Genomic DNA, 72089 nt, shown 5'->3' with positions numbered 1-72089 from the left:
ATTCATCCATTGGTCTATGTGTGTGTGTGTGAGAGCTTACGCTCAATTTTGATTTATTATTCTATAAACTACTTTCAATTATATCATCATTGTTGAAAATGAGTTCATTTGATCTAGTACATGAAGAAAACTTAACTAACCTCCCTATTTAGTTATCGGAATCATAAAAGAACCAAAAAAGATACTTTTACCCACATCTAGAAAGATGTGACAGTTTTTTGAGTTATGTTTCGTATTCCTACGTTGTGTGGTAAAGATGCTTTTGTAAGATTTGGAATCGATTCCAATTGTTTATTTACAGTTAATGTAACATCCCAAAATTCATGACCAAAAATTTCATTTTTAATTAAGTAATTATAAAACCAATAGACCTCATTTCATAATCAAAACCAGTACGTCGAGTAACCAGAACATATCATAGTAAAATAATATCAGAGTACAACTCCTAAAGATATCATAATGCGGATATCATAGTAGGATGCATTGCGATCATGCCGATTCCTTTTTGTTTGAAGAAGAAGTACCTGAAACCAAAACTGAAAACCGTAAGCACGAAGCTTAGTGAGTTCCCCCATCATACCACATAATCACATACTGGCAGGCATATCTGGGTGCCCGACCTACCCTGCCAGGCATATCTGGGTGCACGACCTACCCTCTGGTTTATTTCAACTAGTTATGGGGACTATTAAACCCCTTACCACTCTAACATAACATAACCCTACTATCAGGCATATCTGGGTACCTGACCTACCCTGTCAAGCATATCTGGGTGCTCGACCTACCCAACCAGACACATCTGGGTGCCTGACCTACCTTCCGGTCTATTTTAAGCGGTTACGGGGACTATTTCACCCCTACCGCTACCATATAATAACATAACATAAAAATATTGTTAGACATATATGGGTGCCCGATCTACCCTGTCAAGCATATCTGGGTGCTAAACCTACCCTCCGGTTTATCTCAACCGGCCAAGGGGTCTAACCTACCCCTCCTACCACTATCACATAATATCATAGCATACTAGCACATAAAGCTTAACAGATAGAGGCATACCAGACAATTATCACAAAGACAATCATATCTACTATAATCAACTACTAATGGGCCGATATTGGTGCCTTAGACCCACTTCTACTAGAAGGTAACTCACCTCATACTGCTGAAGTCCACTACAAGCGTTCCTTAGTTGTTACCCTAGCAACTCCTCGAGCTATCAATACCCAAAACATCACCGAATTAGCAATTGGGTCTCAAACAATGATCCAAAACCCTTACTTTGGGGTGAAATGACTGTTTCACCCCCGACCCATCGAGGTCCATACTATATAATCCATGAAAGCCCATTAATGGCCCAATTTTCCAAATTGGGCCCAAACCCTTACATGGGACTCCCCTCTAGGATCCATTCCGTACTTCATAACCCTCCAAGGGTCAATCTTGGTCAAAGTCAACATCCTGGGTTGATTCAACTCGCCGAGTTCCAAAATCATAAATCCCCGAAATCGTGTTCCAACTCATCGACTTCTCTTCTAACTCGCCGAGTTCTTTCCTATAACAGGATCGGGACTTTTCCATACAACTCGGTGAGTCCTTCCTTGAACTCGTCGAGTTCTTCATTCTTCAAAACTCAGAAAACCTTGGCCAACTCACTGAGTTATCTTCTACACTCATCGAGTTGCTCAGAAATCGAAAGGTTGGGGGACCATGATCCAACTCGTTGAGTCCCCTTAGTCTTAATCCATTTAGTCACTTTCCATCGATTCCAAGACTTCCAAACCATAGATCTGGTCCCCTAGGGCTGGAATATCACGTAAAGTTGCTAACTTTACGTCCATGCATGGTGTCAAGAAGCTAAAAACACCAAAACTAAGCTCCAAAAGAGGTCTAGGGCATGGGGAAGGGCCAAGACTTGATAAAGCTGACAACTTTCAGTATCATGAGGACATGAACGTCTAGACCTGAATTCATGACCTCAAAGCATGCTCAAATCCAAGAATGGTTTCAAAAGAAGCTACTAAAAGCCCTAAATTCCTCCATGAAGAGATCTAGCAAATGAATAGTCAAGCTATAGACTTTATACCTTAATATGGCTACCTTAACAGAGAAATCCCTGGATCTAAAGCTTCTTCCTTCAACCAAGCACCTCCAACTTCAACTACTTCAAGAAAATACCAACGAATCACTCTATATTCACTCACATACACTCATGAAGGCTCAAGCTCACAACTTAGGGTTTTGTTGGACTGAGGTGGCGATGAGGGATTCCATAATGAGGCATTCAGGTCCTTAAATAGGGTACAAAACCCTGAAATTAGGGTTTCATTTTTGTCAGCCTACTCGTCGAGTTGAGGCTCATCAACTCATCGAGTAGACTTTACAACCCGCTTCCAATTACTTTCCTACTCGACGAGTTTGGGGCCTCCAACTCGTCGAGTTTCTATGCATAAGTGAATAAATTTTGATTTAATTAGATATCAGGAACCGGACGTTACACTTAAAATTTCATTAATATTGATGTCATTGATCTTTTATAATTGTAGTTTCATACATACTTGGTTGCCATTTTACCGGTCATCGTCCTTTTATTAAATTATATTAACAATATTCACTTGAAGGTAGTTAGTTACTAGAATCTTTAATATATCAGTAGTTTATAATTTTCTATCAGTATGTTCTATGGCATATACCCTTTACATATTAGACTATTAGGAGAGTACAATTCCTATTTATTTGTTGATCTGGTTTTATGAAGAGCAAAATGCAATGCATTTGTATGTTTAAAGATAGAAAAGCTATGGTATGATCTGTATGTTTAAAGATAGAAAAGCTCTGGAAAACAAAAAAAAACGGAAAACCGCATAAACGAAAACTGAAAAACCGAAACTGAAATAAAAACCGACGGTGCGGTTTTTAGTTTTGCAAAAACCGAAAATGTTCGGTGCGGTGCGGTTTCTAGTTTTGCAAAAACCGCAAAAAATCGAACCGCACAACGTGTGTGTGTGTGTGTATATATATATATATATATATATATATATATATATATATATATATATATATATATTAGGTGTTGTTTGTAAGAACGAAGAACTCGTCACAATTAAAATTGTATATTTTTAAACATACAGTGAATGATACTTACAAGAACAAATAATGTTTATAATATTTTTTAACATTTAAATATGAAAAGTAATACTGATAATAATATCATTTTTATAAATACATTAATTGATATTATCGCATGTACCTTTGAAACAAATATTATATTTAATTCTTATTATATCCAAGCATTAAAACATGTTAGATTGGTGGTTATGTCATTTGATTTCAAACCAAGAGGTGATGGTATCGGTTTATCTCTAAGATATTATTTGGGTTTTAATTTTGTCAGTCTTATGAATGCATTATACATCGCCTTTGAGATAAAACATTCACTATTCTCACATTTTTTATAAGAGAGTTAAGTCTATGGCGTTTAACCCACATCTTTTAGGAGTCTCACATTGCTTGGGATGAAAAATCTAGCTCTCCTCGTCTTTATAGAAAGTTCCTCAAGAAATGATTAGCACTCTTAATTCGAGTGAAAAGTAACTCATTGAGTTACCTAAGTTTTAGTAAAACAGCAAAACAAAAATAAAAAAAAAAAACTAACAAAAAATGGAAAAAAAACGAAAAGCAAAAAACCGCAAAAACTGAACTGCATAAAAACCGAACGGCGCGGTTTCTAAACTTCAAAAAACCGAAACTGTGATTTTCAGTTAGGTTTTGGCCATAGAATCGCACCGAACCGAACCATTCTCACCACTAATAAAAAGATTTTGTGATCAAATTCCAACGGATTTTTTCTGTCACTAAGATTTTGTCGCTATTGCTTTGTTTTCTAGTAGTGTAAACGTTATTTGTTCTTATAAATATCATTGAATGTATGCTTAAAAATATACAATCATCTTTTAATAAGATAGATATTTATATTTATAGAAATTTTAATTGTCACAAGTTTTTCGTTTATATATATATATATATATATATATATATATATATATATATATATATATATATATATACACACACACACACTAAAAACCGCACCGTCGATTTTTATTTCAGTTTCGGTTTTGTTTATGCGGCTTTTTTGTTTTGCGGTTCGGTTTTTGTTCACCTTACTTTTTATTGTTTAACTAAGACCGATCATCATACTTATATACAACAAGTAGAAAATAATTAAACATAGAAATGAATTTGATCAAAAATAATTTTCTATCTTAAACATACAAATGCATTGCATTTTGCTCTTCCTAAAATCATATCAACAAATAAATAGGAATTGTACTCTACTAATAGTCTAATTTGTAAAGGGTATTGTACTCTACTAATAGTCTAATTTGTAAAGGGTATATACCATAGAACATAACCTTTGATCAAAAGATCATTTTATTATATCCATCTACATAAGGTTCTTTTAATATATTATTTCTCGATTGTTGGTCTAGATGGATGGAACTTTACTTTCACACGATCCTTGTATGCAACACGAATGAAAAGGAAGGCATGTTAGCACGTTAAGGTAGTGCAAACAATTCAATGAAAGTATTCGGCTAATTCATAGATTTTTCAACTATGAAAGTACATTGCTATTTGTTGTTATAATTGATAGATTTTCTAAAGTATGATGTGCGTTGTTTTATCAAAGCATGACGTTGTAATAGGGAAAAATAGAGATTAATTATCATGCTATGAAAAATATAAAAAACCAGAAAACCCAACCTAAACTAGGAAAAACAATACTGATTTTTAGGCTCATCAAAACCTTTTTTTCAAGTTACTTCAACTTACCCTTTAGAAATTAGTTCCGAAATGTAATTTATTAGAAAACGGTTAGTTTGTTAACTGCATAGCCGCACCGAGGAAACAAATTAACCGGAAAACTGGATTTTCGGTTTAGGCTTACGATCAAGAAAATAGCAAACCAAAAGTTTCAATTAATCATCCGAAATGAATTTCGATTCGGATAACCATTCATGAACACCTCTAGCTATAATAAACAATTCAATTAATGAAAAATCAGTGTTGATCTATAATAACTGTTGTATTTTAGTAGTGAAAGGATTTGCTTAGTTAATTGTTATAATAATACTGACGAAGTTAAAACAAAATTAAAATGTAATAATATTGTCTTAACTTTTTATGTTTATTAAATTGGAATGTCTCAAATATTCCATTTCATCTCACATATACAATAAAGTCAGCTTGGTTTGACTTCGATCCTATAAATAACCCTAACTGTAAAAGACAAAGGAAACATCAACAGTTTTGTTCATCAAGAATAAAATACTTATGGGTTTTGTTCCTAATTACGCAGTAACTTATGGGTTGGAATAATGTTATATTATTTTCCGTTTGACTGCTGTCGGGGTTTTTTCGTAGGGTAGAAGCGAGAAGAAAAAAACAAAGAGTAAACTATGTATGGAAAAAATAAAAAATTAAAGGAAATTTTGATTGTTACATGTAGAAGCTTCTCCGCGGAGGAAGCGTGAAACCTAATATGAAAATAATCAGTAACGAACGGAAAAGCTAATTCTAAGATCTAAAACATCAAAATGTAAGAGACACTCAGCTATTAAGTGAAAAACATATGGTTTAACTGTTTAAGAAATATTAAGAAAAAAAAAAAAGAGTTGTGGGTTGCAGAGAAAATAGTTTGATGGGCCAAAAAATGCGGCATGAATACGGTAACAAAGAGAAACATGGTCCTAAAAATAATAGTAATAATAATAATAATAATAATATAAATAAAAATAATTTTGTTATGTGTCGTCATTTTTTTTTTTTTTTTTCATTTTGACACTTGTTATTTTTTAGATTTTTTTTAATTATTTAATATTCACTTGTCATTTCTATAGTTTTTTTTATTAAAATCTCACCTATTAAATGACACCTCATATTAATTAATTTTATAAATATATTAATTAATGTACATAATAACTTTCTATTTTTTAATTTATCTTTCTATTAATATATTAATTAATGTATATGTATATTAATGTAGTTTAATGTAGATAGTACATTCCAGTTGTGAATTCATATTAATTAATTTTATTAGTATAGATTAATTAGGACCAAATTACATAAATAGTCAATGTGGTTTACCAAAATGTTACAAAGTCAATCGTTACTTGGTTTTTTATTTTTTTATGAACATGGTCTTTATGGTTATCAAAACTTCTTTTAATAAAGTCGTGTAATATACGGGTTTCACACCTAATCATAATAATATATTATAAATGAAATATTTTTTTTCTTTCACCACATTCATTTGAAACTCTCAACTCTTTATATTTCCATTTAATATACTTAATTTATTAATTTAAATATATTTTTAGTTGTAAACATTATCATATATGAAAGACTTTATGACTTATCAATATTATATACATAATTTGTTAACTTCAATATATTGTTAAATAAATAACCTACATTAATATATCAAATAAGCTTAAAAATTAGTGTAAAACTTAAAACCTAAAGTAAAATATTAAATAATGATTAAAAAAATTCAATATATATTTTAACATAATTAAAAGGAAAAAAATTAAATAAAATAAATATAAAAGAATCTAAATTGATGAATCGAATTAACTAAAAGGTGTCTGAAAACTATATTTTATAATAATTAAAATTCAATTAAGTTGTTTTTAAATTAATTTATAATAATAATAGTGAAAAATAATAGAAACTTAGAAATTAAATTATGTTAGATTACAAACAGTTGTTGATAATTTAAATAATAATCATGATGAAATTAAAATACTGTCATTTTTTTAAAATTAATAAATCATAATAGTAGTAAATTAAAATAGTTGACAAATATAACTAATGTTATACACACATAAACATGAGTAGAGACCATTAAATTATTTGATTTTAATAAACGTTATTTTATCTATTGTTCAAATTAATTATAATTTTATATAAACTAAATGAAATAATTATTATTTTGTAGTTAATATAAATGATATAAATATTTTCAATAACATAAGATTACCAAAAGTTTTAATTTTATTCTACGCAACGCGTGGATTTTTTTACTAGTAATAATAATAAGGATAGAACACACGAGCAGTTAAATAGAGGAGAACCAGTAAGCTATGATGGGTTATTAATTTAAAATGAACATTTAATGCTCATTTAATGAAATTTAATGATATTTTAGGATACTAATATGACACATGTCATCATTTAAATGGAATTCAGACAAAAGGTATGTTCTTCTTGTAGCATTTATGTTTAAAAGTTTCTCATGGTATGTTAGATAGTTTAAGAACCTTGGAAAATCAATTTTGCATGTATCATAATAAAACATAGATCCAAGGTTTCTAGGGTTGCATGTACACCTTAGGAGTGTTAGAATGTTCAAAACCCAATAAATGCTTCCATAAAGCTAAAATGACTAGATCTATCTCATACAAGTATAAAGTTCCATGTTTTTTACGTTCTGCCATGAGTACGCCGAACGTACACAAGTGTGCGCCCAACGTACTAGGGCACACCTAGTACGCTCAGCGTACCCTTATGTACGCGCAGTGTACTCATCTTGATCCCAAAATTGCAATTTAACCCTTAGACTTTTCATGGCTTCACCTTTCCATCCACAGGGGCTCTAAATGGCAAATCTTGGGATGTTACAAAATTAACTACAAATTAGTTGGAATTAGTTAGATTAATCAATAGTGCAAGGACTGCGTTGTATTTGTTCAATAGTTGAACAAGAAGGAATTCCATAACCTTCCAATGTTATGGACAGTTTTGAAAGGGATCCAAAAGGGATCTGGAATATTCCTTGTAGATAATTAAAGGACTAGATAACGACTGAATTTGAGATATTATTATTATATTTAAATTAGGATTTCCAAGGGTTCCTTGAGTAGCTATAAATAGGACCCATGTGGCTCTTTATTTTCGTCAACTACACATTCCTTAGAAGAGTCAAAATTTTGCTCATTCTTCTCCTCTCTCCTTTTTTCTTCTAGTTGCTAGGATTTAGGTACAAACCATTAGAGACACTAAACTTTTGGTGTTAGGCTTTCTGAAGTACAAAGCTAGGATCATTGAGGTATTCCTATAATAAATCAAAATGTATGTAACTATACTCTTGAATTTTAATTTTAATAGGTATCATTTAGGGTTCTTAATATTGAAAGTATGCTGCCTTATTTTATGAGGACATAGATCCTTATAGGTTGTATGTATCCTTCTTAATTGTTAAGTGACTTTCTGCATCATACATTTTTGTTATAAACTATAAAACCTATCAGTGGTATCAAAGCATTGGTCTCACTAATTAATAGCACATGAGTTGAATCGATTTTGTTTTTTTTTGAAAATTGTCTTCACGACGTGACGTTACCCTGTCACGACGTGAACTTAGATCAAAACCGAAAATTCGGTATTTTCTCCCATATCTGTGTGGTTTTATTTGGTAATTATTCATTTTTTTTTCTGCCAAAATCCGATTTTTTTGCATTAGATGATTAAAATAAAAAACTTAAATATTAGTTGATTATACTGAATGAGATAATGTTTAATTATAAGATTAATTAAGATTATCCTTATGGATTTAATAATTAATTTAATTATAAAGACTAATTAAAAGATAACGATAAATCCATGATTGGTTTTAATCAATCATTAATTAATTGATTAAATAATTGATTTTAAATGGTTAAATGATTATTTAATAATCTATTAAATTAGAGATTTAATTTTAAACATTGTATTTTGAAAAGTTTATATAGTAGGTCTCTTTCACGAAACCGTGCTATAAATTGGGTATAAGGAAACAGTCTATAAAATAACCGTAGAATGGGTGTCCTTTTCAACCACCGCTCTCATGTGTAGTGGAGGGACGTTGGCCGAACGGGTTCGATAGGACATAATCTCATTAAAAGTATAATGGTATAAAGTACTAGAACCTTCTTTTGAAATCCCTTTTTAGCTAATTTAGGAAAACTGTGAAATGTATGCTAATCCATGAAAACGCACATCATTATTTATTAGTTGTTAGTGGAGTGTGTGTGGCTAACCCTCACACTAATTTGGGGCTATAAAGTTGAGATGATGGAACAACTCGAAAATTATCATTATTGATGGAGTGTGTGTGGTTTACCGACACAATTTGAGATGATAAATGACATGGAGATTTTCGAGCAGATTTGCATGGTTATTCACATCTTGTTTGTGATTCTCGATATCCCAGTCACAATATTGGAGAGCATAATCCGAGATTAAACATGCCATTAGTATGATTCAATGAATCTCAAATGATCTAGGAATATCATAAGATTGAAATTGGTGAATCGTTTTACCTACCTTAATAAATTCGTAATTAGATTATGACATCCATCTTCTTAATTTTGAATTGTATTTTGGATCATATCCTTGAATATTAAATTGGATTAAAATATTAAGGATTTATCAACTAACTAAAACTATCTCTCTTATTATAGATGTCTGGAAATAGTGATGCTCCTGTTACTCAAACCTCCAACCAAAACTCCAACTTCACTCTCTTGTCGATTCTGTTAAGAGAAGCTAACCGGTCCAAACTACATGGAATGGATGAGAAATCTGAATATGGTTCTTCGATACGAGAATAAAGAGTATGTTCTTGACAAGCCTCTTGTTGAAATCGATGAAACGAGTGCAACTCTTCGTGAATCACTTTCTACAACAAGCATCATGACAATGCCGCTAAGGTCGCTTGCATCATGGTTGTTACCATAGCGCTAGAACTCTCGAAGTTCTATGTGGACTACTTGCCATATATTTGAAAGTTTACATTCGATTCAAAAGTAAATTGTACAAGTGTTATACATATATCATATGAACAAAAGTTGAGACGAGTCTTCTGAGCACTCCGTCTTCTCCAAAAGATATCGTCGGGTACCTGTCTAATGTGGACCTGAGAATACAAGCAGTTTGAAAATCAGCATAAAGCTGGTGAGTTCATAAGATGTTTGTTTTCAGAAAAATGTACCAATTTCCTTTGGTTTTCCGAAAAGGTTTGTTATCCAAGAAAATCCCATATTTTCTTATGTAAAACAGTTTAGTTATCCTTCATTACAGTTCAATTACGCGTTATACGTTACCCCAGGAAAATCCTAAATTTTCCTAAATACAAGACCGATTAATATCACAAAGGATAGTTTAATACACAAAACTATATATTGAAAATCTTGGGATTTACTATCCCGAAGTAGATATAAAATACTTTAATATACATGAACTGTAGATGGAAAGTAGTTTGAAAACCTTGGGACTAACATCCCGTACTACATGTAGATTTAATACCATGGGACTATCATCCCGGACTAGATACAAGATAGTTTGATATACATAAAACCATGGGATTTCTATCCCGAACTAGATATAAGATAGTTTGATAAAACCATGGGATTACTATCCCGAACTAGATATAAGATAGTTTGATAAAACCATGGGATTACTATCCCGAACTAGATATAGATTCTAACCATAGGAATAACATCCTGCAATAGATATGAACCCTATGGACCAAAAACCATGGGATTACCATCCCGTACTAGATATATATCCAAAACCAGAGCTGTGAATAAACTTGTATTAATACGTATTGTGAGTCGGGTAACCATACTGATACGACAACGAGACCTCCTTGACGTTTGTCAGACGTCGGACGATATCCATAATTTGTCACCCCAGGCGTGCCCGCCTAATTGTAGCTAGCAGTTCAGGTGTGGGATTGTCAGTCCCGAATAGATCTATTCACAAATTCCTCGCTCTCCCTCCAGAAGACTATGGTTACACTTCCGGGGAGGATTTACTGATCATCCATAAAGGGTAGTGACTAACTCACAAACTAGTACTAAGCTATTCACAGGGTTCTCATACAATATCAAACATACAAAAGATTATGAAACATAATACAGTGAATATAGATACATACAATGAAACTATTTGGCAATACATTCAAACATGCGGAGATAAACTGAATCAGACATAGTTTATCTAATAACTTTATACACATATCAGTACATGATAAAATGAGAACTAAAGAACCCCAAATTATTCCCATAATAATTTGATTAGTTTGGTTATTTTCTTAACTAAAATCCATTTAGTTGTAGTTGATAAATCATCCCTTATGTTCAACATAATACATAAGGAGTAAAAGTGTTTATAAATTTGCCAGATATTATTTGAAACATATCAATGTTATGTTTTGAAAACAGTTATAGTTTTCTTGTATTCCCCCCCCCCCCCCTAAAAACATTGAAAAACACGGAAAAAGTGTAGGGGTATGAACTCACCGGACGAGAAACGTGACGATGTAGGATGTTAAACGTTGGTCCGGGGCTTGCAAACGCACGAGGTTCCTAAGTATAATGCAAAGATACACATTTGTATCTAATTAGGACTTAGATTATTTAACTGTTAGGGACAAACACTTTTAGTCGCGGAAACACCCCATTACAAGTGTTTGGAGGGACCCGGGTGGCGTTTAAGGACTTGAATGACCAGGAAATGGAGTTTACTCTTCAAGAGTAAAGTCTTACAAAAGTTTTCGGCCTAGAACACCCATTCCCCATGAGTTTACGGCCGTAAACTCATGGTGGGGTGGTTTATGGTGCAAATTTGCTTGAAACACTTAGGGGAAAATTTATAGGTTTGGTTTAAGGGCTTGGAATGAATTTTAAACACCAATGGACATACTTAAGGGAGTTTACGGCCTTAGCATGGTGCTTACGGCCGTAAACTCCTATGCACCCTTGAATAATTGTTTTAATGCTTCCAAATCAATCACATGTGATTTCTAAAATTGTTCCAAGGCCTTTCATGAAGTTTTATGAGACTTATGGGGTGTTTTTGGAGTTTACGGCCCATGAGACCCCCCTCATGGCCGTAAACTCTCCTAGAGTGTGATTCGTTATGTTTTAAGGCCAAAAACTTGTTTGTATACACTTCTAAAATTTATTCTAAGGCTTTAGGGGTGTTAAAGTGGCATTTTAACACTTTTAAAGGAGTTTACACCCCAATATGAAGGGTTTACGGCCCAAGCATAAGTCTTGGCCATAAAATCTCAATTATCCCTCAAATTTTGTGTTTCAAGTGTCCCAAGGCTAAAACCAATATTCTAAAATTCATATCTAAGCCTTATTAGTGTTTTAGAAGGGTTTAAGGTCATAAAAACCCCAGATATATGAGTTTACGGCCCAAGCATGTGCCTTGGCCATAAACTCCTTCAAATCACTCAAAATCCATGTCTAAAATGTTCTAAGTCCATTCCATGAAGTCATTTAGCCAAATCTAAGTCCCAAAATTGTTTAGGAGGGGTTTAAAGGCATAAAAACCCCCTTACTATGTGTTTACGGCCTAAGCTTCAACCATGGCCGTAAACTCACATTCAAGGCCTTAAATCATGATTAAATCCCGAATTTGGAAGCCAAATATGCTATACATTAAGGTTAGGAAGGTACCTTAGGGATTTGAGGCCTTAAAATTGAGTTTTGGACCCTTGAATTTTGATTTAGGAGAGAGGTTAGAGAGAGAGAGTAGCGAGAGAGAGAGAAAAAGCTTCAAATGAAATGTTTAACACGTTTATATAGGTTGCAAAACTTGGACACGGTGGAATTCTACCCGATACCGGCATTAAACGGGGCTTTTGGTCACACCCGATTAAGTTTCCGTAATCCGGCGAGGACATTTCTAAAATTTATGAAATAAACATTTTGGGCTAAAATCATGAGTTCCTAAGGGGTTTGGACACTCATTAGCATCAATTAAACATATAAGTTTGATTAACTTAACCCAAAAACGACATCGGAACGTCTCGATATACGGCGAGTTATACGGGTAGAATGGGTTTTCGGCGATGAACAACTTCGGGTTGTTACATTATCCCCCCGTTAGAGGGAATTTCGTCCCGAAATTCAAAGATTAAGATATAGATCATGAATTGGAATGAGACACGAATGGATTTGTTGCCTCGGATCTTCACGTTCTCATGTGGGATCAGGTCTCTGCTGGGCGTTCTAGCAAATTGTCACTATCGGGACGTGTATTTGTTTCGTACATTGACTCTCTCTTAATCTACGATCTCAATCGGTTCTCTCATGGAAGTTTCAACCCTGGACGACTTCGGTTTCCTCAAAGGAAATCACTAGGGTTTCGTCGGATAGGTACTTATAAGGATTCGAGACGTGAAGTACCGGATGGATGTTACCCAGTTCTGAAGGTAGCCGAAGTTGGAAGATTACGAAATCGATTCTATGAGGATCACGAAGGGTCTAATGGCTTTAGAAGAAATTTATGGGTAAGACTGCAATATTAGTCGATGGGACCCAAGAATCGACAGGTTTCTATGGGTATATTCGGTACCGACTAATTTCCTATCGCCTTAGAAGTTTGAAAAGTACACGGTTACGACTACTTTGCTTGGCTACATGATTGAGGGAAAGAGATTTGACCGAAAGGATACCACTACTAATTCGTAGTGATCATATTAGTTCTTGGTCACCGTTTTGAACACGTCATTCTCACTAAGGTTCGGCCACTAGGTAGATCCAGAGACTAGGCCGATGCAGAACTAAGCTAAACGTTCGAAAGGAATTCTCGGGAATTCTTCGGGAAAGACATTTAAGGGAAAGAGCTGCTGACTTCCCATTTCTTAATGATCACAGAAATGAGGGATGCATGATAATTCATATCGGGAAAAACTTTTGAGCTTTAAGGCATGAAATGATACGAAGGTTTGGTGCCGAAGATCACGAGAACCAGGTCGGGGAAAAGATCTAGACGAGCGACCCTTTCGAAACCAAAGGATAACAACATGAATGAGACTCGGTCATTTCATGTCAAACATAGCATCAAAGTATTTCATGAAAAGTTTCCCCCATTTAAATCGAATGGAATAGAATAATCCTCCGGACTGAGGACACAATCTATAGGTACGAAGTTAGTGTTCTCTATCTCACTGGTTAGCCGTCTCGATTGTACTCAATTTCGATTACAAACAAAGGATTAAGTTTAGAAATTGCTCGGTTGGATAGATAACAAGTTTCCCCTTCTGGTACTAGAATCGTAAAGAGTTGCAGGTATAGGAATTGTCAAAGAGAAGTATACCTGCGACGACAGTGGGATCAGTGGTTGTAGCTGCTTTGGGGCAATTACTTTTGAAGTGCCCTATTTCGCCACAATTGTAGGAGGCTGGACTGATTCCCGTTCCGGATGATTGATTCGTTGATTTGGTTGGTTTTCTGCAGGTTCGAGCAAGATGGCCCTTCTTGCCACAATTGTCACAGATCCTTTCGCGACATGGACCAGGAATGCGGTGATGGTAACTGAACTTATCACACCAAGGAAGGGTACCAGTGTATCCACTGGTAGGAGTTTGGGCCGTGGACCTGATAACTGAAACAGCAACAGGGGCAGTAGCAGCATGGACTGCTACTGTTTGTTGTTTCTTAGAAGACCCTTGCGTACTCTGAGCCTTCCGCTTGTTCCAAAATTTCATTTTACTTCCACCTCCACTTGTGACTGGTTCGGGAGTGGTAGCCTCTTCATCAGAGTTGTCTTCGTGATCGATCGGGATTTGTGCAAGACATTTAGCACTATCATAGGTGTCTAGTTTCGCAGCCAAGACATTCCCTTTGGTTGGCTGGGTCAACCCCCATATGAACCTCTCAATCTTTTTACTCTCTGGGGTAACCATTCCCGGACAGAGTAACGCCAGATCATCGAATCTTGAAGTATAAGAGGCTATGTCGGAACCCTTCATCTTTAGGTTCCAGAGTTCGTGTTCTAGCTTCTGAATTTCTCCCCAAGGGCAATATTCTGCGAGTAGAAGCTCCTTCATAGCTTCCCAACCCATAGCATTTGCTACAGGTAGAGTTAAGGATTTGACTCGGCCGTTCCACCAAGTCAGGGCTTTGTCAAGGAAGGTGCAGGCGGCGAACTTTACTTTATCAGACTCCGAACAGGCGCATATTTCAAAGATTGATTCGATTTTCTCAAACCATCGGGTAAGGGAAATGACACCTCCAGTGCCATCAAAGAATGTGGGCTTCGCGTTCATGAAGTCTTTATAGGAAACCCCTTTTTGGTGTCCCTGACTGTTCTCTGGGTTTTGGGTACCACCGGAACCATCCGAGTTCCTTTGAGACGTAGCAGCTGCCACCGCGGCATTGACAGCTGCCTGGAACATCACAGGGTCAAATTCAGGAGGAGGTGGTGGCGGAGGGTTGTTGGTGTTCTTCGAGCTGGGTCTCTTTCTTGGAGGCATCGTGATCTAAAAAGATTAGGAAAGAGAGGATCATAAGTCCTCTTAATTGAATCAAGAGATATGGAACAGGGGATATCTCATCAAGACAGATATAACACCGTATTAAGCGATAAAGCAGGAAAGAGTTATCAAGACATAACATTTTATCGCTAGAGGAATGATCAAGGAACAACGCGTATACGAGGATTTTCTACAAAGGATTGACTCGAGAAATACTCCCATAGTATTTCATGATTCACTGCAACGAAAACTCGTTGTTTGGGGTATTGGGTAAGTTTTAGGTATGCCGCATACCACAGTCACTCCCAAGCACATGTTGGCTGTGTCTCGAATGAATATAGTTGGCCAGGCTATATTGACCCTAGACACGACTACATAACTGCCCAGGTTTAACCGCAGTGTACAACACCCATTTACTTATGTTTTGTTCTACTTGTAGTTACGGATCTCGACGGCTCGGTATACTTGTATACTTTTGAAAATACTTATAGTTTGAAGGATACTTTTAGTTCAGAGCACTTAGGCCCCTTAATGTTTATAGTTTTATACCATGTAAGGTTTGGTATACTCCGTTCACTATAAACAAGGGCTGTGATACCAATCTGTCACACCCCGAAAACCAAAGGTGGAAACATTTCCGGGGTTGACTCCACGTTGAGTATCAAATCCAATGTACATAGTAATCACAGTAAACAACCATTACATTACATATATTTGAAAGTTTACATTCGATTCAAAAGTAAATTGTACAAGTGTTATACATATATCATATGAACAAAAGTTGAGACGAGTCTTCTGAGCACTCCGTCTTCTCCAAAAGATATCGTCGGGTACCTGTCTAATGTGGACCTGAGAATACAAGCGGTTTGAAAATCAGCATAAAGCTGGTGAGTTCATAAGATGTTTGTTTTCAGAAAAATGTACCAATTTCCTTTAGTTTTCCGAAAAGGTTTGTTATCCAAGAAAATCCCATATTTTCTTATGTAAAACAGTTTAGTTATCCTTCATTACAGTTCAATTACGCGTTATACGTTACCCCAGGAAAATCCTAAATTTTCCTAAATACAAGACCGATTAATATCACAAAGTATAGTTTAATACACAAAACTATATATTGAAAATCTTGGGATTTACTATCCCGAAGTAGATATAAAATACTTTAATATACATGAATTGTAGATGGAAAGTAGTTTGAAAACCTTGGGACTAACATCCCGTACTACATGTAGATTTAATACCATGGGACTATCATCCCGGACTAGATACAAGATAGTTTGATATACATAAAACCATGGGATTTCTATCCCGAACTAGATATAAGATACTTTGATAAAACCATGGGATTACTATCCCGAACTAGATATAAGATAGTTTGATAAAACCATGGGATTACTATCCCGAACTAGATATAGATTCTAACCATAGGAATAACATCCTGCAATAGATATGAACCCTATGGACCAAAAACCATGGGATTACCATCCCGTACTAGATATATATCCAAAACCAGAGCTGTGAATAAACTTGTATTAATACGTATTGTGAGTCGGGTAACCAAACTGATACGACAACGAGACCTCCTTGACGTTTGTCAGACGTCGGACGATATCCAGAATTTGTCACCCTAGGCGTGCCCGCCTAATTGTAGCTAGCAGTTCAGGTGTGGGATTGTCAGTCCCGAATAGATCTATTCACAAATTCCTCGCTCTCCCTCCAGAAGACTCTGGTTACACTTCCGGGGAGGATTTACTGATCATCCATAAAGGGTAGTGACTAACTCACAAACTAGTACTAAGCTATTCACAGGGTTCTCATACAATATCAAACATACAAAAGATTATGAAACATAATACAGTGAATATAGATACATACAATGAAACTATCTGGCAATACATTCAATTATGCGGAGACAAACTGAATCAGACATAGTTTATCTAATAACTTTATACACATATCAGTACATGATAAAACGAGAACTAAAGAACCCCACATTATTCCCATAATAATTTGATTAGTTTGGTTACTTTCTTAACTAAAATCCATTTAGTTGTAGTTGATAAATCATCCCTTATGTTCAGCATAATACATAAGGAGTAAAAGTGTTTATAAATTTGCCAGATATTATTTGAAACATATCAATGTTATGTTTTGAAAACAGTTATAGTTTGCTTGTATTCCCCCCCCCCCCCCTGAAAACATTGAAAAACACGGAAAAACCATAGGGGTATGAACTCACCGGACGAGAAACGTGACGATTTAGGATGTTAAACGTTGGTCCGGGGCTTGCAAACACACGAGGTTCCTAAGTATAATGCAAAGATACACATTTGTATCTAATTAGGACTTAGATTATTTAACTATTAGGGACAAACACTTTTAGTCGCGGAAACACCCCATTACAAGTGTTTGGAGGGACCCGGGTGGCGTTTAAGGACTTGAATGACCAGGAAATGGAGTTTACTCTTCAAGAGTAAAGTCTTACAAAAGTTTTCGGCCTAGAACACCCATTCCCCATGAGTTTACGGCCGTAAACTCATGGTGGGGTGGTTTATGGTGCAAATTTGCTTGAAACACTTAGGGGAAAATTTCTAGGTTTGGTTTAAGGGCTTGGAATGAATTTTAAACACCAATGGACATACTTAAGGGAGTTTACGGCCTTAGCATGGTGCTTACAGCCGTAAACTCCTATGCACCCTTGAATAATTGTTTTAATGCTTCCAAATCAATCACATGTGATTTCTAAAATTGTTCCAAGGCCTTTCATGAAGTTTTATGAGACTTATGGGGTGTTTTTGGAGTTTATGGCCCATGAGACCCCCCTCATGGCCGTAAACTCTCCTAGAGTGTGATTCGTTATGTTTTAAGGCCAAAAACTTGTTTGTATACACTTCTAAAATTTATTCTAAGGCTTTAGGGGTGTTAAAGTGGCATTTTAACACTTTTAAAGGAGTTTACACCCCAATATGAAGGGTTTACGGCCCAAGCATAAGTCTTGGCCATAAAATCTCAATTATCCCTCAAATTTTGTGTTTCAAGTGTCCCAAGGCTAAAACCAATATTCTAAAATTCATATCTAAGCCTTATTAGTGTTTTAGAAGGGTTTAAGGTCATAAAACCCCCCAAATATATGAGTTTACGGCCCAAGCATGTGCCTTGGCCATAAACTCCTTCAAATCACTCAAAATCCATGTCTAAAATGTTCTAAGTCCATTCCATGAAGTCATTTAGCCAAATCTAAGTCCCAAAATTGTTTAGGAGGGGTTTAAAGGCATAAAAACCCCCTTACTATGTGTTTACGGCCTAAGCTTCAACCATGGCCATAAACTCACATTCAAGGCCTTAAATCATGATTAAATCCCAAATTTGGAAGCCAAATATGCTATACATTAAGGTTAGGAAGGTACCTTAGGGATTTGAAGACTTAAAATTGAGTTTTGGACCCTTGAATTTTGATTTAGGAGAGAGGTTAGAGAGAGAGAGAGTAGCGAGAGAGAGAGAAAAAGCTTCAAATGAAATGTTTAACACGTTTATATAGGTTGCAAAACTTGGACACGGTGGAATTCTACCCGATACCGGCATTAAACGGGGCTTTTGGTCACACCCGATTAAGTTTCCGTAATCCGGCGAGGACATTTCTAAAATTTATGAAATAAACATTTTGGGCTAAAATCATGAGTTCCTAAGGGGTTTGGACACTCATTAGCATCAATTAAACATATAAGTTTGATTAACTTAACCCAAAAACGACATCGGAACGTTTCGATATACGGCGAGTTATACGGGTAGAATGGGTTTTCGGTGATGAACAACTTCGGGTTGTTACACTTACCTTAATGGTTATGCTCCCACTAGCATAATAATTATTATCTTACTAGCATAACACTTATGCTCCTACTAGCTTTGACATGTCCCAGAAATCAACTGGACTTCTTGAAATCAATACTTGTTGACTTTCTTACCAAAGTTCAGATTTCTGATACAAAATGCTTCGATAAGACTTTATCTAGGCTTCTCAAACTCATACACCTTTTATTAGAAAGCTCATATGTGTGTCTAAACTATTCAGAACTTACAACAATAAGTCTCAAATGTTTAGGCCTTTTTCCATTTCTCACAAGTCGAGCTATGAAGAGGGATGCCGTAATCATAATCGAATTTGAGAATGCAAATATCACAAATGCTATCTCCTTAAAATCTACTTAGTGAATATGTTTCCTCACAATAATTTTCATGAGGTGGAGAGAAACCTTATGACACTTAGATTTTATGGTGTATGTGTTCTTATCCTTGTGAATTTGTCATAACCATAATCACAAGACAAGTTTAGTGACAAATCCACACTCATATGGACTGAACTTGTTCAATCTTAATTTCTTGCTACCTGGTAGCTCAAGGGCCTACCATAAGTTGTTATGAAAACAATTGAGAACTCATAGAACTCACATGCATATTCAACTTAACTGGAATAGGCACGGAAACAAGAATATGTCAACACGATAGGGTACAAACCTCAAGTCGTGTGCTAGTGATTAATAATTGGTTTATTCTTGATTAGTTCTTGAAACTTTTCAAGATCTTTAAGACTCCCACTGAACTCTTGGCATATAATATTCCATTGTTAAGAATCATTCCTTGGCAAACAAATATTCAAGAGCTAGTGCAGTTTCTTATCGAGCCAAACACTTCACGCAATTGGTCTTAGTTGGTCTTTGTCTTATCCAAGACATTACAACTTAACAATTTCAAATGTACAAGAGTAAGAAAACATTCTAATGTACATTTTATAAGTGTTATAAATCTTTCTTAAGATTATGTCACTCAAGTTACAATCTTGGAGTATGACTCTAAGAATTGATTTTGGAACGAAGTATGATTCACCTTTTGATTTAACCATTTCAACAATTCACGATTCCTCTTCTTAGCCATACAAGTGCACTAAGGTATCGTTAGATGAGCAATTGTGATATGGTTTTCATAATCACTAAGATGATCATAAAACACAATACTTAAGTACTCTCCCTTCTTTTTAGATTGGGGAAACTTTTATCTTTCTGCCTAATTTGATTCTTCTTATTTGTTTTGCTATACATTGAAACTTTTCCAATGACTCATAATTACACTTAAACTTTTAAGCATAACCATATTTACTAAGCTTTTAGTAAATTATGATGAATAATCCTATCATTCTTTGTGGTGGACCTGAACAGTGCACAACTAAGTGTACCCGATCCCCTAGTCCTTCACTTGACTCACATATACATGTGAACAAGGAATTAGTCTTAATTTCCTAAAGACGAAGCTTCTCACTCATCATACAATACAAGTTGCATGATTCCAAGTTTCTATCCAATTGAAACTTGGGTGATGAGAATCTTTCCTTATTTGTTAAATTATGACACTACCACAAACGAAAGAATCAAATCCATTTTTCAATATTGCTAACAATAGAAATATACAAACATCAATTTTCACAAATGTCATTGCAAGGATATATAATATAAGACAAAATTAAATTTTTATTTATTTATAAAAATGTGGAAAACCTTTCCTTTCAATGCAATTACACATGAAAACTATGTTGCTACATATTTCTAAGCAGTCTATTATAACTCTTAAGTAGTAGCTCACAAGTCTGATCATCAAATCATGCGATCAAAATCCTTCTCTTCGCGATCAGATTCAACCTGCTCTTTCTTTAAGCTTCCTTTCTCTTATTCGATCCTTCAAAATATAAAAATGTAATTATATTACGTCATGTATTAAGAATCCCCAAATAGGAATTTAATAGAGTTAGATAATGGACTTACCTGAAGCAGAGTCAAACATTTTGACTTTACCATCCTTGTGGTCCTTCAGTGTGACAACCCGAAATTTCCATTCTGAACAAACCGTTTGAAGCCAATAGAAGTAGAACAGTTATAGTGAAAACTCAAATTTCGAGTATAAGTTTGGCAGTTTTCAGGATTTTACACCTAAGGAGATATTAGGAGAGTGGATGCACTAGGGTTTTGTGCAACACTGTAATTCCAGTACTCTAGGATATTGGAGCTCATTCCGAGAATAGAAATATTTTCTGCCAAAAATCTCAGGACTATAAATAGAATTCTGAACCAAATTGGTTCATTAGTTGAATTCCAATTAGAAAAAAGCCAAATTCTCTCTCATGGATCTTCGGGTTTTCATCCCAAATCGTGAGTACACTTCTCTAGTTGTGTTATAATGCCTGTGTTATGCTTATTAACATAGATTGTATGTCAAATATATGAGATCCAGGAGTTTACCGCCCAAGAACGTTCTTAGGGAGTAAACTCCAAAATGAAGCTTAAAGGCCATCTAGTCCCATTTCCTTGTTAGGTAACTAGCTTAGGATAATATGTATGATCATTTGAGACTAGAAAACAATCAAGAACACCCCTTAAAGGGAGTTTACGGCCAAGGAATTACTCTTGGGTCGTAAACACCAAGTAAGGGCACCAAAGTGTGCCTAGGGTCCCCCATAGCCTTAAACAAATGCCTAGAAAGTATTCTACTTGTTTTAGGGACATGAAATCAACCTAGAATCACCCAAGTTTGGGAGTTCACGGCCCAAGAATATCTTAGGCCGTAAACTCCCTTAAGCATGCCAAAATGCTTTGAAACACCTCCTAAAGCTTAGAGTTCAATTAGGACAAGTACCCTAAAGTGTTTAAAGCCAAGAAAACATAAGGAATCACAAGGAAAAAGGAGTTTACGGCCAAGATAAACTCTTGGTCCGTAAACACCTAAAAAGGGGTCAAATGACACCCTAACTCCTTCCTTATGCCTAGAACCCAACATAGATCATTACCTAGAAATGTTTGAGACTTGAAAACACCATAAAAACCATCCCAAGGGAGTTTACGGCCGTAAACTCAAAGGGAATATGGTCTCTGGGCCATAAACTCCCCAAAGGAGTTAATATGGCACCCAAACACTTGTTATAGCCTTGAAACAATTCACCACTAGAGTTGTAATAATTCTAAGCACCATTTAGAGCCTTGGTTGAGAGTTTACGGCCAGGAGTTTACTCCCCTGGGCCGTAAACTCCAAAGAACATGGTCATTAGACCATAAACTTCCATTAGGGGCATTGCACTCCTTTGTTGCAACCCATTAGCCTCCTAGCACTTGACCAAAAGTGTTTTCCTCGCGTTTAAATGTTTATACTTGTATAATTAGTGTTTTAATCACTAATTATTTATATACATATGCGTTCATATGAAATATGGATCATTATGTGTGTCTAAGTCTTCGCTTGACGCCAAGCACTTGCCCGATCCTTCCTTACGATAACAGTCCGTTCAATTCCAGTCACTTACTACAGGTGAGTTCATACCCATTAAATAATGTTTTAAACTATTTTTAAATGTTTTATGGGGGGGGATACAAGTAGAATTATGCTAGTTATTATATCAATCACATGCGATTAATAAGTAGAATTATGCTAGTTATTATATCAATCACATGTGATTAATATACAACATTCAAAGGATTTGGCTACTCATTAGCCGTTTTACCAAACGATTTCCTTCAAATGATTTTAATAAACATTTTATATGTTTTAAACTCCTTATTACACTGTATATTTTACTCTGTATATCACATTCCAAACTTATTTACAATTGTGTTTCAAACAAATGTTTCTTTATACTAAACTGTTTTATCAAATTTATGCCTTCAAATTGTTTTATAGATTGACATCAAGTCGATCTTTTCTTAAAATAATATTTATGTTTCAAATGTCTTACAAAACTTAGTTATGCTTTTATATTATTATAAATTGCGTGCCTCTATATGTATAGTTATATAAGAAATATTTAAAAGGCTTAGGAAGGCATATCCACCCAATTTCCTTTTCGCGCTTGAGATGTGGTCTGGTGGGATATCGGGTACTCGTCCGAAGGTCGTTTAAATGTTAGTTATATATCATGTGTACATATATAGTCATAAAAGGTCCTTCCAGTTCATCCCATGCCCTTGGGTAGCAAGGGTATACACCCATGACCATACGTACCAGATAGATTACTAGTAAACTACCATATGGGTAGTTTAGGAAGATACTAGAACAATTACTAGAACGTGATATCATACAATGAGTCAGTTCATTCATGAGTCAATACTTTCTAGAACAGTACAGTACATTACATATACAACTATACCAGGAAGAGAACATATACAACTATACTAGAATGATTACATTACTATACTTGCTAGGTAGAGAGCACGTACATTACAGCTAGAACAGTTCATTACATTACATATACAAGAATACGTTAATAATAGTGATTTAAATCGGAGCATGACTTAAATGTCATGGCCCGAGTTGTAGCCAGAGTCTCTTGAAGGGAGAGCGTGAGTTTGCGTATGGATCTATAATGGATTGACTATCCTACACCTTGCTGCTAGCTACAGTGGGACCTGCAGGTCTGCGGGTGCCAAACGTCATACCTTATTTTCGACTATACGTTGTCGTTGTAACCAGTCTATAGTATGAGTTTGTGTATAGATCTATACTGGATTGACTATCCTACACCTTGCTGCTAGCTACAGTGGGACCTGCAGGACTGCGGGTGCCAAATGTCATTCCTTATTATGACCATTCTTATGTCATTGTTACCAGTTGATAGTATGGTACAATTTATCGCATAATGCCTTAATATAAATCCGGTTTAAGGTAGTTAGTACGGCAGTAGTTCTTATAGCACTACACCATAGTACTATTTCTTTTTCCCATTACATTCACCTCGTGAAGATTCACACGACGCACGAAAATGTAGAAACTATATTTTTGGATAATGATAGTTATACTTGGGAAAATACATACTCTTACAAGAGACACACATTCAGAGCAGTTAGGTCTTGGTAGAAGACTACATTCAGAACAGTTAGGTCTTGGTAGAAGACACCTTCATATACTAGTAGGAATCATAGGGATTTCTAGGGTTTTTCAAACACTTACAGTTCATATACACTTTCGATTCTTACAATACATATACTTACAAATTCTTACATACAAATTAAGACACTAAATACTTATGATCTCACCAGCTTCAAAGCTGATACTCGCTTTCAAAATTACTTGTATCCTCAGGTCATCATAGACAGGTACCGATGCAAGGAGAAAGGAAGATGGAGCTTGTTCAAGACTTATCTTTCATTTTGATTTATGATTTAGTGTTTATCAAAATTTGACAGAACACATGTGTATAATAATTATATTATTAATGCAATGGATGATGTTGTTGCTTGTTTACCACTTTACATTGTTGTGATATTATACATGACGTCCTCCGCCCCAAAACGTTTCCGCCGTTCTTGGTTTTGGGGTGTGACAGATTGGTATCAGAGCATTGTTTATAGTGAATTAAGTATATCAACCCATAAAAGATATACTAACTATAAATACATAAGGGATTAAAAATACTCTGACCAAGAGTTAATACTTTAAATAGTAAAATATTTAAGTAAGTATACGTGCTGCATTCATACTAAAATCAGTGTCACTAGGACAGTACAAAAGAATTACGATTGTTGGGCAACACAAGTGGGCTTAGAGACATATGGTCAAAACTGGGAAGATATAGCCTGATCACCTATATTATCCGAGGATTGACTAGCATGTGCCTAAGTCTAAGTGTGTGGTTGCAACAATGCTAAAATCTTACCAACCCTACCACAATGAGAACAATAGAACATAACATTAAAAATTAAAATACTATAGGAGTATTTGGTGTTACTATAAGTACTTTATACTTGAGAACTAAAATGGGATCTTCATTACTAAGTTGATAGTTGCTAAGTGGATACACTAAGGCTATATGTAATTAGGATGTTATAGACTTAGAATCTGTGAAAATTTTACTTTACCCCTATTCTGTGTGAATTTGGAGTTAAGATCACTTATTCGAAGGTCTATCCTGTTTAGATTACACATAGCTGGTATGCACTTCACAAATAGCGATGTAACTAATGAAGGTTTTCTAAATAATTATCTAGATGGTTCGTCTAATAATTATTCTCTTACCCTAAATTCTCGCATAGAAAACATAGCTGGACTCCATCCCCTCGGCAACCAGTATCTTCTGAACGAAGTCATAGCTGGTTGGTTTGGAGAAGAACCAGAGAATGATCATCCTATCCCCTTGAATGATCACCATGAAGAAGACCTTTCGTATGATGCTAACTCCGAACCAGAGGTTGAGAACCTACCCCGAGCAGCTCCCGTTCCAATTCCTAACCCTCGTCCGACTTTTCATGGCCCGACCCCTGAGTGAGTGGGATGCTTGGAAACAAGGAGCCAAGGACAAGATCAGTCTATGCCATTTGATGGCGACTGAAGCTTTTACGACTTGAGCAATGGGGGCTCAGCAGATAGAGTCTTGCCAATCTCGGTCCGCAGAGTGGCCCGAAATGAGATTCAAGGCAGGACAACCCTACATCCGATTACCGAAGTTGTCACCAATGCGAGAATGCATACCCTCCGCACCATTCGTCTAGAAGATCCTTGCGAGAGATCAGAGAGAAACCATGAAACCCTGCTGCAAGCACTGGCTGAATCACGAGCCGAAGTCATAAGAGCTCCGAGTACGCAAGAGGATGTACGAAAGACACCTACTTGACATGGAACGTCAATTGGCTGAACTAAGAGTTCACCAGAGGGATGACCGTCACCAGTAGTAGACACTTTACTTTATTTCTTTATTAAAAAGGAATCGTGTTTTCTGTCTATGCCCGAAGTGGCATTTTCTATGAAATTACCTTGTACTGTAAGTACTTTAGGTTAGGTCCTTATGCTGTCAGGAACTATCTTCTCGGGATATGATGTAAGACCTTTACGAGGTCATTTTCCCGAATCTTTACGTCGTGAATATCCAAGATATTGACAGCCGGCTAACTTCTGTGTCATTCTTCATTCAAGTACTTTCATTGGAGTCTATCTGAATAATGCTTTAGTCAAGTCATTTGACTATAGTAATTTAGCTCCGGAGACATTTCCAAGTCTCTTTCGATGGTTGGATCCTGTTATTCACCAACCCACGATACCTTGACTTGAACAACAAACGTCTTGAGACCATTCTACGAACATACTTCCATTCCGTACTAGGACTGCATCATAGGGATGTAGGTCAAACCTTCGCGAACATACTTTCATTCTGTACTAGGACTGCATCATAGGGATGTAGGTCAAACTTTCAAGAACATAGTCGTACTCTATACATGAACAATCTAAGTACATCAGGGTCAACCAGAATCACTCACAAATCCTTATCTTTCGTGTTACAGAATCATGTCGTCATCAAGAAATGATCAGCCGAGCAACGAAACCCCCATCCTCCATATCGACACCGCTACCTTTCAAACAGCAGTTACAGCTGCCGTAGTGGCTGCCGTAACCGCGGTCCTTGCGCACCATAGCGCTATCAGCACAGTCAATGTTGTTGATGGGAATGGAGTTTCCAATCGTGGTATCCACCCAGGAAGTCGCCAAACAGTAACAGTCATAGGCTCGCAAAGCCAAAAAGCAGAGAACAAGAAACGAAAGCGTCAAGCCCGGAAAGAACGCAAGAGATCCCAAAATCTGGCTATACAACAGCAGCAAGTGGAAACCCCTGCCGTTCCCGTACCGCGCAAGCCATACGAGGGAAAACTCCCGAAGTGTGATAAGTGTAGTTTCCATCATCATGGGACTTGCCATGTGATGCAATGTTGCAATTGCCTAAATATAGGGCACCATGCTCGTAGCTGTGGAGCACCAGCACGACCCATCACTCAAGTCCTTTTCGTCGGGACTAACCCTGCACACAATGTTAGTTATAACGCCGAACGATTTAAGAAGCAATTTTCAAAGTGGAGTAACGAGAAAGGCACTCGTGTCCACATAACATTGGCGAAACACCGAAATCCCGTCACCAAAGCTAGTACTAGCCAGTCATTCCACCAATGCGGGGAGGTAGGGCACTTCAAGAAAGATTGCCCGATAACAAAGAACTTGGGTGTTGATAGGAAGATTCTCAGGATCACAGGTGCAGGAGAGCCTACGCTAAAACCCTCGTTATTATAACCTAGGCGTGTTGTTGTAACAGACTTATAAACTATCCAGAACTAGTGCAACTAGAGTCTTACCTTTTGCGAGATCTTGTCTGTTTAGGGATTCTCGTGCTGCGTATACTTGTCTTTTGTAGTATATCTGATTCGCAGCAATAGTCTTGTGGTAAATATGAAGTACTGTAACTCTGTTCATGGTTGCATGGTTGTGTTTTGTCTGTAATCGTCTTATGTTCGAATCTAATGTCTTTAAGTTTCAGTATGATTCCGACATTATCATACGACTCGATTCAATTTGTTCTTCATGAAAACAGCTTCATACGTACATCTCTTTCTTCTAGATCACTTTTCCAGCGAAGCCGTCATATCAGAACACGGAATTACTCATGCTAGGAGTACCTCTTAGTTATTTTCTTTCCGAAGAAATCCCCGAAGTACCACTCGTATAGTGCGTCAAGTTTAATCCAAGGATTCATGCGATTGATCTATCACTAAGGAAGGTATACATAAGAGTGATATATAATCAAGCTTCTACAGGTTTAGAATTGATGATTCCACTTTAACTTCTTTTTCCCCCGATGGGATGTGAGCTTAAAGAAGAATCAGTTATTCGACTTCCTTTTCAATCTTAATTATATGCGACTCGTATACCCGAAGTTGTGATTGTGAAACCATGTATGAATTCTAATATGAACTTCAGGACGGAGAACTGCTTAAGCCTACGAGTAATCACATCGTCATGTGAACAAACTTAGAACCCAGTATGACTCCCGTAAATAGATCACCCTATAGTTTAAACACCTACGGAGATACAAGAACAGTACAGACAACTTAACGAACTACACAGAAAGAGAATTAGAAGACTAGGCTTCTCACCCTAGAGACAACGACTCCTAGCATTCTCAGCCTGTTAACGTGTGACTTCATCTCCAAGACATGTGCACACACAAACCTTCATTATAGTGTTTGCTTGCCAATAGGGTATGAGTGACCTTGAACTTTTCAAGTCTTCTAAACAAGTGGGTTAGAGAGAATTATTGGAGGAGGTGGACGAAGTGCAATATGATTTCTAGGAACATCATCTTCATGAGGAAAGCTTCTTCCAAAAGATTCGGGAAGACCATAGTTGTCAGAACTAGAGATCTACATGGAGAAATTCAAGTTAATTGATTTAAGTCCTTAATATAACACCCAAAATGAAATATTAAGGCTAGGACCCAACACAATATTCTAGAATTTGGAAGAAGGACGCCATAATCTAATTGCAAAATATTTGAAGGTAGGTAAATGACGATTTACCAATTTCCACCATGAAAAAAGAAAATGAATTTTAGGTTTTAAATGAATTGGAATTCCTAGATTCTTTTAGATTCATTGAACTTTTCATTGGCATGCTTAATCTCGATTATTCCCTCTCAAGTTTGTGAGTGGGATGCTGAGGATCACAAACAAGGTGTAAATAACCATAAAAATTAGCTTTGGTACATTTAATGTTACAAATCACCCAATCAATGTGTCGGTTAACCACACACGCTCCATTGATCGATGATTAACACCAAACTACCATTTGCCACACATTGTCAGTCCAAAATAAGTGTGTCGGTTAACCACACACGTTCCACTAACGACTTAACAAGGTGCAAAGTTCAAGTTCATGGGTTAGCACTAAATTCACATTTTTCCTAAAGTAACTTAGATTGGGAATTTATAAAAGTTTAGTTACTTTATATTTTTTAATGAGGATTTAAATGTCCTGTCAATCCCGTTCGGCTAACGACTCTCCACCAGTCAAGGAGGCGGTGGCTGAGAGTGGACACCCATTAAACCACCATTTTATAGGCAGTAACCTTATACCCCCTTATAGACCGACTTCGTGAATGAGGCCTACTAACGGTAAGACTGACTTTTAACTTATACATATATAATATATTAATCTGTTAACTTTATATAGTATAAGGGTGTATTTTAAACTTTTAAAATACTTGATGGTTTAATTAATAAATTATACTCTTAATTTAATTAAACTAAAACAATGTTATTATTATGGTTTTGATAATACTCTTTTAATTAAACATTTAATTAACTATTAATAAAGTCCATAAGAGTTAATTGAACTTATTCAAAAAATATCAAGATGCTAAATCATATCAAGAAAACTTTTCAAATTCCTAGGGTTTCTATGAATTCAATGTTTCTTAATTGAGACTTTTCAACTTTTAAAACATGAGGGCAAGTTTTGTAATTCTTGAAAACTTTTGAACTCCATAACTTGAGGACACTACTAGAAAACAGCCCTTTAATGACGTGCAAACAATGACACTCGCTGATAGAGGACGCGCATTTGTGCGTGCCCTAAAAAATAATGTCGGTTTTGCAAAATTTCAAGCATAGAGAACACACATTTGTGCGTGCCCTAAAATTAGTGTCCAACAAAAAAAATTAAAAACACGGAGGGCACCTATCATAAAAAAGTGTGTCGTGTAAATGTGTCGCTTTATATTTTTTTTTAAGAAGGCGCGGTCTCTGATTTTTAATAGCCCATGGGGGGAAATGAAATACCAAAAAATTAAACACCCCGCCTCTAAAATCCTCTACCAAAAAACCGTAATAATCCTTTAAGCAGTTCATCTTCCTCTACCTCTACACTCAATCTCTCTCTCTCTCTATCTGTCTCTCTCTCTTTCTCTCTCTCTCTCTCTCTCTCTATATATATATATATATATATATATATATATATATATATATATATCTGTCTCTCTCTCTCCTTTGGAATAATATTCTTGAAAGATCGAAACCCTAATCGTAGCCCTAACTACGACATGTCTTACCAACCGTGATCTTCAAATCAAAACGAAAGTGACGACCTCCACGACAATCGCGACTATACAACCCTTACCAAGACCTTATAGAGTCCCCGCACAAACCCTGTATAAAGTTCCCACATCTCCTGAATACCTCTTTCAAGAGGAATCCATCGCTCAACGGTGTTCATGGGGCGAAAACCTGACATACTACACCGGCATCGGTTACCTCAGCGACACAGTAGTTGGCTCCAGGAAATGTTTAGTAGAGGGCATGAAGGCTTCTCAGGGTAGAGACACCATGAAACTTAGTGTTAATTGGAATGAAATGCGTGGTGGCTAGATTAGCGACTGGAGCGTGGTGGCTAGATTAGCGACTGGAGTGCTTTACAAGACGGCGGCGGGCCCTAGGTCGGCGGCTGTTTCTGTAGCTATTTGTGGAATGGCGGTGGGATTAGCCATGATGGGGAAGCAGATTTTGAAGAGATAAGTACCAATCTGAGCTCGATCTCTATTCAATTTCATCTTACTACAAGTTTTGGTCTTTTGAGATCTCCAAAGGTGATTCATCTGTAGTCTTTTCCAATATTTTAGTATTTTACAATATTTTAGATGATTGACATAATTTGGCATGGAATGAAATGTGTGATTGTTTCTCTTCAGGAAGCAGCAAGTTATTGGCCAATTAAAATGATGAGAAATGTGTTGTATTTCAAAATTCCATTCTCGCCCTCGGGAGTATATAATCGGATGCATCAATTGAAAACTGGAGGTGGGAAGATTTTAGTTTCTTGTTCTAAATCTTTAGTCAGTTGGGGTGACCTGCCTGGGAAGGGTATGTTGGGTAAGTGTTTTTGTGAGAATGGTGATGTGACCATTTTGCCCTTATTTGAGCATTGGATGTTTAGTTTTTCTTCTTTGGACAATTGATTCCTGAATGTGGTTTAGTTTATTACTAATTATTATTATGAAGAAACTGTTTCAAAACTTAATTTGACACGGGCACTTGGAATTTGTGTTGGATGTCTCAACAAAACTTTTTACCGGTTCAATTCCACGTGCCCCCATGGTATTCTTTGACTCTACTCCAGTTGGACGAATTCTGACAAGAGTAAGAGTTCTTTGGTAACTAAATTCAATTAATTAGTTTGTACCCTTTTGGTAACATATTTACTATCTCCTGTCAGGCCTCATCTGATATGAGTGTAATTGATTTTGACATACCGTTTGCGTTTGTGTATTCAATTGCTATTGGTATTGAATTACTTGCTATGATTTTCATTTTGGCCTCAGTGACATGGCAAGTTCTCATTGTAGCCATCTTTGGTATCGTGGCTTCAAAATACATTTAGGTGAATACACATGCTATAGGAGCTTTTACTTGGACACTTTAATTATATGTTACTTAGACACTTTAATTATATGGATTCTAGTGCTTTCAATGCACATGCTATAGGAGTTGTTGCGGATGTTGCAGGTGCTGGTCTAAATGTCCATCTTTCAACAGTTCTTTCTGCTTTGCTCTCTGCCATGGGAAATAATGAGAAATAAATGTTTTATCAGACAACTAGACATGTGGCAGAAATCCAGAGCAAAGAACAACAAAATGGAAATGGAAAAGACTTTGAACCAATTGAGTTTAATGAGAACTCGGGAGAGGAAGATTATCTAATTGTTTGTTTTAATAAATATATGCAAGCTTATTGATTTTTCATACATTCTCATTGTCATTTATTTCTATTATTACAACATTATACTTTAGATCTTTTTTCTTAAAAAATCAAATCTATTTATAAGCATTATCATGCATTCTACTTCCACATTCTATTATTACAACATTATACTTTAATTATTTCATCATTTTGCACCTACCTCGAAGTTGTGGTATATTGTATTAGAAATGCTTAAACCTGATTTTCACAAAAGGAAATGTAGTACCCTTGATTGATGCTTTTCTTTGTTTCATTTTTCACTCTCTTATCTATTTTATAATTCTTATTTCTTGGGTGGTGCTGATGTAGATATTTTCCTTATCTCTCTCTCAGGTTTCTAATAATAATAGTTGATGAACTTCTAGTCTTTAGCCTAAATAGAAAGGATTTAACCTAGATAGCGAAACTATTCATCTGAATGTAGCACATGATATACACCAAAATCGTCTTCTACAGATTGTCAAATAATATAGCCATCAAATATTCTTATATTTATTCTTTCAACTTCTCAACCCAAGATATATAGTTTGATTTCAAGTCAATTAAAGAAATATGATACCAGAGAATCGATTTGATAATATGAAAAATTTGATTTTGGATTAAAGATAAAAGAAATCGATTCATGAGAGTGATAGCAACAATAACCTCAGACGATAACGGTCATTGATTGTTGAACAGATAGAAGTGTTATCTCCAAAGCAGGTGACCCACTAAGTTAAAAGAAAAGCAGATCGGGTGGATTGTGAACAGTAAATGACCAATTCTTATGGGCCAAAACAAACAAAACAGATCAATCGATGTAATAAATTGATTTTGGATTGAACGAATATGGAATTGAATAAATGGACTAAATCACGAGAAACAGATCCATCGACATCAAACGAAAGATCAAATCAAATAAAAAAATATGAACAGAAAAACGAATTGGATTGAAATAACACCACATGAATAGTAGAAAATACCATAAATCTTCATGAACAATTTTTTGAACAAGAATTTTGATTCCATACGGCCAAAACACCAATAATCTTTAATATATGTGCAGAAATTCATCAAATCAAGAACCGATACTTCAAAAATCAATAGATCTTCAAAGACCCGCTCTGATACCACTTGTTGGGATTCAAACCCTAATTGTGATTTGATGAACAAGATGCGGAAAATAAGAACAAACACAAATAAAGAAGATATGTCGAATGATCACTCGATTTATTCAAATATGAGGAATAAATTACACTTTCAGCATAGACTAAAGAATCTAACACTACATAAGAAACCTCACAACGTGGCGGCTACATTTTGCCTTACTCTTAACCCTAATAATGAATGATACATGACTATTTATAGGGAAAAGACAAGTCTTGGGCTTTTTAACCTACACTTCATCAAAGGGCCCATTGCCATCATCCATGGAGTGCTTTGAAACCCTACAGATCTAAGGGAAGTGGCCTATATTCTTGGATTAACAATTTTAAGGGATAGAATGAACCGTTTTGTTGGACTTAGTCAGATTACATACTTGGAAAAAATACTGAAGCATTTCAATATGGAGAACTCCAAGAAAGGGGATTTTTCTATTAAATGTACTGTCAAAGTGAGTAAGACTCAAAGTCCTAGTACTGAGGAAGAGATAGATGACATGAGTTGAGTCCCATATACTTCGACTATGGGATCAATCAAGTATGCTATGACATGTACTCACTCTCATGTGGCTTATTCTTTAAGCATGGCCAATCGCTTTCAGGGAAATCCAGACAAAGTCCATTGGACAGTAGTCATGAATATTCTCCATTATTTGTGAAGAACAAAAGACATGTTTCTAGTTCTTGGATGCAATTATATGTTGAGAGTGAGTGGTTATAGTGACACCATCTTTCAATCTGGCTGTTTGTTCTTGTTGAATGGTGGAACGATGTCACACCCCTAAACCAGACGGCGGAAACATCCGGGGGTGGAGGACTTCATTTTTAGTATCACAACACATGCATCATAGTAATCAAAGTCCAAAAAACCATTGCATTTAAAAGTAATCGTATTTACATGTGTTCAATCACTGTATATTGACACCAAAATAGATATAGCAAAATACAGAAGACGCGACTTAAAATGGCTCCATCTTCTCAAAAAGTTCAGGGAGTATGTATTTATTGTTTCCCTGAGAATACAAGTAATTTGAAAAGAAAGTATCAACATAAAGTTGAGTGAGTGCACAAGTATTTATGTTTGAATGAATCTTATCTGCTTCTTGAATATGTAAACCGTTCCAGAAAATCCTATATTTTCTATGGTATATGAAAAGTAGTTTTAATCTCATAAAACCATTCTGTTTGTAAATCAATTTTTGTATTTGTATTCCTTTATGTAAGACTTGTAATTGTGAGAGTGCCCGGTTCCACCAGTTGTTATTGTAAACTGTAATGTAATACTGTAAATTGTACACTACTAGAAAAACAGCCTTTCACGACGTGCAATTTATTATATGCGTCGATTTATGATACACAAAAATATGTGACCTAAAAATAATGTCATCTCTCTATAAATTTTAAGGATTTAGGACGCGCATTTTTGCGTGCCATTAAATTAGTGTCTAAAAAAAATACGGAGGGCGCCTAGAATAAAATGTGTGTCGTCTGAAGATGTCGCTTTATGAATTTTAATGGAAACGCGCGTTCCATCAGTTAATAGCTGGGGGGGAATGAAATCCTAAAAAATTAAAAAGCCCGCCTCCCTTTTTCTTCCTTTCCCTCTTTCCCTAATTATCAACACTCTTTCCTTCCCCCTCCCGACATTGGACATTGACTGTCGCCTACTTCTTCCCTTGCACTTCGACCATCGTTACTTGCCATTCTCGGTCGTCGACGTCGATCAAGCTAAGCACGCCACCAGCCGACAACCTTCACTCTCTCCTTCTCCTTTTCTCTGTAAACCCTAATCCTCCTCCACCACTACCGAATATACCTCAACTCACCTCTGACCTCGGATCATTTCTTTCCGATCGCTTCTAATGAACGTATTTTGTGTTTAATTTGGGAGCAAATCGCGATTTTGTGCACCGGAAGACTAGATGACAGGTTCAACATGGCGGCGTCGCTTGTCTCGCTTGCGAGAGACAATGATCGGTCGCTTCTAATCTCTTTGATCCAAGTTCTATTTAGGCTCCATCTGGAGGAAGTATCTTCGTATGCGACCTTCTAATCTCTTTCATCTTTTTTTTCATCTCAACGTGTTTCTCGGAAGCATCATAACTGGAACCGCGCTTCAGCAACTAAAAGAGTTCTTGGATCAGTCGCCATCCTGGAGAAAAACTTTCAATTTATATGCCAATCAAAATTCTTCTTCATTTCGATCGAATCAGATAACGTCTTCGTCGCCTGACTTCAATTCGAGTTTATCAGAAAGGGCGTTCGCTGCCGCTGGAGCCGCTTTTCTATCTGCAGTTATAGTAAATCCTCTTGATGTCGCAAAGGTACTCTTCTTCCAAGATTATTTTCCTTACACATGTTAGTTCCAATTTCATTCTCGACCTCTACAATACTCTGGTCGTGGATCTCGATGCCAATTGTATTGGTTTCCCTGATTTGATCGGGAGAATTGATTGGCTTCATGTATTGCCTCATTATGTTGACTAGATTGCAAGCTCAGGCTGCTGGTGTTCCATATCAGAATCTCCATTCCAAATGTCGCTTTGAACCAAACACAGGTTCAATTTTCGAAGTCGTTGTCTTTCCAAATCGAATCCAAAGGTTCAATTTCCTGAACTCATCGTCACTCTTTTTCTATTGCTACATGAAATTACAGATTTTTGTTCTAAAATGTTGTAATGTTGGGGAGGCAACTGTTTCTAGCTTGGGCTGGATGGCATAGAACCTTCTATAAATATTTCAAGTATAATTATCACATGTTATCTTATTCTTAACTAAAATGTTTTCTAGTGAACAACCAGGTAAAAAGTAGATTTATTTATTTTAATTTATTACATTGAAAATGCTTCCAAACTTGAGTCAGTATCATTGCAACAGGGCATCTGCATCAGAAAGTTCTTGCTGCATTTAAAGAATCTATGAGGCGGCGAACAGTATTTTCAGAAATTCATCTGGTTTGTCTATGAATATAGCTTTTTATGTATAAATTATGGCTCTCCATGTTATTAGTATGTTTTTTTTCTCAATTTGCAGAGTAGTTCACCAATGGTTGTGCTTTTTTCTGGTGGATTAGATTCTATGATACTTGCAGCTCTATTGGATCAGTGCCTAGATTCAAAATATAGGTGTGATTAGTTTTCTGTTCACTATGAAAAGAACTGTTCTTTTTATTAACCATGCTTAATATATTATGATACCTCTTTTGGCAGTTGAAATTGATATGTTGAATGTAAGTTTTGATGGTGAATTAGCTCCTGGTAGAATCTTTGTAATGGTTGGTGTGAAAGAGCTGAGAAAAATCACCCCTTTGAGAAGATAACTGGCATTTTGACTTTTTTTATTAGCCTCTGACTTTGACTTTATTGTAGTTCTTTCATAATACAAACAAATTTTGAATGCAGATGGAATCTAGTAGAAATAGATGCAGAATTTTCGAAATTGACCATGGAGACAAAACGTGTCTTGTCACTTATTTATCCTTCAAATACATACATGGTACATTGATCTGTTAATTGCACATTTTCTTTTTAAAGTTTAATGTTATTAAAAGGTTTCATGAAAGTCTTTTAACTTATTTTTGGTGTTACAGGACCTTAATATTGTGATTGCCTTGTGGTTGGCAGCTGGTGGTGATGGGTGTGTGAGTGAAGAAATAAATGGAAATAATAATTCAAAGGTTAAATACAACTCTGATTCTAGGATCCTATTGGTTGGTTCTGGTGCAGATGAGTAGTGTGGTGGATATGGACGCCATAGAACCAAGTTCAGAGAAAGCAGGTTACTTTCTATTAATCAATATTATCTCATACTGTAAAAGAAGCAAGATAAAATAGTGAAGTAAGTTTTGATGATTATTTGTTGATGTGTTTAGTTGGGGTGGTCTAAATGAGGAATTGAAGTTAGATATACCGAGAATATGGAAGAGAAACCTAGGTAGAGATGATAGATGCATCGCTGATAATGGAAAAGAGGTACCACTTGCTTCTTTGTTAAGTCATTCAGTTCTTTATGTGTTAAGTCCAGAAAGAAACACATTACATTACACATTTATTTGGATTGAATTTGAATGGACATGTGTGGTTTGGTCACTTCAGGCTAGGTTTCCTTTTCTGGATGAAAATGTAATAAGGATACTGCTTGATATTCTACCATGGGAGATTGCAGACCTTGGCCAACCAAGTGGAGTGGGTGATAAGAAGATCTTGAGAGAGGTATAATAAGTGTTTTCTTTTGTTTTTCCCATTTAATTAGATTTTATGGAATCTAAAATGTGTGTATTTTCATTTCAAAATGCAAATATGGAGTCTATATGTGTTATATTTTCATTAAACCATTAACTAACTTGTTTGTTTGTTTTGTTTCTTAAAGGTTGCAAGAATGCTTCATTTGAATACAACAGCTGTTCTACCTAAAAGAGCTATTCAGGTAGGTTGTGTTTGACAGATTAGCTGAAAAGCTAGCTTATAAGCTGCTTTAGTGGTCTCACAAAATACACACTTTGATGATAAAGATATTGTATTTACTTTATAGTTTGGGTCGAGAATTGCACGAGAATCGAACCGCAAGAATTATGGAAGTAATCGTGTTGCAAATCAAGCTTCAGCCCATCTGATGTTTGTGGTTCTTTAATATTATTAAACATGATATAATAGGGCCATAGAGTTGAATGCATTATGCATTTTGGAGGTTTGAAGATTCAAAACATTTTGTATACCTGTATAATTTTCTCCATCCTATCTCATGCATTATTAATATTTTTCAGCAAAGCTCGAATCGAGTTTGATTTATTGATTTTAGTTTTGTATATTTTGGTTATTTGAGTCTAGAACTCGAGTGTGAATCATTCTCAAACTGAGTCTAGTACACTCTAGTCTAGCTCGAATCAATTTGTTTGCAGCCCCCTCATAGTATCTATGGTAGTTGTTAGGTCTGTGACTAGGAAATCACTTTTATTGTTATTTTGTGAATTCACTTATGCACACCAGGTGGAGTTTCCAAGATTACATTTCTCTTGAGGTTTAAGAACATGGGGTGGTTGTGTTTTATGTGAACATGGCGTGTAAATAAGGAAGTTTGGTGAGAGGGTACATAAATCTTGATTAGTTTTGGTCTATAGCTAATCGAGCTTCGAGCATGGTTGAAACAAGGGATTTGGATTCCACTTGTACACCTCAACAACTTTAGGGGAGAGTGGAAGCTTAGCTTCATTACAAAAAGGTAAGTTTGTCTATTCTAGTTTTATCCTTGCTAAACTGCCATGTGTACATGTGCACATTCTGATTACTTCATTTTCTCTGATATTAGTTCAGATCTTGGTCAATTTTCTGCAATATATGAATCCTGTTTTCTAGTTGTTACAAAAGAGTGGGAAAAGTTAGAGACAGTTGGGGTTGGAGTTGGAGTTGCTACATATGAGCTATCTTTGAAGAGATTTAGATTTTTTATGAGCATTTCATGATCTACAACTTTTGTATTAACTTTTACACTTGATGCTTACATTGTTACAAAAGAGTGGCCTGTTGTTGTTCGTGTTGACTACATTCCTTCTCGTGTTGACTCACCAGCTTTAGGCCATGGGAAATATGTTGAACTTGTTAATACATTTCAATGGAAGGTAACTTTCTTCATTTATTTACTTGTTTGCTGCCAATTTGTATGCATAGTCATAGTTTGACTTAATTAGTTGCTTATTTTGTTTATTAGTTGCTTGTTTTCTAGCTTATTATAGTCACTAATTGGTTTCTTGTTATGCTTAAATCTTAACAGCTATCATGGCAACCTTCAATAGTAGTTTTGGACCGGCACCTTCTTGCAGAAGATATCGTGTACGTGTTCTTGTGCTGCTATTGTGGATTCGGGAACATCCTTGCTTACTGGTCCAACTGTATGTATCTCACGTGAAGCTTCTATTAGAACTATTAATCTTAGGGATTTCAAGTTTGTCATATTTTTTGTATCTAATTAGTTTGTAAATTTCCGTTACAACTTTTATTGATTTGTTTTATGTTTCCATTGAACGATTATTTGTATGACATTAAATTTTATGTAATGGATTGTATTTTTGTATATGATATTTTATTTATTATGAGACATTAAATGCAAATTAAATTTGAAAATTAGAAAATCTATAAATAATATTTTTTTAAACATATAAAATTACGATACGCAAAAATGTGTGTCATCTTCATTTATGACATGGCCTTTCTTGACAGGGGCTTCCTTGATACGCATTGTGTGTCATAAACACGCACGTCGTAAGGTTACGACACCCAAATGCGTGTCGTCTTCCTTTATGACAGGGCCTTCCTTGATACGCATTGTGTGTCATAACCGCGCGTTGTAAATGCGCATCATAAATGCACGCTGTAAATGCGCGTCTTCTATAGAAGACGTGCAAAAGCACGTCATCTCTCTTTATGATAGGGCCTTTCTTGACGCGCATTTGCGCATCGTCTGAGCGTTTTACGACGCGCAATGAGCGTCGTAAAAGGCTGTTTTCTAGTAGTGGTATCTTGTAAACTAGTACTTTGAAAATGTACTTATGTTTAGTTAATTACACACTAACGTATTGTTAATATCTTTTTAATGAGGTATTATAACCATATTGACTAGATGGTATAACCCAACGCTATGTGTGCGTTAAATTGTTGATAAGAACTTTCACTCATAGGCGTGTATGCCTAACTATAGCTATCAGTCTGAGTGCGGGGTTGTCAATCCCAATATAGATCTATACACACTTGTTTCAATCCCCGACTGGAGATTCTGGTTATAATGTCAGGACTTTAACTATGTTGTTTAAATGAATTAGACAACCTGAATCAGATGACTCATAACAAGCATATAGGCGTTACGTGTACAATAGTTATGAATACCCGATCATTCTGAAATGAATGATTGACAGTATGCTCCAAAATTAGTATATGAAAAATGTATACCCTTGATTAGTTTTGAATCAAACCTTTGTTCTTGTAAAGCAGTGTAATTTAGTATACTTGAATCATGAATTAATGTTCTATGAATCATAAATTATACCTATTAGAATTATATATACTTTCTGAATTGATACTAATTGTTCATGAATGCAACCCCTTGCTCAACATGTTACAAATGGTATTTGAATTGAATGAAATAACTTTTATATTTATATACATATACATGTATACATAAGTAAAATCTAAACGACATTCGGACAAATAACTGATACTATAGGCCCACATCCAAACAAGAAAAACGGACCAAAATGAGTTATTAGTCCTAATTCTTTTAAACCTTATATATATATATATATATATATATATATATATATATATATATATATATATATATATATATATATATATATATATATATATATATATATATATATATATATATATATCAAGGTTGTAAAAATCGCTCGATGTTAGCTAGTCGGTGGATTGGGGTTAAGGAATTAATCGGCTAGGCGGAGATTAATCGGGGACCATTAATTGTTAATTTCTTAAATTTTAAAAAATTAAATATGACTAATATCATATTAAGGTTCATAAATACCACTAATATTATAACAAAATAGGTAAATATGATAAATACAGTACTAATCATACCTCAAATAGTTTCTATTGAGATATAACTTCTTCAAAGTTTTAAAATTTCATTTGGTTCTACTGTTTCAATCATTTTGAATGCACGGATTAATTGTTAGGCGCTCTCTAATCGGTCAAGTAGCGCCTAGGGATTAATCGGGACCTAATTGGGATTTTTACAACACTGATATATATATATATATATATATATATATATATATGTGTGTGTGTGTGTGTATGTGTGTGTGTGTGTGTGTCTGTGTATATATATACATGATTTATGGGGAAAATATAAGTTTATAAAATCATTTAAAAGAAATTTAATATTTTGAAATACTTTTGGTGACTTGATGTCATTTTAACACAATCTTTGAAACCATTTGATTTGATGATAACTAAAATCCATTTTGATATGATATTTTGAAACCATTTGTTTATGACACAAAATCTTTTTGTGTCAGACTTGTATCCCCCCCCCCCCTTTAAAACAGTAAAAGCTATGAAAATACGGGGGTATGAACTCACTTGATAGGTGGTGTTTTGAGCAGCGTTTCGTTTCTTAGAAAGGAGTTTACTTGATGAAAACCCGGCTTTACTTGGGCAAAGTTTCTGTTATCATATTGAGATCTTCGGGGCTTCGGGGCTTACTTCGGGTTTTAGATATGATACTGGGGCTTCGGAGGGTTGTAAGTAGGTTTTTGGGAGTGAAAGAGGTGAAAAGTATGAAAAAATGGTGTAAAAAGGGAGTGAAAACCGGAGAATCTTGCACCCTTTATATAGGTGCGAGGCCTCGGTCCGAAGGGGGGATGGTGGGATGCATGTTCGGACAGGTGGCGAAGGGAAGACAGGTGGCGGCTTCGGATACGAGGAGGAGGCTAGGCGTCAGAAGGTCGCAGGCGAGACGTGGCTCTCTTCAGATGCTCCACGGATGCGAGTCGTGTCGGTTCTTCATTTGGCCGCACCTTCGGTCGAATCAACAGCGAACACGAGGGGGACACGAGGCAGCCTCGCATGCGAGGTGATGTGGCCGAACTCCAGCCATGCGAATTTTCCCGGTTACCAATATTTTTTGATTTTTGTGCCCAAAACTTGAGAAATTCATAACTTTTGCATACGAGCTTCGAATTCAACGTTCTTTTTATGCACGGGTAGGTGAAATTATACTCTACGACTTTCGTTTAGACTTCGTCGGCTAATTTTGAATTTATTTTTAATATTATTATTTTTAACAGACCGAGACAGGAAAATCCGTTAAAAATTCATAACATCTTTATCTAAAGTCGGTTTTCGTCTGTCTTTTTACCGTTATACTACTATTGACAATACCTTCGATTCTTGTTTAGGTTGTGTCGGCTAAAAATCATTCGAAATTTATTTTGGGTTTTTTAGCTGTATACTGCTATACTGATCTTTAGAAAAATCATAACTTCCTCTTACGAAGTCCGATTTTGACATTCTTTTTATAAAAGTTCTCGGTTTAACAGATTTTACAACTTTCATTTACATTGTTAAGGCTAAAAAGCCTTTTATTGAAAACACACTTTTTACACTGAACAGTGTTTTGCCGGTTTTCTCGCGGATGTTTGATTGGTCATAACTTCTTCGCTATAACTCGGATTTTAGTGTTCTTTATATTTTTGGAAACCTTGTTACAATCTCTACCACTTTGTTCATCCTAATCAAGATTATATAATACTTCATTTTTTAGGGTTAATTATGTAAATGTAGATACAATACAAACATTTCTCTTTATTATTATTAAAAGAACTACAAATTGATTTATACTATTACAGAGATTTGAAATAACGGTTTGTTACATTATCCCCCCATTTGAAAGAATTTCGTCCCAAAATTAGGACTATAACATTATAGAAAGACTAGGGAAAAAGATGTAGATATTTTTGTTGCATTTGATCCTCCCGCACCTAATTGAACTCAGGTCCCCGTTTTTCATTCCAGTGAACCTTCACTATCAGGATACAGCTTTGTTTGTTTTTCTTAACTTCCCTGTCTAGAATCTCTATGGGTTCTTCCACAAAGTTGAGGCTCTCGTTTAACTCGATTTCCTCAAGTGGGATCACAAGAGTCTGGTCGGATAGACATTTTTCAAGTTTGAAACGTGGAAGGTAGGATGAATGTTACTTAGTTCTTGGGGTAGTCGAAGTTTGTAAGTTGTAGGACCGATTCTAGTAAGAATCTTGAATGGTCCTATGTACCTTGGATTCAGTTTATTATGCTTTCCAAAGCGTATCATGCCCTTCTAGGGTGAGACCTTTAACAAGACGCGATCACCAGCCTGGAATTCCAAGGTTTTCTCCTTTTTTCAGCGTAGCTTTTCTGTCTATCCCTGGAAGCTTTAAGTCTCTCCCGAATTTGTATGATTTTATCCATAGTTTCACGAATGATTTTCGGACCAGAGAGAGTTTTGTCAGGAACTTGACCTCTAGCTAGTTGCGTGTCACCCACTTCAGCCCAGCACAGAGGTGATCTGCACTTACGGCCATAGAGGGCTTGGAAAGGAGCAACCGTTATGCTAGTGTGATAACTGTTGTTTTAAGAGAATTCGATAAGGGGTAAATGAGTATCCCATGCCTTCCCATAGTCTATCACGCAAGCTCGCAATATGTCTTCTAAAGTTTGAATCGTCCTCTCACTTTGTTCGTTAATTTGTGGATGGTAGGTTGTACTCATGTCCAGCATAGTTCCCAGAGAGTTTTGTAAAGACTGCCAGAAACGAGAAGTGAATCTACTATCTCGGTCAGAAATAATAGATATTGGCACACCATGCAGTCTAACTATTTCTCTGATGTAAGTTCGTGTTAGCTTCTCCATCTTGTCGGTTACTTTTATGGGCAAGAAGTGTGCGGATTTGGTCAATCTATCGACGATTACCCAAATAGTATCATAACCACCCATTGTCTTGGGTAACTTAGTTATGAAATCCATCGTAATCCTTTCCCACTTCCATTCAGGGATTTCAGGTTGTCGCAATAGCCCTGAAGGTTTCTGGTTTTCTACCTTGACTTTGGCACAAGTAAGCACTTGCTCATAAAGGTAGCAATCTCGGCCTTCATGTTAGGCCACCAGTAAAGTTTCTTAAGGTCCAGGTACATCTTGTCTGTACTCGGATGAATGGAGTATCGGGTTTTGTGTGTTTCATTCATATCCATGTCTCTATAACCACTGAACTTTGGTGTCCAGATCCGATTCATGAAACAGTAGACTCCATCATCAATGACTTCAAAGTTCTTATCCATTCCTCTCAGGGTTTCACCTGCCACGTTTTCGGGTTTTAAGGCATCGTGTTGAGCCTCTCTGATCTGTGTGGACAGATGTGAATGGATTTTCATGGTCAACGAATTTACTCAATGTCCCGAGTATTCTTTTCTGCTAAGGGCGCCAGCTACTACGTTACCTTTAACCCGGTGATAAAGAATCTCACATTCGTAGTCGTTCAGTAGCACCACCCACCATCGTTGTCTCATGTTCAACTCTTTCAGATCAAAGATATGCTGGAGACTTTTCTAGTCCATGAATATTGTGCATTTTGTGCCATATAAATAATGTCTCTAGATCTTCAGAGCAAATACCACTGCTCCTAGCTAAAGGTCATGTGTTGTATAGTTCACTTCATGTGTCTTTAGCTGTCATGAGGTGTAGGATATAACCTTTCCTCTTTGCATAAGAACACATCCAAGCCCTTGATTAGAAGCATCACAGTACACTACAAAATCCTCTATTCCTTCAAGAAGAGACAGGATCAGTGCACCACACAGAGCTTGCTTTAGCGTTTGGAACGTTGTTTCTTGTATTTCCCCCCAGCTAAAAGTTTCACCCTTGGCCGAATCAACCGAAATGCCCTCCTGGTTAATGATGTGCCCCAAAAATTGCACCTCACGCAGCCAAAAATCACACTTTAAGAACTTGGCATAAAGCCTTTCCGTTATTAGTGTCTCCAATACCTCTCTCAGAAGCTGCTCATGCTGCTCCTTGGTCTTAGAATATACCAGGAAATCATCAATAAACACAATCACCGACCGATCCAGCATCGGTCTACGCACTCTAGTCATGAGGTCCATGAACATTGTTGGGGCATTGGTGAGCCCAAATGGCGTCACCACAAATCATCGATGGAACCCCGACCGAAGATCAATCTTGGAAAACCAAGACGCACCTTGCAACAGATCGAACAAATCATCGATCCTTGGTAGCGGATAACAGTTTTTCACTGTTAGTTTGTTCAGCTCTCGGTAATCAATGCACATCCTGTGGGACCCGTCCTTCTTTTTCACGAACAGGATCAAAGCTCCCCACGGGGAACTGCTCGGACGAATAAATCCACGATCTAGCAGCTCCTGAAGCTATGTAGGTCGCTCCTGCATCTTGGGCAGAGCTATCCGGTACGGTGACTTGGCTATCGGAGCTGCACCCGGCACTAAAACAATATGAAACTCCACTTGCCTCTTCGGAGGCACACCATGTAACTCCTCAGGAAAGACATCCCGAAACTCATGTACAACCAATGCATTGTCTAAATCCCTCTAGGTCTCTACCCTCGTGTCCTTGATATAAGCCAAAAATCTCATACACCCTACTGCAGAAATCCTCAGGCCCTCGCAACTGAACAACGGGTCGGCCCCCGCGAGGCCCTCTCTCCATGAATAACTAGTTCTCCCCTACATGGGGTTTGAACCCTCACTAACTGATGTTCGCAATCTATCATGGCCCCGATGGTTCCCAATCACTTCATCCCGACGATCATCTTCAGCCCTCGTAACGGTATCGGGACTAGATCAATACGAAACCTCTCCCCAAGCACAATCAGGACACAGTGCCGGTACACCCTCGCAGCACTCACAGTGTGATCATCCGCAATCTCGACCTCAAGTGGAGAATCTAGAGTTCCCAACGCATCCCAAAACTTCTTGCTAAGCGCAAGAGATACAAACGATTGGGTAGCCCCCGAATCGAACAAAACGTGGGCAGACATACCATTGACCAAAAAGGTCCCTATACATAAGCACAGTATACACATAAGCAATGCAATAAGTATAGAATAGGAAGATAAAATACGTACCAGCCACAACGTCTGGCGTTATCCGAGCCTCCTCGGTAGTCAACTGAAACACACGACTCTTCACTGTTGGAATATCCGCCTTAGAAGGGCGGCCATCGGCGATCCTCATTGTGACAAGTGCAGTTGCTGCCGCTGCTCCTCCCCTTCCCTGCAACCTCAGACAGTCTCCCGTTTGTGACTGGTCTGGTTGTAGTGAAAACAAATCAAGCCTTTCTTAGGGCAATCCCTGCTCAGGTGACCCCGCTGGCCACATGCATAACATCCTGAGTCCGCTATCCGATACGCCCCACTGTCAGATTTACCGCACTTGGCACATCAACCACGACATTGCTGGCCCCTACTAGAAGAATCTGAGGTCTTAGGCTTTTTAGCCAGACCCACTATTTTCTGTGCCTGCTCCGGCTTCCACTTTGTGCGGAAGTCCAACTCCATCTCCCGCTCACGGGCCTTCTCCACCATCTCATTCAAGTTTCTGAATCCTACAAAACTCACAAAATCGTGGATATCATCCCTCATCATGGAATGATACCTCGTCCTCCTCATGTCCTCATCGATAGCATATGTGGAATCAATAATGCCCGTTCCCGAAGCTTGGTGGTGATCTCTGCCACAGTCTCGGTGGTCTGTTGAAGCTCATAAAACTCCCTCACCAGTCGTTGCACCTCAATAGGTGGTGCAAACTCCTAATCAAATCGCCAAACAAACTCAGCTACATCGGCTTCTCCCACCTGGCTAGTCACCTCTGCCCACCAATCCTGGGCCCGATCCCTCAGCGTATAGGAAGCAAGCCCCACCTTCGTCGCATCAGGGCATTTTTGTGACAACCCGATATTTCGAGACAATGTAATGTAAAACCAATCAAATTTAGGTCAAAATATAACTTTCCTAAAATCTTATTTGGGTTAAATAAAGTAGTAGGAATCGTATCAAGGTTTTCGTACATATAAAGAACCCTAAAATCCGAGTTATAACGAAGAAGTTATGACCAACCGAAGATTCTCGGCATAACCGGCAACACCGATTAAACAAAAAACACGAAGTTTCAATACAATAGTTTTTAGCCTTAAGTATCTAAATCAAAGTTATAGATAACCTCAAACCGTGAACGTACATAAAAAGAACGTCCAAATCGGACGTCGGATAAAGGAGTTATGAATTTTTAAAGAAATTCCTTAATCACGTCATTTTAATAAATAAATAATAAAAATAATTTCATAATTTTCCAACGGAATCTAAACGAAAGTTGTAGATCCTAGTCTCACCTACGCGTGGATATAAAGAACGTCGAAAACGGAGTTCGTATGAAGGAGATATGAATTTTAGAAGTTTATTTAAAATAAATATAAATTTAAATATAAATTCTTGGTAATATCCGAAGGGGAGTCAGCAGATAGGACCGGAGTACGCTCTGCGTACCCTCGTACGCCCCGCGTACTCGAATCAAGGGCCTCGGATCATCCACGTCGCCCCTATGCGAAGCTACCGACCCGCCCCTTCCGACCCGCCCCATCCGACCCGCCCCATCCGACCCGTCCCATCCGATCTGTCCCATCCGAAGCCGAGGCAGTTGAGGACTCGCTCATGCATGACGTACGCGTACGCGCTGCGTACGAGCGTACGCCCCGCGTACCGAGGCTTCTCAGACCCCCTATAAATAGAAATGTGAGGGTTCCGAGAAAATCACCCCATTTCTCTCCTTTCTCTCACGATCTTGCCTCGATTTCCATGCCCGTTCAAACCCGAAGCTCTGGTCTTTTTGCTCAAGTCCCGAGGGTCGATTTTACTCCCGAGTTTCCCGAGAATCCCGAGAAAAATCCGTTTCCCAAGACGAAACTCTGCCCGGTTTTCCATCTCGCTATCTTCAAACTTTCAAGTGAGTTCATACCCCTTTAATCAACCTTTGAAATGATTTTAAATGTTTTAAATACTTATGGGGGGACACAAGTTAAATACTTATAGTTATTGCTTCAATCACATGTGATTGCATTAATCACATGTGATTAATAACTAGGGAAACTAGTGATTTTATCACTGTTCAAACTGTCTATCAAACTGTTTTACTTCAAAATGTTTTACAAATCCTTTTACTTTTCAAACTTATTTACAACTGTGATTCAAACAAATGTTCCTTATACTTAAACTGTTTTATCAAACCTATGCCTTCAAATTGTTTTATAGATTGACATCAAGTCGATCTTTTCTTAAAATAATACTTATGTTTCAAATGTCTTATAAAAACTTATTTATGCTTTTATATTATAAATTGCATGCCCATATATGTATAGATGTATAAATAATGTTTAAAGGGCTTAGGAAGGCCATCCGCCCAATTTCCTTTTTCTCGATTTGGATGTAGTCTGGTGGGATTTCGGGTGACCATCCGAAGGTCGTTTCAGTATTAATTATATATCAAATATACATATATAGACATAAAAGTACTTCCATATTCATACGTACTAGGCACACCATTAGTAAGTTACCATCGGGGTAACACAGGATCATACTATTATAACTGCTAGATCAATGAGTCAGTTCATTCATGAGTCCATATACAACTATACTATGAGAACATATACAACTATACTATGGAAGAAAACATATACAACTATACTAGAACGAGAAACATTACCCTTACATTAATACGTTAACAATTGTGATCCACTGTATCGGAGCATGCCTTAAATGTCATGGCCCGAGTTGTAGCCAGAATTCTCTTGGAGGGAGAGCGTGAGTTTGTGTATAGATCTATACTGGATTGACTATCCTACACCTTGCTGCTAGCTACAGCCGGACCTGCAGGTCTGCGGGTGCCAAACGTCATTCCGTTATTACGACTATTCGTATGTCGTTGTTACCAGTCGATATTATGGTGCAATTATCACATTTTACCTTAATATAAATCCGGTTTAAGGTAGTTAGTACAGTAGTAGTTACTATAAAACTAAGCTACAGTACTACAATGATTTACCAATTACATATTTTTAGTGATAACCTCACTTGAACTTTAATGTACAAACTATATTTTGTTAAAAGATAGTTGTACTTGGGAAATTACACACTTTTACAACAAACGAACATACAAAATAGTTAAGCCTTGGTAGAAGATTACTTTAATAGAAAATACAGGTTTTTCTGAGAGATTCAAACTTTTACAAACACTTACATACATTTTACAAACTTATACTTGAGACACGTTCAAACGTTTTTGATAACAAACACCGACACTAAAATACTTATGAACTCACCAGCTTAATGCTGATAAACTCTTTCAAAATAACTTGTATTCTCAGGTCATCAGTAGACAGGTATTGATGCCAGCTTTTGAGAAGATGGAGCGCATTCAAGACTCATCATATTATTATTTTGATTTACCTTATATTTTTGGTGTCTAAGACTGTACAGAACACGCTTGTATTAAAATTATATATTTAATGCAATGGATGATGTTGTTTGCTTATTTATATTTACTGTGTTGTGATACTTTACATGACGTCCTCCGCCCCAGAACGTTTCCGCCGTTCTTGGTTTTGGGGTGTGACAGATTGGTATCAGAGCATTGTTTATAGTGAATCAATTATATCAACCCATAAAAGATATACTAAACTATAAACCCATTAGGGATTAAAGCACTCTGACCAAGAGTCTATACTTTAAATATTCAAATATTTAATTAAATATACTAGTCTGCATTCATACTAAAATCAGTGTCACAATGACAAGAACAAAAGTATTACGATTGTTAAATATCACAAGTGAGCTCGGGGATGTATGGTCAGTCATGGGAATGGCATAGCCTGATCAACTATGCTGGTCCCAGGAGTGATTAGCATATGCCCTAGAATGGTTGTGATAGGTTAACAAGTCTAAAAACTTACCAACAATACCACAAGAAGATCAGTAGAACTTAAACTTAAAATACTATAGGTGTATTTTGTACTACTAGTTACACGTATACTATATGCTTATACCTCTCTTCTCGCGTAGATCTAAATGGCTGGATTCCATCACGGCGACCTGTACTTTCCAAATGAAGGCAATGTCGGGTGGATCGATGAAGAGCCCGAAGATGAGCATCCAATCCCTTTGGATGACCACCTCGCATAAGGCTTTTCTGATGGATCCGACTCCGAGCCTGAAGTCAACAACCTACCGCTCGTAGGTCAAGCCCCGAACAACAACCCTCGACCAGCTTTTCTAGGTCCTACTCCCTTGTGGGCAAACAACTTGAATCGCTGGAGTGATGAACAGGCTCAACCCTTACCATACTTTGGGGACCGAAGCTTTTACAACGTCAGCGATGGTGGCTCTGCTGACCGAGCTCTGCCTGTCATTATCCGCAGAATAGCTCGTAATGTCGAGCAAGGTCGAGCAGCCATCGACCGGGTCATAGAGATTGATGCCAACTCAGGTGTCAACACAGTCCGCATCCGCTGTCTTGAAGAAGACATGGAACGGACCCGGAGAACCAATGAAACCCTGCAGCAACAGCTGGCTGCCTCACGAGCTGAAATCTTGGAACTTCGAGCTCGTCAGAGGGCTCAGGATCGACACCTTCAAGAGGTGTTTCGTCAAGTGTCCGACCTCAGGGCTCGCCCGGGGAATTCCCATCACCGTTAGATGATGTCTAGTACATCTCTGTCTTTTGATTAAAGAATAGCCTTTAACATCTGTGCTCTAAGTAGCACTTGTCTGTAAAATATTCCTAACTTTCAGTACTCCAATTAGGAATTTTAGAACTGTCAAACTTTTCTATATGGTATGATGTAAGACCTACTGTGAGGTCGATTTTTCCCTGAACTTATTACATCAGTAATACCAATATTATTGAAATCTATCTAATCTGTGGGAAAAATCTGTACACTTGTGCTTTCCTACTAATATTTCTTATTGTGATTTCAAACACTCATTCAAACTGTTGGGCTATGGTTAGTTAGTCCATGTGTCACTCTCACGTTGCTTACAAATTGATTCTTACCATTTTTCTTATCTTTATAAACTTATAGCTGAAAGATGCCTCCTCGCAAATCTCCCAGGAATAACCCTGCACCACCACCTCCTCCGCCTCCGATCATCGATACTGTAGCCCTGAATGTTGCCGTAGCTGCAGCAGTGGCGACTGCCATGGCTCAGTATCACTCAACTGATGCCAGCAGAGGTGGAACCCCTGTGGAATCAACCCCGGTTGAAACCCCTGTGCGCTCGAGAGAGTGCTCCTATAAGGATTTCACCAATTGCAAGCCGAAGCCTTTTTACGGCACCGGCGGAGTCATTTCCCTCTTGCAATGGCTCGAGAAGACTGAATCAGTCTTTGAAATCTGTTCATGCCCTGCGGCGAGTAAAGTCAAGTACGCCGCATGCACCTTTGAAGGAAAAGGCCCTGACATGGTGGAACGGCCATGTTAAGGCACTAACTCTCGTCGTAGCCAACAACATAGGCTGGGAAACAATGAAAGACCTCATGACTGAGGAATACTGCCCGAGGGGCGAGATCCAAAAACTGGAGCAGGAACTTCGGAACCTGACGATGAAGGGCACCAACGTGGTCGCTTATACTGCCTGATTTAGCGAGCTGGTGGCCCTCTGCCCCAATATGGTTCCCACCGAGGGGAAGAAGATCGAGAGGTACATATGGGGGCTAGTGCCTCCGTATCAGGGGAATGTTCTAGCATCAAACCCCGCTACCTTCGACAGTGCCAAACGATTGGCACAACGACTCATTGACCATGGAGTCAAAACCCCTGCAACCACAACCACCCTAGCCATGCCGGAACCCTCCAAACCCGCTGATACTAAGCGGAAATTCTGGGATGAAAAGAAGAAGCAACAGGCTGCCAAAAAGCAGCAAATTGTGGAAATACATGCAGCGATAACCCCTGCTGCTGCTACTACTGCTCCGGTGGGTCGGTATGCTGGAAGTTCGCCCAAGTGCAACAAATGCAACTACCACCACAACGGCCCCTGCCGTGAAATGCAGTGCTCTAACTGCAACAGGAAAGGACACACCGTTCGTTTCTGTAAGTTCCCGGCACAACCTATCAACCAAGTCCCTGGCTCTGGCACGAGCCCGACCTGCTATGGATGTAGCGAAGCAGGCCACTATAAGAGGGACTGCCCCAAAGCAAAGAATGCTGGTGGAGCAGGAAGGGTACTAGCTATAGGCCATGGGGAAGCAGTTGCTGACCCGACAGTGGTGACTGGTACGTTCCTCCTCGATAACTCCTATGCATGCATTCTGTTCGATAGTGGAGCGGAGCGAAGCTTCGTAAACCATAAATTTGCTCGCATGCTTAATCAACCACCGCACGCACTCAAAGAACTATTCACAGTAGAAATGGCTAATGGAAAAACTGAAAGTACGAGTAGCATATACTTAGGTTGTACCCTAACTCTAGATAACCATTCATTCCCAATCGACCTCATGCCAGTCTCAATAAAAAGTTTCGACGTTATCATTGGCATGGATTGGTTAAGCCTTCATCGTGCCGACATCATGTGCTACGAGAAAGCAGTCCGTCTAAACCTTCCATCTAACAAAACTCTTATAGTCTACGGCGACAAACCCGGTGCAAGTCTTCGCATCATATCAAGTATTCAAGCACGGAAGTATCTGCGTAAGGAATACCATGCATTCCTTGCTGACGTCGTCGACACGAGCCTCGAAACGAAAGAACTAAAGAACATCCCTATAGTGAGCGACTTCCCCGACATTTTCCCAGAAGAACTACCTAGGTTACCTCCGCAACGACAGGTCGAGTTCAGAATCAACTTAGTCCCAGGAGCTACCCCAGTAGCCAAGTCGCCCTACCGTTTAGCACTAGCTGAGATGCAGGAACTCTCTGGTCAACTTAACGAACTGCTCAGCAAGGGCTTTATAAGACCGAGTTTCTCACCTTGGGGAGCACCGGTCTTGTTCGTTAAGAAGAAAGACGGATCATTCCGTATGTGTATTGACTACAGAGAACTCAACAAACTGACGGTCAAGAATCGTTACCCTCTGCCTCGCATAGATGATCTATTCGACCAACTGCAAGGGGCAAACTATTTTTCTAAGATTGATCTGAGATCCGGATATCACCAGTTACGAGTGCTAGAGGAGGATGTGCCGAAGACAGCCTTCCGAACTCGTTACGGACATTACGAGTTCGTGGTGATGCCATTCGGATTGACCAATGCGCCCGCAGTCTTCATGGATCTGATGAATAGAGTATGCCGACCTTACTTGGATCAGTTCGTCATCGTTTTCATTTACGACATCCTGATCTACTCCCGAAGTAAGAAAGAGCATGGCGATCACCTGCGACAAGTTCTAGAGACATTACGAAAAGAGAAGCTTTATGCGAAGTTCTCGAAATGTGAATTTTGGATCCGGAGAGTCGAATTCTTAGGACACGTGGTAAGCGAAGAGGGAATCCACGTGGACCCATCCAAAATTAAAGCCATTGAGAACTGGTTAGCACCTAAGACGCCTACAGAAATTCGTCAATTTCTAGGTCTCGCTGGCTACTACCGCAGATTCATTCAGAACTTCTCTCGAATAGCGAAACCTCTTACAACCCTCACCCAGAAAGGTGTGGCCTTTGACTGGGAAGAGAAACAAGAAAGAGCGTTCCAAACGCTCAAACGAGCCTTGTGCACCGCACCAATACTATCCCTTCCCGAAGGAATAAAAGACTTCGTAGTCTATTGCGATGCATCGAATCAAGGGCTCGGATGTGTCCTGATGCAGCGAGGTAAGGTCATCGCCTACGCCTCGAGACAGTTGAAGACACACGAGGTTAACTACACGACCCACAATCTCGAACTAGGAGCAGTGGTGTTTGCTCTGAAGATCTGGAGACATTACTTGTATGGAACGAAGAGCACTATCTTTACCGACCACAAGAGTTTACAACACATTTTCGATCAAAAGGAGCTCAACATGAGACAACGACGGTGGGTCGAGCTACTCAGTGATTACGAATGCGATATTCGTTATCATCCGGGTAAAGCCAACGTAGTAGCAGACGCCCTAAGTCGTAAGGAATATTCTGGTCGCAAAGTCAAGTCGTTGTCAATAACCATCCATTCACACTTGTCTAAGCAAATTCAGGAGGCTCAACTTGAAGCCATGAAACCTGAAAATGTGACGAATGAATCCCTTAGAGGAATGGACAAGAATTTAGAAGCCAAGGGTGACGGAGCCTTATATTTCATGAACCGGATCTGGACACCGAAACACGGTGGTTTCCGAGACTTGGTCATGACCGAGGCGCACAACACTCGGTATTCCGTCCACCCAGGTTCAGATAAGATGTATCTGGATCTTAAAAAGTTATACTGGTGGCCTAATATGAAAGCAGAGATTGCTACCTTCGTAAGTAAATGCCTTACTTGCGCAAAGGTTAAGGTCGAGTACCAGAAGCCCTCTGGTTTATTGCAACAACCAGAGATCCCGGAATGGAAGTGGGAGCGGATCACTATGGATTTCGTAACCAAGTTGCCCAAGACAACGGGTGGGCTTGACACCATATGGGTCATTGTTGATAGATTGACCAAGTCTACGCACTTCCTGCCTATCAAATAAACCAACAAGATGGAGAAACTTACGAGAACATACATTAGGGAAATCGTACGGCTACATAGTGTACCTATGTCCATTATATCCGATAGAGATAGTAGGTTCACCTCAAGATTTTGGCAATCACTACAACATTCCCTAGGAACAAGGCTGGACATGAGCACAGCCTACCATCCTCAGACCGACGGACAGAGTGAGAGGACCATCCAAACACTGGAAGATATGTTGCGAGCCTGCGTGATTGACTTTGGGAAGGCATGGGATACTCATTTACCCCTTGTCGAGTTTTCCTATAATAACAGTTATCACACGAGCATCAAGGCTGCTCCATTTGAAGCTCTCGATGGCCGAAAGTGCAGATCCCCTCTGTGCTGGGCTGAGATGGGTGATACCCAATTAGCCAGGGGGCAAGCTTCCGACAGTACTCTCACCGGTCCGGAGATCATTCGGGAAATGAAAGAGAAAATCATTCAGATCCGTGAACGATTGAAAGCCTCTAGAGACCGACAGAAGAGCTACGCTGATAAACGAAGAAAACCTTTGGAATTTCAAGTGGGAGACCGAGTCCTTCTCAAAGTCTCACCCTGGAAGGGCTTGATACACTTCAGCAAGCGTGGGAAGCTTAATCCGAGGTACATAGGGCCTTTCGAGATTCTTGCAAAAGTCGGCCCCGTAGCTTACAAACTCGACCTATCAGACGCACTTCGTAACGTACATTCTACATTCCACGTATCTAACTTGAAAAAGTGTCTATCCGACGAGACTCTTGTAATCCCACTCCACGAGATTGAGATCAACGAGAGCCTCAACTTCGTGGAAGAACCTGTAGAGATCATGGACCGTGAGGTCAAGCAGACAAAGCAAAGCCGTATCCCTATCGTGAAGGTTCGCTGGAACGCCAAGCGAGGACCGGAATTCACTTGAGAACGTGAGGATCAGATGAAACTGAAATACCCTCACCTTTTTTCTTAGTTATTTGTAATTTCTTACTTGCTTAAATTCTAATTTCGGGACGAAATTCCTTCTAACGGGGGGATGATGTGACAACCCGATATTTCGAGACAATGTAATGTAAAACCAATCAAATTTAGGTCAAAATATAACTTTCCTAAAATCTTATTTGGGTTAAATAAAGTAGTAGGAATCGTATCAAGGTTTTCGTACATATAAAGAACCCTAAAATCCGAGTTATAACGAAGAAGTTATGACCAACCGAAGATTCTCGGCAAAACCGGCAACACCGATTAAACGAAAAACGCGAAGTTTCAATACAATAGTTTTTAGCCTTAAGTATCTAAATCAAAGTTATAGATAACCTCAAACCGTGAACGTACATAAAAAGAACGTCCAAATCGGACGTCGGATAAAGAAGTTATGAATTTTTAAAGAAATTACTTAATCACGTCATTTTAATAAATAAATAATAAAAATAATTTCATAATTTGCCAACGGAATCTAAACGAAAGTTGTAGATCTTAGTCTCACCTACGCGTGGATATAAAGAACGTCGAAAACGGAGTTCGTATGAAGGAGATATGAATTTTAGAAGTTTATTTAAAATAAATATAAATTTAAATATAAATTCTTGGTAATATCCGAAGGGGAGCCAGCAGATAGGACCGGAGTACGCCCTGCGTACCCTTGTACGCCCCGCGTACTCGAATCAAGAGTCTCGGATCATCCACGTCGCCCCTATGCGAAGCTACCGACCCGCCCCATCCGACCCGTCCCATCCGAAGCCGAGGCAGTCGAGGACTCGCTCATGCATGACGTACCGAGGCTTCTCAGACCCCCTATAAATAGAAATGCGAGCGTTCCGGGAAAATCACCCCATTTCTCTCCTTTCTCTCACGATCTTTCCTCGATTTCCGTGCCCGTTCAAACCCGAAGCTCTGGTCTTTTTGCTCAAGTCCCGAGGGTCAATTTTACTCCCGAGATTCCCGAGAATCCCGAGAAAAATCCGTTTCCCAAGACGAAACTCTGCCCGGTTTTCCATCTCGCTATCTTCAAACTTTCAAGTGAGTTCATACCCCTTTAATCAACCTTTGAAATGATTTTAAATGTTTTAAATACTTATGGGGGGAATACAAGTTAAATACTTATAGTTATTGCTTCAATCACATGTGATTGCATTAATCACATGCGATTAATAACTAGGGAAACCAATGATTTTATCACTGTTCAAACTGTCTATCAAACTGTTTTACTTCAAAATGTTTTACAAACCCTTTTACTTTTCAAACTTATTTACAACTGTGATTCAAACAAATGTTCCTTATACTTAAACTGTTTTATCAAACCTATGCCTTCAAATTGTTTTATAGATTGACATCAAGTCGATCTTTTCTTAAAATAATACTTATGTTTCAAATGTCTTATAAAAACTTATTTATGCTTTTATATTATAAATTGCATGCCCATATATGTATAGATGTATAAATAATGTTTAAAGGGCTTAGGAAGGCCATCCGCCCTATTTCCTTTTTCTCGATTTGGATGTGGTCTGGTGGGATTTCGAGTGACCATCCGAAGGTCGTTTCAATATTAATTATATATCAAATATACATATATAGACATAAAAGTACTTCCATATTCATACGTACTAGGCACACCATTAGTAAGTTACCATCGGGGTAACACATGATCATACTATTACAACTGCTAGATCAACGAGTCAGTTCATTCATGAGTCCATATACAACTATACTATGAGAACATATACAACTATACTAGGAAGAAAACATATACAACTATACTAGAACGAGAAACATTACCCTTACATTAATACGTTAACAATTGCGATCCACTATATCGGAGCATGCCTTAAATGTCATGGCCCGAGTTGTAGCCAGAATTCTCTTGGAGGGAGAGCATGAGTTTGCGTATAGATCTATACTGGATTGACTATCCTACACCTTGCTGCTAGCTACAGTCGGACCTGCAGGTCTGCGGGTGCCAAACGTCATTCCGTTATTACGACCATTCGTATGTCGTTGTTACCAGTCGATAGCATGGTGCAATTATCACATTTTACCTTAATATAAATCCGGTTTAAGGTAGTTAGTACAACAGTAGTTACTATAAAACTAAGCTACAGTACTACAATGATTTACCCATTACATATTTTTAGTGATAACCTCACTTGAACTTTAATGTACAAACTATATTTTGTTAAAAGATAGTTGTACTTGGGAAATTACACACTTTTACAACAAACGAACATACAAAATAGTTAAGCCTTGGTAGAAGATTAATTTAATAGAAAATACAGGTTTTTCTGAGAGATTCAAACTTTTACAAACACTTACATACATTTTACAAACTTATACTTGAGACACGTTCAAACGTTTTTGATAACAAACACCGACACTAAAATACTTATGAACTCACTAGCTTAATGCTGATAAACTCTTTCAAAATAACTTGTATTCTCATGTCATCAGTAGACAGGTACCGATGCCAGCTTTTGAGAAGATGGAGCGCATTCAAGACTCATCATATTATTATTTTGATTTACCTTATATTTTTGGTGTCTAAAACTATACAGAACACGCTTGCATTAAAATTATATATTTAATGCAATGGATGATGTTGTTTGCTTATTTACATTTACTGTGTTGTGATACTTTACATGACGTCCTCCGCCCCAGAACGTTTCCGCCGTTCTTGGTTTTGGGGTGTGACAATTTTCTATTTCCGCCACCCAGCGGCGGCTAACAATGGGGTCCCTGACCCAAAAAAACTCTGGCGCCCCACACACATTGAACTCCTGGAACGAGGGAGTTTTGTCCCTGACCTGGCCCGCAGCAATCACGGCCTGAATGCCCTAAGCCTCTCCTCCATGATCTCCATCATACCCTGCTTAGCCGTCCCAAAGATGAATGGGGTAGCATCAAGGATGCACCGCGTAACCTCGGTTGCGATGAGCTCTCGTAGCCTCTCGTCAATGGGCTCGGTACCATCGCCCGACCCAAATCCAGATCCCGATTCTGATCCCCTAGCTCCATGTCGTGTCACCACCATACTGTACTGCAATACCATAAAACATAATGATCATGATGTCTGTAGAAGTGATCCTCCCTCAATGGTCCTCCTTAGAGCTTCCAGGTCTAACATTGGTGCGAGTATAGGTCCTGTGCTTTCAGTAGTACAGGCCCAATACTACCTTCCACACCTACCTGTGCCTTCCCCCAAGGTCCTACCTGATAACTCTAATTAGTCCCAAAACAAATCATATTTCACAACTATCACATATCTCAAATCCTAGGCTTACCTAATATTTCCTCCATCCATATCAAACCGGAACTCAATCATATCAGCTTGCCTTATGCATGCAAATTATACACAAAACATGATCAAATGGACTTTCGAATAATAGACTCTACCCTAAGACCACAACCAGACAAGGGACATGAAATAAGGCCAAATCAATCATTCTTAGGCTATATGACCCTAATCGTATACAATTTTGAAAGCATACACATAGCAAGACTCATACGATTATTATAACTCACATATCAGTATAACATGGCTAACACATTGGAGAACTACTTACTTGGCTCGGCTGATCACGCGCATTGCACTCGCCAAAGGGGAATACGTATTTCAACTCCCACCGAAATCCAATACACATGCACGAAGCATATCCTCCAGAGTCTTGATAGTGCGCTCACTCTGGCCATCATTTTGCGGGTGGAAAGTCGTGCTGAAATGCAGTCAAGTACCCAGCTTCTCATGAAACATCTTCCAAAACCTGGAAGAACAAGTGAACAACCGAACATCCTTGTCTGAAACCACTGAAACCGACACCCCATGTCATGCCACAACCTCCCTGGAAGTAAACCGCATGGATACTCTCCTGGATCGGAATGAAATGCATGCTCTTGGTCATCTGATCCACGATGACCCATATCGAATCCACTCTGCACGTTGTCTGTGGCAACTTCATGATGAAATCCATAATAATCTATTCCTATTTCCAAACAGGAATGTTTAAAGGTTGCATCTTGCCGTGAGGTCACTGATGCTCGGCCTGACTTTCCAGCAGGTCAAGCACCTCTCCACATACCATGCCGCATCCCGCGTCATACATTGCCACCGATAATTGGGACGAAGATCTCTATACATCTTTGTCGCTCCGAGATGAATAGAGAATATCAAATTATGCGGCTGTTCCATCAAAATCTGTCGCACACCACCCTTGTACGGAACCCACACCCTCCGGTAAGGGTCAATAACCTCCAGCTATCATTATCGAAGGAAGCCACCTATCCCAATATGCGCTCACTCTTCCAGTGCTCTTCCTTCATAGTCTCGATCTGAGCCTCTCGAATCTGCTCCAAGAGAGGAGTAATCACTATCATCCTTAAACACAAATCCCTGATCGGAGCCGTGACCGACTTCCGGCTGAGAGCATCGGCCACCACATTGGCCTTTCATGGGTGAAAAAGGATCTCACAATCATGATCCTTCACCACATTCAACCACCTACGATGCCTCATGTTCAGATTTGACTGATGCATCAAATACCTTAGGCTCTTGTGACCCATGTAGATAGTACAACGAAGCTCATAGAGGTAATGCCGCCAAATCTTGAGGGCGAACACCATAGCCCCAAGTTCCAAATCATGAGTAGTATATTTCGCCTCATGAGGCTTCGGCTGCATCAAATCCTAAAAAACAATGCCACCCCTTTCGATCAGAACTGCACCCAAACCCGTGATCGACACATCATAATAAACTACAAAATCCTTAACACCCTCTAGCAGGGTCAGGATCGGTGCTCACACAATTTTGCCTCAAGGTCTCAAAAGCTACATGTTGCTCAAGACCCCAACGAAACGTGACGGTATTCTTCGTCAGCCGAGTCAGAGGAACTACTATCTTGGAGACATCCTGAATAAATCTCCGATAGTAGCCTTCCAAATAAAGGAAACTATGAATCTCAAGTGGAGACTTCGGAACCTCCCATCTCGTCACTGCCTCAACCTTTTCCGGATCGACCAGAATAACATTCTGGTTGACAAGGTGCCCAAGAAACTACACCTAAAGCAACCAACAATCACACTTGGAGTACTTCGCATACAGTCTCTCCCTCCTCAAGGTCTCCAATACCTCCCTCATATGCTCCTCATGCAGCTCCTGGGTCTTAGAATAGACCAAGATATCATCGATAAACACAATCACAAACCAATCCAACATGGGTCTGCATACGCGATTCATGAGGTCCATGAATGTGGCTGGAGCATTGGTGAGCCCGAAGGGCATCACCACAAACTCGTAATGACCATAACGAGTCTGGAACGTTGTCTTCTGCGCATCGTCCTCTCTGACCCTCATCTAATGATAACTCGAACACAAATCAATCTTGGAAAACCAAGATGCACCCTGAAGATAGTCAAATAAATCGTCAACCCTATGGAGTGGATAACGGTTCTTCACCTTTAAATTATTCATCTCCTGATAGTCGATACACATCCGACGTGACCCATCCCTCATCTTTATAAACAAGATCGGCACTCCCCATGGAGAACTAATTGGCTGAATGAACCCTTTGTCTAACAGCTTCTGCAGTTTTGTAGACAACTCCTACATCTCCGGAGGTGCTAACCGATAAGGTGCTTTGGCTATCGGAGCCAACCTGGAACCAAGTGAATCCGAAACTCCACCTGCCTCTCTGGAGGCAGTCCAGGAAAATCATTGGGGAACACATCTGTATATTTTCGAACGACTGGCACATCATCCACAGTCTCCTTACCCTTCTCCCACGTATCCATAGCATAGGCGAAAAAATTGGAACAACCCTGCTGAAGATATCGGCTGGCCCTAGCTGTTGAACATAAAAACCACCGGCGTTGACCACTCTCTCCCTGAATCACCAACTCCCCCCCCCACTTGGGGCTTTGATATGTACCAACTTCTTCTCGCAATCAATCATTTCCCCATTGCGTCTCAACCAATCCATCCCCACTATAACCTTGCTCTTGCGCAGTGGAATAGGAACCAAATCGATTGGATACCACTCGTTGAACAACTTAAGAACACAACCACGATGAACCCTAGATACTCACATAGGACGATCATTGACAATCTCAATCTGGCTCCACCGGAGCATCGACAAACCTCTTGCTAAGGGTAGGAGATATAAAGGATCGGGTAGCCCCCGAATCAAACAATACCAAAGTGGAGATATCGTTCACAAGGAACGATCCTAAAACAAAACACACAAATATAAGCAGAAAAACAACATAAATAAAGAGATAGGGAGAAGATACATACCCGTCACCACATTAGGTACTGCACGAGCCGCCTCATTCGTTAGCTAAAAATCCATGCTCCTCACAACAGGCACATCCGCCTTGCCATGGCGGCCACCAGTAATATGTAAAGTTGCTATAGCGGGTGCTCCATCTAGTTCCGCTACTGCTAAACTTGGGAAATTTTCCTTCTTATGGCCCCTATGATTTCAATGAAAACAAATCAAATTAGATACCTAGGCTTTGGTGGTTGCAGTGCAATCCATGCTGAAATGACTCGTTCTACCGTATTTGAAGCAGCCAGAACCACCCACCTTTCATGCCCCATTGTGCGTCTTGCCGCACTTTCCATAGCGGCCCCGGCCCTGCTAGCCTCTCAATCTCAAATCAAAAACCTTGGGTCTCTTGCCCAAGCCCTCTGAACCCTGAACCTAATCCGGCTTCCTCTTCCTCTCCATATCCAAGTCTATCTCACTCTCTCTGGCTCTTGCTATGATATACCCCAGTTTCCTATAACTGGATTAGCTCACAAATTGTCAGATATTTCTCCTTAGCATCTTGTAGTATCTCATTTTCTTCAACTCCTCGTCTGCCACATACTGCGGAACCAGTAACGCCCTTTTGTGGAACATAGCCCTAATCTAGTAAGCTCATACAGTAGGCATACAAAGGCATCTCTCCTAACATTCTATCATGCAATCCTGAGTAGATCCTTAGTCCCAATCTAGCATGTGATTCAGGTTCACAATTGAAAGCATAACATAAAACATGTTTGGGTATTTTTGGAAAACTTACTTGAGCTCAGGCTCGTTCCAACAGGTGGGCGATTAGGGCGACCGTTCAGGGCCCATGTATTAAGGGGGGGGGGGAATTTTTATGTACTTTATTATATATAAATATCAGTACAAGTAATATCCATTCAATTATCAAGTTAATATAAAAAAGTCGATGAAATTTTTGTGAATTTAGGGGCCTTTTTTCTCTCACGCTTGGGGCCTAAAACATTCTTTTATGAAAAATCTAACAAATCTTCAGTTTGAGTTCAAACACACCTGAGAGTATGCCTGAATCTCTCAAACCAAGGCTCTGATACCAACTTGTAACGTCCCAAAATTTAAGACCAAAAATTTTGTTTGTATAATAATAATACCATCATCCAAACGTTTTCATAAAACCATATTGAAATCATAGTATGTCAAAAATCATCCAAATACATCAGATTCAATAAAATGCGAAACAATATGGCGTGTGTGATACGATCATCCAAATGTCTTCTCCTTCGATCTAGAAGTACCTGAAACATAATTTGAAAATCGTAAGCATGAAGCTTAGTGAGTTCCCCAAGATACCTCATACCATACATATCAAACATATAATGGGCCATGCCCAACAACCATCGGGCCCCGCCCAACATCGAGGCCCGCTCTGAATAGATCTATTAATAACATGAGATGGGCCCGCCTCATCACATTCATCAGGCCCCACCTGGCATCGGGCCCCACCCGACATTCATACAGACACATAACGCGTGCAAGAATCACTAAGACAGATAACATAGAATACTCTCATCAGGCTCCGCCTTGCATCACATCCCGCTCGTTAAACACATCACATACTAAACATGCAAGAGTCACACAGACAACTATCATCCTAATCATAATAAATCATGGGTTGGCATTGGTGCATTCGAACCACTTGTTGGATTTTGAGCACTATAACACTCCTACAGTTCACATGCAACCTTAAATGCTTTGGATCTATATTTTCTCTAATTATGCATGCATATTTTCATTGTTCCAGAGCATTGTCCTAACTAGCATACATTTGAACAATTGAATGATACAACTATTTAGATGACTTACCTCTTAGAAGGACTTGTAGTTCTTGACCCTTGAAATCTTGAGCACCCCAAATGTGATGCCTCTAATGGATCACAAACACCAATATGCAAAAGGAGGCTTGAGAGAATTGGTTACTTGCACAAAATCAAGTTTTCCCTCTTAGAAAGTATCTTCTAACCGATTTTGGCTTCTAGGGGTGTGCTTTTATAGTGTTGTTAAGCTAGGGTTACATTCATGTCCATCTACATAATCATGGATCATTGGCCCACACTATAAGAATCATTCAATTACATAATCAATCCCCATATATTTAATTAGTCGCTTTTGATCACAAAGTTAATTCCAAATTAATTCTTGATCAATACTAATTAAATAATATGATTTCATATTAATATATTATACTTGTAATATATTAATAAGTCATGAATAACCTCATTCTCAAAAGTCCATCCTATAAAGTTGCACTGGTGAAGGCAACCTAAAAGGACCATGCTACAATTAGGTCAAGTACATCTCAGTTATAGTTATCGGCTTAGACACCAAATCCAACACCACTAACGCTGCGAGGAGACTCACCTTATACTACTGAAAATCAGATAAATGCTCGGACTGTTGATCTGATAAATCCCCACGCTAATCAATCAAACAATACCCTAATTAATAATTAGGTCAAAATTCATAACCGGGGTCTCCGACCCAACACCCTCAACCTCTAGGGTAAATGAGTATTATAACTTTTCCCTTATTAGGCCCAACTAGCTTGGCCCAATAACCCTATAGTGTTCCAAGGCCTAATAATGACCCAACCCATAAACCTATGGTCCAAGTATGACCCAATAGATACAAGGCCTAAAAGCCAGCTAAGGCCCAAAGCCTAATTGGATTCCACGTCCAGAAGAAGTCCCAAAACAAAGAAGCCCAAGACCAGTCCTGGTCGGTTGTGTGTACCAGCCATAAACCCTGCGTACTAGGCAACAATGTGTGATCGCAGACACGGGCACGTACGCGCAGCGTACTCTTCCATATGCTCAGCGTACGCGCGCATTAAGCACTTTTTCCTTAACTTCTTAATAATTTCATTCCAACATCCGAATTCCATATCCAATTCTATAGGAACGTCTTAATCCAAAAATTCATGAACTTGGAGCCTTTGCATGGCTCAAAAGAACACAAACCATACTTTAGCATTCTACATTCACCAAATGGATCTAAAAACATGCATGGTTGATCCACAACTATCAAGATGTTAACTTTATAGACTAGGGACCTCAGAAACATTAAGAGAAGCAACTCCCAACTTCTAGCATGGAAGAAACCCACTAGATCTCATCATAGGACTAAAAAGGGACCAAAAAGTCATAAAGATTAGATCTAAGCATACAAGGAGCAAGTTCCAAGCTTTATACCTCAATGAATCTAGAAATGATGTGTAAAATTTGGATCTACAAGTTCTCCTTTGATCAAGGCTCCTTCTTCCAAGCTCTTTGTAAAGCCCCGTTTATTTATTAAATCAATAAATAAAATAATGAACGAATAGTAGCCCTAAAATCGATAATTACATAGCAAGGTGTTGATCTCGAGGAGCTAATCGTTATAATTTTAGAGATTTGAGGGTTAAAATGTAAGTTTCGACTTTATTTTGTAAGTAATTGAGAAGGCAAGGACCGCTTGTTATACTATTGGGATTTATTATGAAAATATTTATGAAGACAGGGGCTCCGTGGTAATTATTTGAATTTAATTTGAAAGGAAGAGAGGTTGAAGGGCTGATTATGTCATAATTAAGATATTGGGGGCTATATAGTAAATTTTGTACCTAAGGTGTAAAGGATTTTAATGTTGAGGGTCTAAATGGTAACTTCTTTGACTTCTTTTGAAAGGATTTTGAGGCTTAGGGGAGGAATGGTAAATTAGGGATTTATTTTGTAAGGAATTATGGAAGGGAGGGCTAAAGGGTAACTTTTGGATTTAAATTGAAAACAAATGTTGTGGGGAGGGGCTGAACTTGGAAAAACGAAAATAAGTTTGAAGATCACGGGATTTAAACCCGGTGACCCTCCTTCCCGTTTAAAGCCATCGCTACCAAACCCTAATCATATCTCCAATCTCCAGCCGTCACCCCCTTATGCCTCCTACCGCCGGCTGCCACCCCATTATCCCTTGCTTCTCCGACCGACCAAGCCGCCAAAGAACCAAGATGACCGGCATCGTTTCACTCCGCTGAAGACGTGAACCACCGTTGTTGAAGATGAACGCCGCGATGGAGCGACATGGCAGTTGAGGTCGGGGGGAACACGCCCGGGAGTGTCGCCGTTGCTGTTTCTGGTGGATGCTGCTACTCCGTTGTAGCGCTGATGTACCGCTGCTTCTCTTTTTCTGTTACAGCGCTATTACTGTTCCTTTTTCTTATTCTTTTTCGCTGCTGCTGCTTCCTCGTGTCATCACCACCACCGTACGCCGCCAGGTGGGCGGCTGGATCCACTTGCAAGCAAGGAAACACGTGCGTGTGTGTGTGCTTTCTGTGAGTTCGTGTAAGTGTGTGTGATTTCTACTTCAAGATTCATGTGGTGGGTCTTGCTGCTTGACGGGGAACCGAGAGAAACCACCGCCACCACCATGAGGTGGTGACTGTCGTCCTAAGGCTTTTGTTGCCGCCTCATGCCGTCGTGAACCACCGCGGGTGGGTGTACTTTTGTGTGTATATGTTTTGTAAATAGATTAGGGTGTGCATGTGTTCTTTGGGGTTTCGTATTGTTCATTGTAACAAAAAAATGGAATAATGAGAAAGGAATTCGAAACCACCACCAGCCGCCGTGTCGGGTGGCGGTGTGTTTTGATGGTGTTTGGACTCATTTGGATGATTGGACAAGGGACTAAAACCCTAATGGGCCTTGAAACCCTATTGGGCCTAACGAAGCTTAAGGGACTCTAATGGACCCAATAAAACCCTAATGGGCTTAATAATATTTTAGTGGGTTTAATAGGCCCAATAAAGCCCTAATTGACATAAAAGGCCAACAAATTGATAAATGGACTAATATTTGGATTGGAAAACCCTAATGTCAATAAAACCCTAACTTTAAGAATTATTCGGGTCACACACAAGAATTATTTAATAAATTGAGATATTAAATAATAAACTTTGGCAAAGATTAATCTAAGCGATAATGGACTTAATGGATTAAGTCCTTAATGGGTTAAGTAGGAAACTTAACCCTAATCATCATTTTATGTGAAACCCTAATTTCACTTGGGTTTATTGTTGGGCCTTTCTATTGGGCCTTGGTGATTTGGGTTATTAAATGGACTATCCAAGATCAAGCAAATGGTCTAGAGTAATTTAATAGGCCTAAGGTAAGGCCCATGTAAAGGGCTTGGGCCCAATTTGGAAAATTGGGCCATAGATGGGCCAAGGTTTGGGCCTTAATGAGTATATGATGTTGGGCCTTAGAATGAGACCATGTATAGGTCTTGGCCCCATTTGGAAAATTGGGCCATGTGTTGGGCTTTGATTCCTAGTTGACTTTGGGCCTACGGATTGGGCCTTGGGCTTGAATAAGCCAAGCTTAGGGTAATATAATTATCCAAAGTAAGTGTTTATGGTTATGTAGTGGGACCCAATTATTAATTGGGTGATGTTTTGATATTGACAGATCGAAAATCTGTCATTTAGCAGCTGGGGTTGAATCTGCGGGACTTCAGCAGTGTGGGATTGTGTCTACGGGACTTCAGCGGTGAGGTGAGTTACCTTCTAGTAGCGGTGGGTCTACGGCCACAATGCCGGCCCACCAGTAGGAATTGTATGATAGATGTTTGTCTCTGTGATATTCATCTAGGGTTGCTACTACTTGTGATATGTTATTGTGCTAGTATGATATGATGCTATGTGCTAGTGACAGTAAGGGGGAGATAGTCCCCAAGAATATCGGTCGATAGGGCCGAAGGGGCGGTCATGCCCAGCCATGCTAGATAGATTATGTGATATATGTGCTATGTGGTAGTAGTAGGGGTGAAATAGTCCCCGGTATCCAGTCGAGAGGACCGAAGGGGAGGCCAGCTCCCAAATATGCTAGTCAGTATCCGGTCGAGAGGACCAAAGGGGAGGCCAGCTCCCAGACATGCTAGTCAGTATCCGATCGAGAGGACCGAAGGGGAGACCAGCACCCAGATATGCTAGTCAGTATCCGGTCGAGAGGACCGAAGGGGAGGCCAGCTCCCAGATAGACTAGTCTATATCCGGTCGAGAGGACCGAAGGGGTAGGTCGGGCACCCAGATATGCCTGACAATATATATATGTTATGTGATTGTATGGTATGTGGTATGTTGGGGGAACTCCGTAAGCTTTGTGCTTACGGTTTTCAGTTTTGGTTTCAGGTACTTCGTGTTTAAAGGAAAGGAGTCGGCTTGATCGCATCGCATCACACTATGGTTTTCTACACATGAGATCTTTGGGATTACACTCTGATATTATTTATGATAACACGTTTGATTATTTCTACTTTGGTTGTGACATGACATGATATTACGGATGTTGTATTACACTGTTGGTTTTATAATGACGTATTTAAAAATGAAATTTTTGGCATGTATTTTTGGTATGTTACAAGTTGGTATTACAGCCTTGGTTTGAGGGATTCGGACATACTCTCGGGTGTGTCTGAACTCAAACTAATGGCTTGGTATGAAAATTTTCAAAAGTAAAACCATTTTATAAAAAGGAGTTTAAAAAGAATCTGAAAAGAGAAAAGAATTTTGAGAAGAACAAAGTGTGTGATGCGTGCAATCAGCCGAGCTTAAGTAAGCTTTCCCCAAGATACCCATACATGTTATGATATGTTATGTTGTGATTTGATTATGAGAATTGCATGCTAGATTAGGGATAAGGATCTAGGAGGATGCCTTTTATGCCTATTGTAGGTGCTTGTAGACTTGCATGCTAGTACTGATCAGCCAGTGATAGGATAGCCTGTTTAGGTTATGCCTGATTATATGAGCCTTTGAATTGTATGTACAGATTCCTGATTAGAGGAGAGAATGATATGATTGGAATATGATGGTTAGATTTTCCATTGTCTGAATGTTTCTTGCTTTGTGCTTTGTGGGACTCTTAGTAATGTGAGCTAACTATTAAGTGAATATGCTAAGTCTCATGGGACACATGCCGGATAATCTCAGAGTGAGAGACTTGACCCTATTGCGCAGCTCTTGTCTGTGTCCAACCATTCTAGGGATGGATCTTTTACTCGAAGGATTATCTGATCTCTGTTGCATGTGGCTATATTCATGAGGTAGCTAGTTGACATTACTGGGAACCTTTCAGCAGCTGAGGACTGGGTGAGTTCGGGAACCTAGGGAAGCCTAGGATATATTTCAGTAAGTTAGTAGTGAGGCTCAGTTAGACTTGGGTGTGCCAGTTTGAGGAAGTGACTTAGAGGATTCGGGAGGATTGTTGAGGAAAGTATGGATAGGTGTGGAAGGTAGTATTGGACCCGTACTACTGAAAGCACAGGATCCATACTCGAATCAGTGAGAGTCTTGGAGAATCTAAGAAGCTTCAAGGAAGAGTTTGTGACCCAGTTTGGGGACAGATGATGTTCCAGTTGTTGCAGCTTAGCCATTGGCAAGCGAGCTAGTGAGCGTGACAGGGTGTCAGACCCTGAAGGATATGATTTCCAAGAGTTGCAGATACGAGATCGATTTGGAGCACCCTGGAAAGAGAGGGTTATGCCAGGTGTGTATAGCAGAGGGTCCCAGGAAGAGACCCATGACTTCTGATCATCGGGTGAAAGGCCAGCAGGGCCTGAGTCAGTACAGCGCGTACAAGAAAGTACACGAGGGAGTTTGTCACTCCAAGGGTTTAGGCTGCTACAGGGTAGCAGGGTTGGTCTTGTCCGCAGAAGGGGGTCAGTTTTCCTCCAGATGTTGCGGGTATGTCATCTTCTATGCTATTAGGTGGATGTTTGGAAACGTACCGCTTTGGAATTATGAGTGAGTTTGGATAAGTCAGACCTCGGGTTGGTTTTTTTTTCTGCTAGTGTTTGGTTATCAAGGACCGTATATGCCATTTTGCATGCCGTAAGGTCCTGGATGAACCTATAGAGGGACGTATCTTGCGGAGTGGGTTCCACACGTACCGTTGTCATTTCGGATCCTTGTCGGGATCTATGCAGGGTATTATTTAGAAAATACTCGATCAGGGTTGGAGTGAGAGTCCTCCAGTGAAGTCAGCGTTCGATGATCCTATCTTGGTTCAGGAATGGTCGACGATTGTTTATGGGTGAACTTTGGAGTTCAAGGCACTACCATTGCTGGGACATAACGGGTGACAGGAAGAGGGTAGTGTCAGTCGCGGGTGTTAGATGCATAAGTGGTTGGTCACTGGATGTTCAAGAGAATTGTATTTTCGCATGGGTTGTGTTCGGTTAGAGTTCATTGGTACTACAAGATTGGGAGTGAGGATGAGGATTCATTAGCTAGAGTGATGATTAAGGTCTTCAATTGACAGCATGTTAGATGGATTGAGGTGTCAGACTGGATCAGATTTCAAGAGTACTCATCGAGATTTTCGAGGATGGGAGATCTCTAGGTTTAATTGGCGATTAAGCGCTAGCAATGGCAGGCACAGGTTGTTATCAGTAGGATATTAGAAAGCAAGAAGGATTGGGAATCCTTCAATTCTCATGTACTGTGAAGACTTAGTCGAATCTAAGTGGGGAGAGACTTTTTATAAAGTTCTCCCAACTGTGAGTTCTGGTTACGCAAGGTGCAATCTCTTGGCCACCTTGTCAACCAGAAGGGTATTCTAGTTGATTCGGCCAAGATAGAGGTCGTGATGTAGTGGGAGATTCCGAGGTCTCCATCTGAGATTCGGAATTCCCTGGGTATGGCGGGTTATTACCGGAGATTTATACGAGATTTCTCCGAGATTGAGGTTCCTTTGAACCGACTGACCAAGAAGTCAGTGGCCTTCCGTTGGGGGCATGGGCAACAGGCAACCTTCGAGACTCTCAGACAGTGGTTGTGCAAGGCACTAATTCTCACTATGCCAGAGGGTATAGATGATTTTGTGGGTTACTGTGACGCCTTGATCACGGGAATAGGTTGTGGTACTGATAGAGTGGGGTCACATGATAGCAGGTTTTGGGAACCAGGTTAGAGTTCTGGTTAGGACTCAAGTTCAATGGTGTGATAGGTCGAGTGCGTGTTCGACCCGGTTTGGAAAGTGTTGTGAAACTACGGGGGTAGCCGTAGCATTCACTAGCGATCAGGTAGTATAGAAAGTGTTGTAAGTCTGCGGGTGTAGCCGTAGCATTCACTAGCAGCAGATAGTGTGAGGGGTGTTGTAAGTCTGCGGGTGTAGCCGTAGCATTCACCAGGAAATCAGATAGTGTTAGATTGTTGTAAGTCTACGGGTGTAGCCGTAGCATTCACTAGCAGCTAGATAGTGATAGAGTGTTGTAAGTCTGCGGGTGTAGCCGTAGCATTCACTAGGTTGATAGATGGCATGAGCGTGTTGTTAGAATGTAGAAGGAACAACAGTACCCACCAGTCCGGGTGCAGCAGTGAGGATAAGGAAATCCACGGATTGGATTTCGGAATTACCCAGATGGATTAGATCTGGTTGAGTCAGTGATAGGACTGTAGGAGAGTCACTACAATTACGAGATCAAGAAAGCAATGGACTGTACAATATTGTGTGTGAGATAAGGCTACCATTGGTCAGGTAGCAATCACTTCCAGCCTTGGATTTGATGATGAAAGGATTCGACGTATGGACCCGATCGGTTAGATCAGAAAGTAGTAGAGTCACACTAACATGATAACTAGTGGCAACTAGTTCCAGAGAAGGATCGTTCAGAAGTCGTGTGAAGCGACTAAGTGGGGAGTCCTTTGGCTCCACAGCCGGGTGGAAACCCAGTATTTCAGAGGTTTAGCAAGCGAATTAAGACCTAGGAGGTCTTGGTAGCTTTTGGTAAGCAGCTACGTACCAGCGTATGCTGCTTCAGGCGGTTCAGTGTTCGAGCAGTTTCAACGTTTGGGCAGTGATAGTATGTGTGTTTTAGTTGCATATGCGCACATAATAGCTGGCTTATTGGGGAGTGACAAGTCACCCACAGTGGGATTAGCTGAGCCTTAGCCGAGAATAAGTGATCTGCAGAGGTAATTGGATTTGTCACCTAGGTTTATGGCGGTAACCACATGCTATCAGAATTTAAGTAGTCAGTTGAGGGACGAACAGACTAGATTCATCGATAATAATTTAGTATGAGTGGTCTGTTAAGGATTCAGACCATCTCGAGATACCAGATTTCGGATAGATTACATGTGGTCTTCTTGCAAGGAATTCGTTCACCTACATAGTGTAGGGCTTTGTGAAGATTGGTCACGGCTACCCTGGGAAGGCTAGGGTGTGCCCAGGAAGATGACTATGTTACTAGAGTGGCTTGGTATGTAAGGATTGATAAGGAATGATTTCGAGGACGAAATCTAGTTTAAGTGGGGGAGAGTTGTAAAGCCTCGTTTATTTATTAAATTAATAAATAAAATAATGAGCGAATAGTAGCCCTAAAATCGATAATTACATAGCAAGGTGTTGATCTCGAGGAGCTAATCGTTATAATTTTAGAGATTTGAGGGTTAAAATGTAAGTTTCGATTTTATTTTGTAAGTAATTAAGAAGGCAGGGACCGCTTGTTATATTATTGGAATTTATTATGAAAATATTTATGAAGACAGGGGCTCCGTGGTAATTA

At 38.8% G+C, this 72089-nt stretch overlaps 1 pseudogene; it reads left to right on the top strand.

The window, feature by feature from the left end:
* The first annotated feature begins 30183 nt into the window (after positions 1-30183).
* LOC145071434 (mitochondrial import inner membrane translocase subunit TIM23-1 pseudogene) lies at positions 30184-30684 on the top strand (annotated as a pseudogene).
* The last annotated feature ends 41405 nt before the right edge of the window (positions 30685-72089 follow it).

This window comes from Lactuca serriola, chromosome 8, assembly GCF_051521515.1.
Source record: "Lactuca serriola cultivar US96UC23 chromosome 8, Lser_US96UC23_V15, whole genome shotgun sequence".
Classification (NCBI taxonomy): Eukaryota; Viridiplantae; Streptophyta; class Magnoliopsida; order Asterales; family Asteraceae; genus Lactuca; species Lactuca serriola.
The sequence above is the reverse complement of the archived record's forward strand: the minus strand, read 5'-3'. Positions and strand labels throughout refer to the sequence as shown.